This window comes from Miscanthus floridulus, chromosome 5, assembly GCF_019320115.1.
Source record: "Miscanthus floridulus cultivar M001 chromosome 5, ASM1932011v1, whole genome shotgun sequence".
NCBI classification, from domain to species: Eukaryota; Viridiplantae; Streptophyta; class Magnoliopsida; order Poales; family Poaceae; genus Miscanthus; species Miscanthus floridulus.
The window spans coordinates 147723218-147794180 of NC_089584.1; the positions used below are offsets into that span (position 1 = coordinate 147723218).

At 45.0% G+C, this 70963-nt stretch overlaps 6 protein-coding genes and 1 non-coding gene across 11 annotated transcripts; 1 reads left to right on the forward strand and 6 right to left on the reverse strand.

The window, feature by feature from the left end:
* Nucleotides 1-24679: 24679 nt before the first annotated feature.
* Nucleotides 24680-25615, reverse strand: LOC136455591 (uncharacterized). The gene has a single exon (XM_066455549.1). It carries the CDS (start codon nucleotides 25613-25615, stop codon nucleotides 24680-24682), a length of 936 nt encoding a protein of 311 aa, XP_066311646.1.
* Nucleotides 25616-27575: 1960 nt separating this feature from the next.
* On the reverse strand, nucleotides 27576-29138 carry LOC136455592 (protein ALP1-like). The gene has a single exon (XM_066455550.1). The coding sequence runs from the start codon at nucleotides 29136-29138 to the stop codon at nucleotides 27831-27833; it is 1308 nt and encodes a 435-aa protein (XP_066311647.1). The 3' UTR covers nucleotides 27576-27830.
* A 1725-nt stretch (nucleotides 29139-30863) lies between these two features.
* Nucleotides 30864-32352, reverse strand: LOC136454066 (probable sarcosine oxidase). Its single transcript, XM_066454620.1, has one exon. It carries the CDS (start codon nucleotides 32283-32285, stop codon nucleotides 31035-31037), a length of 1251 nt encoding a protein of 416 aa, XP_066310717.1. The 5' UTR covers nucleotides 32286-32352; the 3' UTR covers nucleotides 30864-31034.
* A 227-nt stretch (nucleotides 32353-32579) lies between these two features.
* Nucleotides 32580-39984, reverse strand: LOC136451122 (uncharacterized). 3 transcript variants are annotated; one of them, XM_066451870.1, is made up of 15 exons: nucleotides 39694-39984; nucleotides 39457-39608; nucleotides 38905-38996; nucleotides 38658-38771; nucleotides 37662-37992; nucleotides 36649-36828; nucleotides 36415-36495; nucleotides 36001-36219; nucleotides 35754-35896; nucleotides 34873-35039; nucleotides 34206-34423; nucleotides 33928-34020; nucleotides 32914-33524; nucleotides 32839-32864; nucleotides 32625-32717 (listed from the first exon to the last, which is right to left on the reverse strand). In XM_066451870.1, exons 1-13 carry the CDS (start codon nucleotides 39845-39847, stop codon nucleotides 33333-33335), a joined length of 2136 nt encoding a protein of 711 aa, XP_066307967.1. In that variant the 5' UTR covers nucleotides 39848-39984; the 3' UTR covers nucleotides 32625-32717; nucleotides 32839-32864; nucleotides 32914-33332. The 3 variants fall into 3 exon arrangements, with proteins under 3 accessions (XP_066307966.1, XP_066307967.1, XP_066307968.1); XM_066451869.1 differs by having other exon boundaries at nucleotides 32580-32717; nucleotides 32839-33524; XM_066451871.1 differs by lacking the exons at nucleotides 32625-32717; nucleotides 32839-32864; nucleotides 32914-33524 and having other exon boundaries at nucleotides 34135-34423.
* A 102-nt stretch (nucleotides 39985-40086) lies between these two features.
* LOC136451125 (pentatricopeptide repeat-containing protein At2g26790, mitochondrial-like) lies at nucleotides 40087-48498 on the forward strand. Its single transcript, XM_066451876.1, has 4 exons — nucleotides 40087-40445; nucleotides 41138-42788; nucleotides 46119-47057; nucleotides 47172-48498. The coding sequence occupies exons 2-3, from the start codon at nucleotides 41202-41204 to the stop codon at nucleotides 46995-46997; spliced, it is 2466 nt and encodes an 821-aa protein (XP_066307973.1). The 5' UTR covers nucleotides 40087-40445; nucleotides 41138-41201; the 3' UTR covers nucleotides 46998-47057; nucleotides 47172-48498.
* Nucleotides 48499-49007: 509 nt separating this feature from the next.
* Nucleotides 49008-54112, reverse strand: LOC136451124 (E3 ubiquitin-protein ligase RGLG3-like). Of its 3 annotated transcripts, none has more exons than XM_066451873.1 (12): nucleotides 53733-54112; nucleotides 51989-52131; nucleotides 51440-51524; nucleotides 51183-51323; nucleotides 50968-51081; nucleotides 50579-50676; nucleotides 50429-50505; nucleotides 50255-50360; nucleotides 49871-49998; nucleotides 49612-49756; nucleotides 49471-49527; nucleotides 49008-49252 (listed from the first exon to the last, which is right to left on the reverse strand). In XM_066451873.1, the coding sequence occupies exons 2-12, from the start codon at nucleotides 52115-52117 to the stop codon at nucleotides 49169-49171; spliced, it is 1164 nt and encodes a 387-aa protein (XP_066307970.1). In that variant the 5' UTR covers nucleotides 52118-52131; nucleotides 53733-54112; the 3' UTR covers nucleotides 49008-49168. The 3 variants fall into 3 exon arrangements, with proteins under 3 accessions (XP_066307970.1, XP_066307972.1, XP_066307969.1); XM_066451875.1 differs by lacking the exon at nucleotides 53733-54112 and adding an exon at nucleotides 53446-53652; XM_066451872.1 differs by lacking the exon at nucleotides 53733-54112 and having other exon boundaries at nucleotides 51989-52907.
* Nucleotides 54113-59826: 5714 nt separating this feature from the next.
* On the reverse strand, nucleotides 59827-59899 carry TRNAR-UCU (transfer RNA arginine (anticodon UCU)). Its single transcript has one exon. It is a non-coding gene; the product is annotated as a tRNA-Arg (tRNA).
* Nucleotides 59900-70963: the final 11064 nt, after the last annotated feature.

The following is a 70963-nucleotide window of genomic DNA, read 5'->3' on the forward strand; positions in this document are numbered from 1 at the left end:
AGCGCGAACCAGTTCGATATTATCTCCATGCCATTGAATCAAACACTGATGCATGGTTGTTGGTACACAACAGTTCGCATGAATCCAATCATGACCAAGGAGCAAACTGTACGACCCTTTTCCATCGATGACGAAGAATGTAGTGAGCAGAGTCTTACTTCTGATTGTTAGTTTGATGTTTATTGCCCTCAGGGTCTTAAATGCATTACCTCAAAAATCCTTAAGCATCATTTTAGTCTCCATCAGATCTCCTGGTCCTTTGCCAAGTTTATGAAAAGTGGTGTAAGGAATAAGATTGACAGAAGCACCTCCGTCCACTAATATCTTGTTCACCGGCTTCCCATCAATAAAACCTTTCATGTATAAAGCTTTTAAGTGCCGATGCTTGACTGGCTTATCAAATATTGCTTGTTGTACAACCATCAACTTGGCAACTATCTCCTCATACTCCGATTCATCAAAATCCGAATAAACTTCTTGATCTACTGGAGCTCTAAATTTTGATGGCAACAGAAAAACTATTTAGATATTAGCCGATAGTTGCTTTCTATTGGCTGTTTGCTTAGTACGCCATACTTGAGGTTTACCAGATGCTTGAGCCTGTTCCTACTCTTTATTCCTTAGGCGTTGCACCCTTCTCTTCTGGCTTCTTGTCAAATCTCTAGGACACCATTGGCCTTCCTACCAAACATATTTTCTCTCATTGGTTTCTTCTTTATAATCAGCGCAGTCTTGGTCAACAACTCATTTTCCAAGCTGATCATGAACACTTTTATTTTTTTAAACACCAATCCATGTTATTATGGTGATATGCATCTTGAGCATGGATAGACCGATGGTTGGTTTGAGATTGCCTAAACTCCCAATATTGATTGCTGCATTCTGGACAGTCATGTCTGGTAGGCAACTTCAAACCTTCATTCTAGCAATGTCTAAAGAAAGGACAATTCCAATGTGATTCAGCTTGTTTTCTTTGATACCACTCTTTTTCCAGTTGATGCTGGTATTCTTGATCCTTTAACCAATGCTGAAATCATTTTCCTTCTGCCGCTGCCACTTATTCAACAGGATCCGAGATGTAACTCGTGGCTTTATCACCCCATCTTTTGATGTTCCCCCTGCTCATATAGGCTCTTTTGCTTATTGTGACGTCTTCTAATTTCTCTATACTCATCAGCCGATATTTGCATCTCGGGATCAACTGTTCTAGCTTCTCTTGATTTGGTTGATGTTAGGACCTTAGTCTTTCCTTTGATCAGCCTAGCGTCAACCATATTTTGTTCTCCTAGGAAAGGATTGTCATTAACTTTCATTTTCTAAGGCGTGTCAAATTTGATCCTTCCTTGCTGAATAGCCCTCTGTATATGCTGTCGGAAGATTCTACATTCATTAGTGGAATGAGAAGTAGCGTTATGGAACTTGCAGAACTTCTTATTCTTCAACTGATCAGGGGGCAATATAACATGATTATTGGGCAACTTGATATGTCCCTTCTCAAGCAAGAAATCGAAGAGCTTGTCTGATCTTGTGACATCAAAATCATAGCTCTCCTCGACTCCTCTTCCCTAAGGATTTGGCACCATTACTGTCTTTTTGCCCCAATTCCATTCAACCGTAGCAACCTCTTCTTCTTCATCTTCATAGTCATCATTGACTGAGTATGGATTATAAGCTTTGGCCACTATGGTACTCTTCTAGAATCAAGTATCTCTACGTATACTCTGGAATTGGCTATTGAGCGCTGCCACTCGTTGAGCCAATTGACCCAAGTTATCAAATTGTTGTCCCAATAGTTTCTCTTTCCACATTGACGGCATTCCTTGAATGGCTAAAGTAGCTAGTTGATCATCAGCCAAGTTTAATGAGAAGCACAAATTCCTAGTCTCTCGAAACCTCTGAAGAAACTCAATGCTCGTTTCATTAGTCTTCTGCCTTATATTTGTCAGATCGGTAATCTTCTTTTCTCCAGTCCTAGTGTAAAAATATGCATGAATTTTTTTCTAGATCAGCCCAATTGGTAATGGAGTTGACCGGCAGTGATGAAAACCAAGTGAAGGCTGGCCCTGATAGGGACAAGGAGAAGAAACGAACTCGATGGGCCTCCTCAACTGATGCCTCGCCCAATTGTGTAAGATACCGACTAACATGTTCTATCGTGCTTGTACTATCTTGACTAGTGAACTTGGCAAACTCTAGGAGTCTATAATTTGTGGAAAGAGCGACCAAATCATACCATTCTGGATATGAGTGTTTGTACGAGAAGGTCAGCCCTTTTGGCTTTAGACTGAACTGATTCTTCATCATCTCGGTCACCTTTAGCAACAACTCGTCAGCTTGCAGATTTGGATTTCTCTACACCTGCTGACCCATCTGTGGATTGAAATCCCATGTGCCTTGATACCCTAGATTTGGAATCATGTGAAGGGTGTTATAATCTGTGCCATAGTGATACCCTTATGAAATCTCTATCTACTGGGTCCTTTACTAGCTTACTGCTTGAAGTCTCTGATTGTAGACATAAGGATCTATATCTCTATGGATCCTTTGAATTGATGGTGCTATCTTTTGAGCCAACGATGGTATGTGGCCTGACATGCCAAAATTAATCACCTGATCCTGACCTTGCCCCGCTGGCTGTTGCACATACTGCACTGATGATCTAGGATTATATTATGTCTGATTCGTAGTAGTACCTTGAGCTTGTTCAGATGAACCTTGAACTACCTAGACATCATCATTACTAGCTGGTGCTGCTTCTTGATGGCTGGTGCTGACTTGATTAGTCCCTTGGGTCGCTGGATGTGGAATATTGTAATAAACTAGCCAAACTTGACCAACTAGAAACCTATGAATCTCTTCTTTCATGGCATTGTGGAATGTGTCCAAGAAAACTTCATTATGGCTTGACATGGCATCACGAATAGATTTGTCTACAACTTCTATAAAGAAACGTCTGTCTTTAGCTTCAACTATATCTGTCTGCCCGTGTAATATAACTCTTGGTAGTAGAAATTTCTAAACAATTGTGTTGTCACGTGTTTTGGTGTAGGACAACAAGCATTTGTTCTAAAATTCTTCTATAGCTTTGCTGATGATACCTTTATCTCCATCAGGTAAGTCTTCATAATGTACCATAAGGATGTCATTGTTGTTGTGAACCACCATGATGATTGTGGAGTCCCACCGAGCATGCTAGAAACACGTGTCGATATGGAAATTTTGTCCTGTGCCGAGGGCACACGAGTAAGCTGAAAGGGTCCGCTTGATGAAGCTAGAGATTCGCCTATCTTCAGCGCAGGGATGGTCAATCCTGCGCACTCCTCCCGAGACGTGCCAATCAATTTGACCCTGCAATTGACAAGGAGAGAAAATTTATCAATAATTTAGGGTGAAATATGCTAGTGTTGCTAGACAGCCCCGAATATGTGGTTCTGAGAGCCAATATGAAAGGAGATCGATTAAATAGTCTATTCCAACATATTCATAAGCATAAATCAGTTAAAGCTCATGGGGTGGTGTAAGAAGAATCGATTATTATTCAGGATGAATATCATTATTTAGACAAATATCAGTCAATGGCAAAAGGATGTCAACAATGATTAATTTATGCTAAGCCAATGACTGCAAGTAACCGAACCCCTTTTATATAAAAGAAATAGCTCATCACCATTCAACCATTTAATAAAGATAAATCTAATGAACGTATTAGATCTCATCTATCGCTATGACCAGTGGGGCATGAGGCAGAATCATGTAGGCCATAGAAATAACAATAGACTCGATGACCCTAACTTATCACTAATATCAGTGGGGCATGAGGTAGAATCATGCAGGCCATAATACAATAATGGGGCTAACACATCTTTCAACCTATCCCTAGTTCGATGATCTCGTGATGTGAACTATTTGTGAAAGCGCCCAATATCGGCTAAAACAGCTGATTTAGACATAGCGCACAGTTAAGGTCATGTCCTATCAGGAATAAATCTATCGAATAATAATCCCCACTCCACGGTGCTAACAGTGGGGTGAGAGATAGAATCACATAGGCCATGATAACGAGCCATGGAACAGTTTTCGCTAGCCAATAAATCTACTCAAGACCAAACATGCCTTAACCGCATACTATGCGCGATCAAGATTGACATAAAACGACCGATAAAACATAACTCGTCGTTTAAGATGCAGATTAGATCAAATTTGGATTAACAAATGATGAGTTAAAAAGGATATAAGGCCGATCTAGATCAATTCCAATCGGACAAAGTGATATTGCTGTAATTAAATAAACAATGAAAGCAATAAGCAATATCGGTAACTTAATGAATCTATCCGAAGGAATGCCACCCTTAGATAGAGCCGATAACTTGACCTTAATCTAGTTCGAGCGGTGGAGGTCGACTGGATCAATGCAGCCACACTTAAACTAGATAAGAGTCGATAACTAGCTTATACCAGAGTTGTAGTGGAGGTCGACCGAATCGATGCAGCCGTACGAACAGAAGTATAAGCCATAACGGTACTTACAGACAAGCAGTGGAGGTCGACCGGATTGATGTAGCCATACTTGCTGAAGAACTCGTCGAGATCTACTCTACTCCTACTCCTAAGGGGTGGCCGAAGCCAAAAAAAAGTAAGTAACTTGTATTTGATTGATTGTTTGTGTTCTTTACAATAGCAGGGGTTCGATATTTATACCCAGAGCCTAAACATGAATCCTACTTGAGTATGACCTGTTACAATCTTTGGCATAAAAGAAAACATTCCAAATTTAAGATAACTTGCACCATAATCTTTCTCTTTTTGTAGAGTCCGATATGCAATCTCCTGGTGCCAACCGTAGCTCATCATCGCTATCTGCTGACATCATCCAAAGAGATCCGATCCTAGAGTCGTATCTGAATCAGCTGATATCGATCCTTACGCAACCGATTCCTTGATGGGCACAACTTTGGAAGCCTTCGAATTCCTGTGTTCTTCTCTCCAAATTTTGGTGTAAACACTTTCATCATTTTTCTCATGAGTAATTATAATAATCACCTATTATGAGTAACAATAGGTTACGCATGCTACCGAAAACCTAAGCATAGTTGTGGCAGAACGGCCTAATCTAATGCCTCATAGGAGTACTTATCTTTTATTAGACACTAAGTACTTAAGGGAGGACACTAAATTATGTAGTTTCATCGAGCACACCCAATGGGAGAACCCAAAAATCCATATTTTTCAACAGGATCATAAATAGGAGAATAAATCTTACAACATTTTAGCCATTTCTTACATCACTTTTCATGAAACATCAGAGTATAATATTATTATTTATAACAGCGGAATATAATCATGTTATCTGAGTTTCAGCAAAAGTAAAATCATTTAATAACAAATTAAACCTTAACATGATGATTTGTTATATGCATCATAAAAGGTTATAAATTTTCCATTGTAAAATATTTTGGGTGGAAGTTTCAAATAAACTTTATGTCTGCAACGTTACAGAAATCCTCGCTGAGCCCACCATGAGGTTTCCACACACAAGTGTTAGCTCCACATGTTCTTGTCACCTGCAATAGGGTAGAACAAAACCTACGTACTCAATTGTACTCCGCAAGACTTACCCATCAAGAGGAAAGAAAAGACTCCAATGATATGCAAGGCTATCTGGCTTGTGGGTTTATTGCATCTGCAGAAAGCATTACTAAGCGTGCATCCTTATATTCAATTTTAGTAGCAGTCATCATTAGTTCATTAACTAACCATTCTATGCAAGCACCTATGCTACTTTCAAGCAGGTGGTAAGTAATCAGAACCATTTTACCATCTTTCATATTCTAGTTCTTACTACGGTGCTAGATTGTAGACAAGTCGTACTGAATTACCCGATGATTTGTGAATCAATGTACCCAGCTGGGTACCCCGAAACACACGCCCCGCTTGTACCCTAGGCACAAACAGGACCAACCCACCACTCTTCTATCAAGGGGTCTAGGTCCCCATCCAAACTTGGACTCCAAGCCCCCACACCTAAGTCCCAGACTCAGTGTGGTGCTTAGACCTCCACCATCTTTGCCTCCAATTAGTTGGTCCAGAAAGAGCTAGAACCCACGACAAGAGAGCACCGAGCCTTCCCTACTCCCATAAATAAGTATATGCTTAGAATAATAAGTCTGTGACCTGACTAGAACCCAATGCAATGGTCGGCCCTTAACCGACACGGATAGGGAAAATAGTATAACCAAGCTATGCCCCATTGGCCACGGGACATAACCTCTTACATCCACCAATATATGTACCATATCCCTACCCGGTCTCCATTTTCTTTCACTATTTATATTCCATGTGATAGTAATATAACAACAACAATAATATCTTTCCTATCTCTCGCGAGTGACAGACAATCACTCAACTTCTATCAGAGTCTTGTAGCATAGCAATCTACACGATCCTGTCATACTAGTAAGACTCATAGGGTAAGGATATATATATATATATGCAAGTGGGTTTCATTCAACTCCTTAAACTTAATGCACAAGCATAAAATAAAGTGTAGAATAATAGGGGTTATGCACCGGGACTTGTCTAAGTAAGATATAACCAAAAGATTAGCATTCCATCATGGTGATAGACCATCCATGTATCCGCTGCTCCTATTTTCCCTAGATGACTTTATGGTCCGTTGTTGTGCCTATTTTGATATTCGTGGACACGATGTGGAAATATAAATAATCATGATAATCGCAATTCTAAAATGTAATTACACTACTAGCTAACGAGTCAGTCTTAATGACTAACGTACTACGCCACGTATCCACGTTGTCGAACAAGGCGCTAATTTCCCACAATGTTTTAGCTATAAAATCCCTAGGTGTTTCTTTATTTTCTTTTATTTACTATATGTGTAAACTAAGGCTCATTAGTTACCTTAGTAAACTAATTATTCAGAAGCTACAAAATTTTTCAGTGAGCACTTAATAATGTTAGGAATCTACTATAAAAAATTTTAGAGCCAATGCTACTACCAATTCATAACAATAATTTCTACAAGTTTATGTTTTAACATTACTAAGTGCTTCTAATCAACTAAATTACTCTTAAAAATTCTATGAAGCTATGTGAACAAAATACACTAACAGATAGATTATGATTTTAGAAGCTTAACAAAATTAGTTTCACAATTTTTAGACATCTACACAAATTTATCTTGAATTTACAATTTCACCTTAGAAACTAATTTGGAAAACCCCTTTAGAAAAAGAAAAGGATGGCGACAGCAATTTGGCCTAGCGGCCCATTCAGAGCGCGGCACGCATAGTAGCTGGCCCAGTAGTGGCCCAAGACTAGGGAGCCCACGCATGTGCCCATGTTTTAGCAAAATAGCCCCTGGCCTGACCGGATATTATGTGGCGCCACTGTGTACTATTGCACTAGAGAAACTCTATGCAATGAGCACCCCCAACAAACCTATCTTCACATTGAGCCGGTCCCCAATGCCTCCACGCATGGCGGCACGGCTCCGGCTGACACCACCCGGCCACACCGACCCACCACGAGCCACATAGATGCACCCACCAGGCCGATGAGCATCGCAGAGCCAGCGTGGGACCCTAAGCGATGACCAGAAGCTAAATGATGACTTCTACGCGCCATCCACGCTGATGGAGTAACCTCCACGGTGGTGCGCCCGTTTCGACAAAACTAAGAGCTAGCAAAACGATGGAGGCTATGGGAAGCAGAAGGGGATTACCATGAAACCAGCCACGCAATCTGCTGAGGAGGTGGGCGATTGAGGAACCCTAGCCACGTACGCCCACACCACGTGGCGTCGCTCCAAAGCCGACACCGGCACGTGAGCACATCGACGACGCATGCCCTGGCCAAACAGAAGCGAGCACTGGATCGAGGGGATTAGCACCAGCCTAGAAACACCATCAATTAGGTTCATTCCCTATGGAGTGTGACTTACCCCAAACCCCTTGGCTGTGGTGGCGCCCATGGTCGGCGACGACCAAAACGCCAAATTGGCCACCTCCCAAGTTCACTGGTGCCTAGGTGCGATTGGGTCAGCTAGCTGGATGCCCTATCAAGCTGTAGGAGTGCTGAATTAGGGGAGAAACCATGACCACACGTGAAGTTGCAAAGCGGTGTGGCTCCGATGGCGGCAAGACAGACAGAGTAGCGACTATAAGGCTCGGACAACCTCGACCAAGGCTACGTTAAATGAACAGGAGCATTCGCTCAATGAAGTTCAGAGGGACCTTACTATGGACACCAAGATGGGATGGCTCGACTCATGGCGGGATGCGGATGGTCAGTAGTAACACAGTGGTCGTGCGGGGCTGATGTAACGATGTCGTAGGAGTGCAGCGAGTCCGCGACAAGCAGCAGCGCGATGAGACAGCAGGGTAGGAGCGCTTAGGTGGGCAGGTGAATTGCGTGGTGCATCGGGCACCACGTTGGCCATGCAGCGGCGTCAGTGGCTTTGGCCTGGCTTGGCGCCTCCTGATTGGCAACATGCGCACGATGACCACGCCATCGCGGTACCGTGGCCTAGCATGGCATTGTGAAATGTGGTTGTAGCCTACCTAGCCCCATGCGTGCGATTGGCAGCAGCCGAGACCTGCCCATGGCATAGCCATAGCCATGACCATGACGTAGCATGCGCGTGCACCCATGGCCAAGGCATGGCTCGACACAAGATGGTTGCGACTGACTCAACCCAACGCACAGCACGACGGCGATGAGACCGTCACCGACAAGGTCACACGTGGTGCACATAGGCGACGACACGAGCACCCCCATGTGACACCACTCACCCGAGCACGGTGACCGTGCACACGGGACTAGCCAGTCCAAGGGGATGTCGTGCACAAATTTTAAAGTGTTCCCTAAAAACTAAACCATTAAGTTTGGAACCAAACTACCTACACCATGCTAAGGAGGGCGCCTCGAGCTACCAACAAGAGCTGAAATATGGCACCACTGTCTAGCTAAATTGCACAGAATTAATTGGCTAACATAGCATCATCGCACTATTTTCAAACTTGAAAATCTCTCAAGTCTTGACTAAACTTGATTTCCAAGTTGCATTTATATGCTAGTAGAAATGTTAGCTAGCAATGTCATTTTCCCACCACGAGTATTTCATTGCTATCTACAAGGTCCCTACTCTGAACTTTATTTCAGTGCCACGTATAAGTTTCATAGTATTTATGTCCAATAAAAATTAGCTTTAAACCCTACTTGATATTCATGAGTTGTGTAATAGCTTCTCATTCAACACACATTTTTCTATATCAACCATCTAAAGTTACAAAAGGTTATCTACCCCATTTGCTCATCATTTCTACCTAAGCGCTATACACCAGTCATATTTTTTTATTTGTAGAATTTATTTTTCCTATCATATGTGTTTTAACTTGTTAGCCTGAAAACTTGCTTTGCTAAAAACCCCCCAAGCCTTAACCTCAGAGCTAAACAAGCTCGTAACACCAGAGGTGTTACAATAGCAGCTACTCGAACCTGCGCTAGTAAGACTCATAGGACAAATATATCTATGCATGTGGTTTCCATAAAATTCCTATAACATAAATGCACATCACATATATACATATAGTGATTATAAAAAATAAAGGTTATGCACTAGGACTTGCCTTGGGCAGGCGTGGTGTCAGACGAGTCAGTCGGTGGTGGCTTCGAGACCTCCTCCCTCACAAGGACCTCCTCCTCGCATTCCTCGATGATCTCCCTAAACTTGAGATCGTCTGTGGTCACTATCTCCACCAACTCGTTTTTATATGCATGCGATGATGATGCAACCATTTAGCATTTAGGCAACAACAACTCTTAAAATAAGAATACACACACCAAGCTACTAAGCTAGCTCTAATGACTAAGATACTAACCTAACTATCATCTTCATTAAGCAAAGTGTTGGGTTCAACTAACAAACGCTTAGCTTGACAAATTAAGGATATATCTTTATTTCTACTAGTGATTTAATGTATATTGAAATAAAGAGCATTTAACTACCTAAATGCTTAGTCTATTCTAAGGCTAAAAAATTACAGTGAGCACATAATAATACAATGAAGCTACCATAAAAATTTCAGGACAAAAGCTATCACCAATTTACCACAAAAATTTCTACAATAATTAACTTAATATTATTAAGCATTCTCAAATGATTTAATAACTCCTAATATCAACACATATAAGTATGAACTAAATACACCAATAGATAGATCATAACTTTAGAAACCTAATAAAATTTATTTCATAATTTTTGGACACCTACATGATTTTATATTAATTACCAAATATGAGCTCAGAAATTAAATTAGAAAATCATTTCTAATTCCTTAGAAAAAAAAGGAAAAGTGAATCTCCTGCGTGGCCCACATGAGCGGCCCGCGTGACCCAGCGTGCTTGCTTGCGGGGCGGTCCGTAGATATGGCCCACGCGGAGATGGTCCGTGTTGGGGAAAGCCCGCGTGCGCTGGCGATTTTGCAAAAGAGACCTCGAACTCCTCCCAATTTACAACTAAGTACTAACACTATTTTCTTCTCTCTCAGACCTTCTCACTTACCCCCTCGGCTTCCTTGGAATTCCCCTGCACGCACCCCTGACTAACCCATGCTCGGCGGCACGGTGAGCGGTGGCATGGGGTGGTGAAAGGTCCTTGTGTGGTTTTGGTAATTGAGTGACAACCTAGGTGGACTAATTGTATTTATGTGAGATACACAGGTGATTAGTCCACAGGTACATGTGTGTGAGCAACATATGCCATGAAGGTAAAAATGGCTCGGAGATGTTGCAAAGCTCGCACATGTGATGATGAAGGAGCTCATTGCACATGAGACATAACATTGAGTCATGTGATCAAGGTGGAGAAGATCAAGACATGACTTGGCTTGATGGACCAGTTGCAAGCGTGAAGGGTAAGTCGAAGGCTTTGAAGCGATGGACCACGTGGCAGTGAAGCTTGAGTAAGACTTGGCGTCGATGGACGAAGGCAACGATGAGAAGCAAGTAAAGTCAAGATCAATGAACCAATACGGCCACATGATGATATGAAGTGGATCATATCATTTGGTGATTGGTTGGTGCATATGTTGCATCAACAATGGAGGAGATGAAATGGAATGCGCAAGGCAAAGGTATAACCTAGGGTATTTCATTTCACCGGTCATAGGTATGTAGAGAAGTTGATGACCGGGTTTAGGATAGATGGCAAGAGGGATAAACTTGTTTGCATATCGGTCATCTAGTGCCATTCGAGTGATCTAACTTTGCATCGTTGCTAGGATCGAGCGGCTTGGCAAGTTGAGTGGCTAACACCCTTGAAAATGTTTGTGAAAATATGCTAACACACATGCACAAAGGTGATACACATTGTGGTTAGCACTTGAGAGCAAGGGTTCGAAACTTCACCGGTGGAGTGTCCGACGGTGTCACCGGTGCCCCGTACAGAAAAGATAGGGTTTCACAGAGTGCACCAGACGCTATCCTCGTGTGACAAGACGCTGGGGTCCTACGTCCGGTCAGTGGCGCACAGTGAAGGCTACCCTCAGTCTCTTGACCGGACGCATGCGACTGGACTTAGGCTAGACACTGTTCAGCGTCTGGTCATGCAATATGGCGGTGCACAGAGAAGATGGTGAGTGATCGGAGGCTGGGCGAGTCCAGTCGAGCGTGACCGGACATGTCTGGTCATGAATTTCCAACTCTAGAAGCTTACTGAAAGTGACCGAACGCTGGAGTCCTATGTCTGGTCCTACACTATTGTGTGTCCGGTCACCACTTAAATGTACTGATGACTGTTGAGATCGGGAGATCAGTGTTTGAAGCAGGGGACACATGTGAAAGGTCCTAATGGCTAGAGGGGGGGTGAATAACCTATTAAAAAATTTCTACAACAACACTTAACAAACTGGTTAGACAATTATGAGGCAAAGCGAGTGTAACGCTAGCCTACTAAAAATGCAAGCCACCTACCATAATTCTAGTTTATGTAGTTTCAATCCACACAATAACTATGTCACTACACTAAGTTAGTGTGCTCTCAAAAGGCTAACTAAAGAGTCACATTAACCAAACTAACAAGCTCTCACAACTAGCTACACTAAAGAGCTTGACAACTAGTTTGCGGTAATGTAGATAGTGAGCGAGATAGTTATACCACCGTATCAAGGAGTGAACCAATCAATCACAAGGATGAATACCAATGAAAACCAATCACCTCGGAATCAAATGATGAATACAATGATTTTTACCGAGGTTCACTTGCTTGCCGGCAAGCAACTCCTCGTTGTGGTGATTCACTCACTTAGAGGTTCACGCGCTAATTGGCATCACACACCAAACCCTCAATAGGGTGCCGCACAACCAACATAAGATGAGAATCACACAAGCCATGAGCAATCCACTAGAGTACTTTTTGGCTCTCCACTGGAGAAAGGACAAGAACCCCTCACAATCACCACGATCGGAGCCAGAGACAATCACCAACCTCCACTCAACGATCCTCGCTACTCCAAGCCATCTAGGTGGTGGCAACCACCAAGAGTAACAAGCGAATCCCGTAGCGAAACACAAACACCAAGTGTCTCTAGATGCAAACACTCAAGCAATGCACTTGGATTCTCTCCTAATCTCACAAAGATGATGAATCAATGATGGAGATGAGTGGGAGGGCTTTGGCTAAGCTCACAAGGTTTCTATATCAATGCAAATGGCCAAGAGGATGAGCTTGAGCCAGCCATGGGGCTTAAATAGAAGCCCCCATAAAATAGAGCTGTTGTACCCCTTCACTGGGCACAACACGGGGTGACAGGACGCTCCGGTCATATTGACCGAACGTTGGACCTCAGCGTTCGATCACGCGATGCGTGCCACGTGTCCCCTCTCTTCAAATGTTGATCACTCGATCTCAATGGTCAAGTGATGACCAGACACAGCAGCTCAAAGTGACCGAACACTGAACCCCAGCGTTCGGTCGTTTCTAGTAAGCATCCAGAAATGACTTTTCATGATCGGACGTGTCCGGTCATGCTCGACCGGACACACCTAGCGTCCGGTCACTCGGCGACTCCTCTGTGCATGACCATGTTAGTGTGATCGGACGCAGCCAGCCAGCATCTAGTCATTTCAATGCCAACGTCCTATCGATGATTGACACTACGCTTTTTCTATTTCTACTGACCGAATGCGCCGGTCCTTCAGGGACCAGCGTCCGATCACTTACAGTGACCTCCATCTTTTCTATCTAGGGCACCGGTGGCACCATTGGACTGTCTGCACTCTACGAGCGGACACTCCACCGGTGAAGTTTCTAACCCTTGCTCAAATGTGCCAACCACCAAGTGTATCACCTTGTGCACATGTGTTAACATATTTTCGTAAACATTTTCAAGGGTGTTAGTACTCCACTAGATCCTAAATGCATATGTAATGAGTTAGAGCATCTAATGGCACTTTAATAACTGCATTCTGATACAAGTTTCACCCCTCTTAATAGTACAGCTATCGAACCTAAATGTGATCACACTCTCTAAGTGTCTTGATCACCAAAATAAAATAGCTCCTACTATTTATACCTTTGCTTTGAGCCTTTTATTTTTCTCCTTCTTCTTTTTAAGTCCAAGCACTTGATCATCACCATGGCATCACCATCAACATGTCATGATCTTCATTTGCTTCACCACTTGGAATATGCTACCTATCTCATGATCACTTGATAAACTAGGTTAGCACTTAGGGTTTCATCAATTCACCAAAACTAAATTAGAGCTTTCAATCTCCCTCTTTTTGGTAATTGGTGATAATCCTTTCATAAAGATATAAATTAAAATTCAATTGAATCCATGTTACTTGCCCAAGCATATTTATCATGTGTAAAAGTATATGGACAAGTTTCATGAACCCCAAATGGTAGCAATTGCTCCCCCTACATATGTGCTAAGAGTTTAGATTAAAGCTTACACATATGCTTACTTGCTTAGATAGGAAATCTAGGAGACATTGTCTACCAAATGATGCTAAGGTATAAAAGATGGACCTTTGAAGCGTGATACCAATCGGAGTGCACCATCATACCATCCTTAGCACCATGGTTAGCTCGATACCACTTAGAAACACTTGGAAATGAAATCACTAGATAAACTTATGCATGCTAGATTTTCATTTCATTATTCAAACCTATAACTAGCGTACACCACACAAGCATGAATATTGAAATTTAAAACTTATGCCATGCAAGCAAACATATGAAATGCACATTCAAATGCATCATACAAGTTCATGAGCTTGCTCCCCCTACTTGTGTGCTCAAAATTTTAATTGTTAATTGATCCCTTTCCTTTGTCATATCTCTCTCCTTATGTCAAATTCTTCCCCTATCACTTATATCTTTATTTCTCTCCTCTTTGTGCTGTCTTTTCACTATCTTTGTGCACTATTTCTCTCCCTTTGTCATCAATGACCACAAAGGCTTAAATTATAGATAGGTTGAGATTATCAATGTCAATCAATGGGGGTGAGAATCATTTTTCTAAATTTGGTCCAATCTAAATCATTTACCAAAGATATTTAACTCGGTTTGATCCAAGGACAAACTTCTTCACACCTCCAAATAAGGGTTATCTTGTACCATGTTGAGTTAAACACTTAGAGCTCATTTTCTATATCAAACACTAGGTTTACAAGCCCACAAACATGTCATATGCTACCACTAGATCAAAATAAGCATAGAAGCAGTAGTGGTACCAAATAATCATAAAATTCATTTGTTTTTTATGAATGAGCCTATTAAATATGAAAGATGCCTAGACACACTAAACATGTCCTTAGCAAGGATGTATGCCACGCCAATCAATTTTTAACTTGGATTGCTCGAAGGAGAGGCATGTCATATGAGTGGGGGGTGCATCAACACATATTTGAGAAATCCAATATGTTCAACTCATTCCTTAGCTTGCAAAACCTTTTCTCATCCAATGGCTTGGTGAATATATCGACAAGTTGATCTTCGGTGCCTACACTCTCAATGCAAATATCCCCTTTTTGTTGGTGATCTCTTATGAAATGGTGACGGACATCAATGTGCTTTGTTCTTGCAGGTTGAACTGGACTATTGGTTAGCTTGATTGCACTCTCATTGTCACATAGCAATGGCACTTTCTTGAACTTGATTTCAAAGTCATTCAAGGTGGCCTTCATCCAAAGTATTTATGCACAACAACTACCGGTGGATATGTATTCGACTTTGGTGGTTGATAATGCAACACTATTTTGCTTCTTTGATGACCATGAAACAAGTGATCTTCCCAACAATTGACATGTGCCTGAGGTGCTCTTTTTTTAACCTTGCATCCCGCATAATCCGAGTCAGAGTAACCAACTAGCTCAAACTTTGCACCTTTGGGATACCACAAACCAACATTTTATGTATGCTTCAAGTACCTCAATATTTTCTTTGTAGCCTTCAAATGACTTTCTCTTGGTGAGGCTTGAAATCTTGCACACATGCATACACTAAACATGACATCCAGCCTTGATGCGGTCACATAGAGTAGGCTTCCAATCATAGACCGATACAATTTTTGATCCACCATATTTACACTTATATCACTATCCAAGTTGCCATTAGTTCCCATTGGTGTACTAATGACTTTACTATCACCCATGCTAAACTTCTTGATCATGTCCTTGATATACTTGCCTTGACTCACAAAAGTACCATTCTTCAATTGCTTGATTTGAAGACCAAGAAAGTAACTTAACTCTCTAATCATGGACATCTCAAACTCATTAGCCATCATCTTTCCAAACTCATCCCAAATGTCTTGATTTGTTGATCCAAATATGATGTCATCAACATAGATTTGCAACATAAATAAATCTTTTCCAATCTTCTTGATGAAAAGAGTGTTGTCAACCTTGCCCATCATAAACCCTTTAGAGAGTAGGAAGTCCCTCAATCTCTCATACTATGCTCTAGGTGCTTGCTTCAAACTATACAATGCCTCCTTCAACTTGTACATATGGTCGGGCTTTTTGTCATCTTTAAAACTGGGAGGTTGCTCAACATATACATCTTCATTGATGTAGCCATTGAGAAATGCACTCTTAACATCCATTTGATAGAGCTTAATATTGTGGGCACAAGCATAGGATATCAAGATTCTAATTGCTTCCAATCTAGTAACTAGGGCATATGTTTTTCCAAAGTTAAGACCTTCAACTTGTGTATAGCCTTATGCTACCAATCTTGCTTTGTTCCTTATTACTATCCTATCTTGATCTTGCTTGTTTTTAAAGACCCATTTGGTTCCAATCACATTGTGTCCCTTTGGTCTCTCTACTAATTTTCATACTTGATTTTTTGTGAAGTTATTCAATTCTTCATGCATAGCATTCACCCAATCAATATCCTTCAACGCTTCATCTATCTTCTTTGGTTCAATGGATGACACAAATAAAAAATGCTCACAAAATGAAGTCAATCTTGATCTTATTTGTACACCTCTAGAAATATCACCAATGATAGTGTCTAATGGATAATCCCTTGCAATATTGGTTGGTTGGAGGATTGGAACTTGATTGCTTGCACTTGCTTGATCATTGGGTTGAGATGATGTACTAGCCACTTGATCTTGTTCATTATCATGAGAGCCACTTATACTAACTTGATTTGTATCATCTTGCACATTTGAGTTAGATAGCACTTGCACTTGATCATCTTCATCATCATTCACTTGCCTAGGCCTCAATTCACCAATATCCATATTCTTTATGGCATTTGAAAGTTGAATGCCTCTAACATCTTTCAAGTTCTCATTCTCTACTTGTGAACCCTTGGTTTCATCAAATTCAACATCATGAACTTCCTCAATAGTACCACTATCCAAATTCCAAACTCTATATGCTTTGTTTGTAGTGGAATAACCAAGTAAGAATCCTTTATCACATTTTTTGTTAAACTTACCCAATCTAGTGCCTTTCTACAAGATATAGCATTTGCAACCAAAGACCCAAAAATATGTAATATTGGGCTTTCTACCATTCAAGAGCTCATATGGTGTCTTCTCTTTCAATGGGTGACAATAGAGGCGATTGCTACAATAGCAAGCCGTATTGATAGCTTCGGCCCAAAAAGATTGACTTACTTTATACTCACTAAGCATAGATCTTGCCATATCAATGAGTATTCTATTTTTCCTCTCAACAAGGCCATTTGATTGTGGAGTGAACTTGGCCGAGAATTGATGTCTAATTCTAAATTCATCACACAACTCATTAATTCTAGTGTTCATGAACTCACTACCATTGTCACTTCTTACTCTCTTAATGGTTATTTCAAACTCATTGTGAATGCCCTTGACAAATGATTTGAATGTTGTAAACACATCACTCTTGTCCACTAGAAAGAATACCCATGTGTATCTAGTGTAATCATCTACTATCACAAAGCCATATTTGTTACCACCAATGCTAATATATTGTGTTGGCCCAAACAAATCCATATGCAATAACTCAAATGCTTTACTAGTGCTCATCATGCTTTTCTTAGGATGGGTGTTTCCAACTTGTTTTCTGGCTTGACAAGAGCTACAAACCTTATCTTTTTCAAACACAACATCTTTCAAGCCTCTAACCAAGTCATGCTTAACCAATCTATTCAATTGTTTCATTCCAACATGACCAAGCCTTCTATGCCATAACCAACCCATGCTAGACTTAGTGAACAAGCATGTAGAAAATCTAGCTTCACTAGCATTAAAATCAACCAAGTCTATTCTCATATCTAAATCCTTTGAAGATCAAATTAGAACCATCTATACTTATGATCTCTACATCATCTACCCCAAATATGCATTTGAATCCAAGATCACACAATTGAGCCATGGATAGTAAATTAAAGTTTAAGCTCTCTACTAGCAAAACATTGGATATGCTCATGTCATTGGATATTGCAATCTTACCAAGCCCTTTGACCTTGCCTTTGCCATTATCACCAAATATAATACTATCATAACCATCATTGTCATTGGTGTTGATTGAGTTGAATATTTTTGCATCATCGGTCATGTGTTGAGTGCACCCACTATCAAGAACCCAATGCTTTCCTCTGGCTTTGTAATTGACCAACAAAAGAAGATTAATTCTTTTTAGGTACCCAAACTTGCTTGGGTCCTTGAAGGTTAGTTACTAAGCTCTTTGGTACCCAAATGGCTTTCTTTCTTGAGTCCATCCATGGTTTACCAATGAACTTAGCCTTCACACCATTTGTACCCTTAGTAAGCACATAGAAGGAATTAATCTTAATTGAGGATACACTAGCATTTTTGCTCTTGTTTTTACATTCATGCTCTTTATGACCAACTTGCTTGTAACTAGTGCAAAACCGACCATGTTTTTTCATAAAACTAGTCTTGTGAAGAGCAAAGGCCGCCTTGCCTTTCTTGGGGGTATAGCCCAATCTCTCTTTGTAGAGAGAAGCTCTTTGGCTACCCAAGCATATAAGCAAGCGGTCCTCACCACCATAGGCCTTAGCCAAGGTGTGAGTGAGCTTATTGACCTCCTTCTTGAGGTTCTCATTCTCAACCATTAGTGAGGCATCACAAGTGAGACCATCACTACTAGATGAGGTGAAAGTAGAAGTATTATAAGAAGGGTTAGTGGGAGCAACAATGATAGGCATAGATAATAATTCATCAATTATATCACAAGTCTCAACATGTTTCTTTTTATCTTGCTCATTAAGCAAAGAGGAATGAACCTTTTCAAGCTTTTTGTGAGCCTTGCCAAGCTTCTCATGGGCTTTCTCTAGCCTCTCATGAGTTGCTTTGAGCTCATCAAGGGCTTGCTTAAGGGCTTTTACCTCCTTATTCAAGCTCTCGCATTCCCTTCTCTTAATGTCAAAGTGTTCTTTGACATCTTCTAGCATGTCAAATAATTCATCTTTAGTAGGTTCATCATCATCACTATCATTTTCATTATCATGTTCATCATCATAAGTTTATACCTTAGTGGCCTTAGCCATGAAGCATGATGAAGTGTCGAAGAGAGAAGGCTCCTCATTGATAGCGATGCTTGCAAGTGTCTTCTTCTTGGTGGTCTTGTCATCATCACTATCATCATCATCACTTGAGGAGGCATCACTATCCCAAGTGACCACATATGAACCACCCTTCTTCTTTTTGAAGGTCATCTTGTCCTTCTTCTCTTTCTTTTCTTTCTTGTCCTTCTTTTTGTTCTTCTTGTTGTCATTATCATTGTCGCTATTGTATGGACATTGAGCAACAAGATGATCTTAGGTTCCACACTTGAAGCACCTTCTTGACTCTTCTTTGTTCTTGGATGAAGACTTCTTTTTTCTAGCATGGTAGCCCTTCTTCATCATGAACTTGCCAAGTTTCTTTACAAAGAGAGCCATCTTCTCATCATCATCATCATCATCCTATGAGCCATCATCTTCACTTGATGTATCTTGCTTTGCCTTGCCCTTGGATGATGTGCCCTTGAATGCCACGCTCTTCTTCTTCTCATCCTTCTTCTCATCTTTCTTCTCCTTTTCTTCCTTCTCATCATCATCTCTATATGTATCATCGGTCATTATATCTCTCAACACTTGGTTTGGTGTCATGGTGTCCAAACCACTCCTCACTAGAATAGTGACCAATGTGCCAAATCTTGAAGGCAAACATCTCAAGAACTTATGGGAGAAGTCATTGTCCTTCACCTCTTCTCCAAGTGCTTTGAGATCATTGACAAGCACTTGAAGCCTATGGAACATCTCCAGCATGCTCTCATCCTCCTTCATCTTGAAGCTTGCAAACTTCTCTTTGAGAATGTATGCCTTTACACCCTTCATGGCTTGAGTGCCCTCAAATGATTCCTCCAACTTTTTCCAAGCCTCATGAGCCATCTCAATATTCTTGATTTGCTCAAATGTTCTCTCATCAAGTTGACCTTTGCAGAAAATGATGTATGTGTCAAACACTATGTTGAACTATGTGCTCTGTGCCCCTTTTGAATTTTTAGGATGATGAACTTATTTAAATTGTGTGCTATGATCAAGTTGACATCATTTTTTACTATAATGTTGGAGGTCTGGATGTTGCATTTCTATCAAAAAGTGCTTAAAAATTTGTGTAATGAAAATTGGATTCAAAGTGCTCAAAATTATGTTGTTATGCTGCTTGGATGACCTTTGGTTTCTCATAATGTCTCAGGGGTAGTTTGGTCATTTCATGTGCCACTTAACGGTGTTAGAGGCAGGAGATGACGGTAAGGTCGGATTAGAAAATGAAACTTCAAGTGAGGCGAAATGGTTAAGAAATTTTGTTTTAGGGCCAAGGAAGAAAGACAACTTTAAACTAGGGCCAAATAAGAAATTTTCTCAATATTCTAAGTCTTTGAGCTAAACTTGATTTCAAGTTGCATTTCTAGGCCAAATTCCAAACTTTATTTAAGTGTCACACACATGTTCTATAATGCTTTTGCTTAATAAAAATTGGTTTTCAACCCTACTTGATATACATGAGCTATTGAATCAACTTTCATTTAACATTTTTATTAGTCATTTTAGGTTATAAGAAATTGATCTACACACTTTATCACATGCTTTATCACATAAACATGATGCTCATGAAATGGTTTAATGGTTTGTTTAGGGTGTAACACCGAGGGTGTTACATGCATCCATCGCGAGAGATGTCTACAAAAATCCTTATGTTTTTTACTAGTGTGCACATCCGATCCGTGCGCCTACCACAAACATTTTGAGTACTTTTGTCCTTATATACAATATGTATGAAAAAATATAATTATTAGTTAATGGTTGTTATACTGATATTTTGATTTTACATGATTGGTATTTAGAGATATAAGTTGCTTGACTAGATATGTCATTAATCTTGCCTATTTGTTTGTTGTAATACCAACATTAGTAAGCTACACATTGATGATGCTTTGCTTAGATAGTTATCTAGATATTGTTGATTACCAATAGTTTTTGTTTTCATATGATGTGTTTGGAAATGCCCGAAGATGAGAGAGGAGGGAAATAGAGATGGGGTTTTGGTGTGAGTGAGGGAACCACCCTAGCTCTTTCCCCTTGGGCTCTATTTATAGGGGAGGTGGGAGGAGAAAATCTTACTCCCCACCCTCTTTAGGTTACAAACTACATTGAGGTCCATGTTCCTTATGGCTCAGGACTTGGGCCTTGAGCCTTTTTACAAGAAATGGTGTAGGTGTAGCCGCCCATACCCCAATAGTAGCCCTTAGCTACTGGGTCTTGGCAGGGAACAAGGCCTAGTTGCTAGGTAATAGAAAAAAGGCCTAAGAATATAATTCTCACCGTGAGGAGCTCCCTCACCGCCTTTGCATGTGCGCTTCACTACAAACTCCATCCCAAAAATTTAGTGGGATAGAAAGAACATGGAGAAAAGAGCACGTAGATGACTCAGACGTAACCATGCAAAAACCTAAGCCTAGGTTTGATGTCTATCTTGGGCTTCGGTATGTATTCTCGGAGTGGGAAATGATCCAGCAGCGAAGGTCAAAGGCCACAATCTAATGATGAAGGCTTTACGTTTGCAGGGGTTGATGGTCTCGATCCTATTTGGTGGGGTGAAGCCGTGAAGCTGTAGATGATGTTGATGATGACGCATAGTTGAAGTCGTTGCTAAAGAAGTCATTGAGCCACTTGAGCAGTAAGCCCCCTTTGGCATGGCTCTCGCACTGGCTTTTGCAGCAGCTTTTGCATAAGTTGTACCAAACGCATGAATTGAAAACGGCTTCATTGCATGAGCCGGCAAAAGTCGTATGTTGAAATGAACTAGGCGTCGTGAGCCAGAAATAATGGCTCCTCCCGGCTTCTCCCCGTCTATGTACAAAAAGTTGGGAGAAATTACCGGTTTGCCACTGCCTCAATAATTCCCCATACCAGTTCCTCACTCTCACCCATCTGCATCCTCTCTCTCACCCATTCGGCTCCTCTCTTTCACGGTCCTCGCGCGAGTCTGGCGGCGACGTTGCGACCATGAACCGGCTGGGGCGGACGACCGGAGGTGGGCGAAACGGCGGCGCAATGGATGGATCCGGCGGAGGGTATCCTGATCCACCTACTCGTTTTCCCGGAGGCGCGGCTTCCCCTCATCCGGCCGGCGCTGCTTCTCTTCATCCCGTCGGCGCCGCCTCCCCTCAACCGCCGGCGCCGCCTCCCTTCGGGCCGCCAGTGCCGCCTCCCCTGAGGCCGCGGGTCATGGCGCGACGGCCGTGGCTGGGGACGCCTTGGGCACGGGTGGATGGCGAGGGCATAATGGACAATTGACATCTTCTATACATTCTAAAAAACTAGGAAAAGCCGTTTTGCCAAACGTTTTCGTACAAAATAAGCTAGAGCCAGAAAAAACTGCTTTTCCACAAAAGCCAAAGCCAGAGCTGTTTTTTCACGTACTAGAGCCATGCCAAACGTGCCCTAAATTGCAGTGGCGTGCAGATCCTTTCTTCCGCTCGGGACCCCAGGAAGACCCGCGCTTCCGCCCCACCCAGTGGGTCATGCTCGACGAGGTCAAGCACTACGCCAGCCGCGACGACGACGACTTGCGCCTCTTCGTCAACGCCGCCACTGGCCGGACTACGACTTGGTCACGACCACCACCGGCGGTCTCCTCGTCCTGGAGACGACGGCCTGCAGGGACTCCGCCGCGCCAATGCCGACCGCACCGTGTCGGTTCACCGCCGACGTCGTCGGATCTTCGTCCACCCTCGACCCTCGTCTTGGTCTCCATCGTGTCCAACAGCCCTAACAAGGTGTACTGGGCAGACCCCCAGAGCGCCTCTTTCTCCGTGGAGAGCCACACCAAATGTCCTGCAAGCAGCCTGCCCCTGATAGCGGCCGCCAAATGCGCTGCCGTGAAGCGTTGCTCTGGTTCCTATAAGGTCAGCAGGATCTTCAACCAACTCGCCGCCGACGTGTGCTGCCGTCGTTACGCGGTGAGGGTCCCTGGAGGGGATATGCTGGCGGTTGTGAAGCGCCGCCGTGGAGGGGATGTCTTCAAGGTCGACTCTGCCGGGAATGTGATGCGGCGGGTCAGGAGCATCGGTAACCTAGCTCTATTCCTCGGAGTCAGGTGCGTCGCTGTTGACGTCGGCATGTTCAAAGGCAATCACGCCAACTGCGCCTACTTCCCAATGGCTGATTATTTCAGTGAGCTTGCGATCTACAAAGTTGACATTGAGGCCGGGGCAGAGGAACAGGAACCAGAGTTCGTGGACAGAGCTGTTACGTACGGCCGACCGTACTGGTCCTTCCATTTGACCCCTTTCACATTAAAACAGGTGCTCTGCAACTACACCATGGACATTGCACGTCATCCGCCAACCTGGGAACTAAACTCACACGCACTTTCTTTCTTTACATCCACCTTCTCCATGAGAATGACGACGACGACGAGTAAGAAACCGTCAAATCTGATGATGATTACTGCTATGGAAGCTTTGAATCTGTGGCACTAGCTGGTAGGCGTATTATCTAGTTAATCTTCAATTCTTGCAGCATATAACTGGTCGGAGTAGCTCTATATATATTCAGCTATTAGTCTGGAGCATATTATCTAATCTTCAATGCTTGCATATTAGTGTCCATCCCTGTTGAAGCCCATGCAATGATGCAACAATGTTATGGAATATTTTTTTTGTGGTCAATTCAGTTCGTACTACTACTCTGGTTAGATCAAAGTTAAAATGACTCTTTTTCCCCCTGCATAAGCATTTCATTGGCAGTGTGTACTGCATACCATTTGACCGGTTACGAAGCCAAGGACGCTCGCGAGCTGTGTTTGGAGATCCTACAGGAGGCCGCTATGTGGTTGCGGGCCGGGTATTCGACCCTATCGTCGCTCAGTTCATTCATGTAATTAGTCTCTTGTGTGATCGCTGCCGGCTTCCTTTGGTTTTTCATTTGCCACTCTTTTTTATGTTTGTGCAGCTCGATGGGGCAACCTTTGGTTACCTTCGGTCGACGCCGGCGTTGTTTGTTTGGATGTTCTCTTTTTCCTCTTAATGAAATACGTGCTACAGTGCACGTTCGAGAAAAAATACTGCCGTGCTTCTTGTCTTCTAATAAAACAGCTGTATGTTTGCTCTGATTTTACATGTGTATCTAATCTGCATGTCTTTTGATTTTTGAATGCGTTTCCAAGTCGGAATCAAATTGAACCGGAATTCCTTATGCACTAGGCATCTTCCTCATTAGATGATTAAATTTGAGTCTTTCTTCCCTTTTTCCCCCCTCCACATCCTATGCTTCTAATATCTAAACAAGTTTTGGTTATCTTTGATATGCAATCCTTTCTTGATTTTACATTATCTGAGATCCGTCTCTTAGCTAATCCACCCACCACATTTAATAAGATAGAAATCATGCTTAAGAAATTGCTTACGCCCTTATGTTTTCTCATGACTGCCACAATGACTAATTGAAGTTGGTGAGCAAAGCAATGCACATAATAAGCTGTCCTACTTTCTCTCATGATCAATGATTGCAAGCCATTGAACTCACCTCGCATATTGCTAGCACCATCATATCCTTGGCCTCGAACTTACTTTAAGCTTAGTTTAAACTTTGCAAGTAAAGAATCAATAAATGACTTCAGATGGGAAGAAGTCGTTTCAGTCACATGCACAACGCCAACAAACCTCTCTTCACGATCCCACATTTGTCAACATACCTCAAGACCACAGCCATTTGTTCTTTGCAAGAAACATCTCTTGACTCATCAACTAGCAAGCAAAACACATCATTGCCCAGTTCTTCAAGGATAGAGTGTACAATCTCATTTGCAAAACATTCAACAATGCCCCTTTGAATTTCAGGAGCTAGCAAACAACTATTAGTTGCAGCATTTGTTCTCACCGCTTTGCGTAACTCTAGATCATGTTGTGCTAAGCAATCATAAAACTCCTTGAAGTTCCCTTTATTGTTGGATTCTAGTGACTCATCATGACCACGAAAAGGCAATCCTTGCTTCAACAATAGCCTAGCAGTATCAATGGATCCATTCAACCGAGTAAAATAAGCCTTCTTTGCGGTCTCACTTATCTGATTGTAAGCAACATCTATGTGTTGCCTTCTTTGTAACAAATCATCACACTTCTTCATTGCATTATAATGTAAGCCACCAACATCACCAGCATGTGACTTTAGCCTTCCTTTCCTATGATAACCATTCCAACCATTAACTATAAATGATTCATATCCTGCATCCTTCTTTTCTCTGAATAAGAAACAACAAAAGCAATATGCTCTGTCCTTTGACTCACTATATTCAAGCCAACTTCCAAACTCATCAAACCATTCCGGGATAAATCTTCTCGGCTTGTCTCCAATATCTGAAACAGGAAAATTACATGTGCGAGGCTGGCAAGGTCCATTTTCCAAATATTTTCTTCTGACCTTTTCTCTATGGTTAGGATGGTAAGCATCAATTTGTTTTCTCAAGCCTGGATCATATTTAATCTCCTCTTCCCAATTGAGATCATCTAGACATGAATTTCTGTTATTGTTGGCGGTGTCTTTGTCTGGAGCTTTCCGTTTATAAAACCTCTCCATGATTATCTATAATGTGCAAGCATAATCAAATTGCAGATCCATACTATCATAAATGTATATGCATATACTAAAAAGAGAAAACCCCAATTAATCACTAACCCTAAACTGCAAGCTACTCAATTTCAACATATAACCAGGAAGAATCGAAATCGGATGTGAGGCTTAACTTGATTGAAATACAAGATAAATAAATTGAGGGTTTGATTCCTTGCCTTTTCTTTTGGAGCAGAAGTCCAGAACAGAGAGAGCTAGAGAGGCCGTGAGGGTGAGCGCCTTCACATCAGGCTGTTACCGCGGCCATCGGGCGCTCGGCTCGGCTCGATGAGATGACGACAGGGAAGGGGAAGGGGCGCCGGCGTCAACGACTAGCAGGGATCGTTGCCGGCATGGCGGCGTCGGTGCCTTGCCGCCCCTGCCCAGCTACCCTTGCGTAGTTGCGTCGCTGGCTCGCTGCGTCAGGCGAAACGCCACGGCCTCCTTGCCCCTCGCGGACTCGCGTGCGGCCACGGCAAAAATTCCCGTGGAGACAGTCGTGCGTGTGTGGAGACTCGATTGGCATCCTTCTCCTAGAAGCAACATGCGACGTGGGCTTGGGCCAGTGGGGGTTGCCTGCTTTTGGGCCGGGGTGCACAAACGGTGGAAATTTGCTCCTCATAACATAGTTTCGATTTTGGCCTGGGTGCTTGGGCATCCAGCGCTCTCAACGTGGCTTCGCCCGTGGTGCTTGGGCCGTAGGTCAGGCACGATGCCCACCTCGGCACACCCCGGAAGGCCCGACATGCTGTGCCGGCCCGACCCCCATCGGGCCGTGCTTGGCACAGGCCCGTGTCAGGTCGGCCGGGCCGGGCCATTGGACATCTATATGAAGATATATCCAGGGAGCAGAGGAGCAGGTTTTTCCATTTGGCGATAGCGTCCGCACGTCCGGACGGACGGGGCATCCGGACGCCCACCCGTGCAGCTATTTCGTGCGTAGTTTCACGCGCTAGGGCGGGCTCGTGCCTCCCCGAACATCATTAGCGTCGAGAGGAGGGTAAGGCTATCCGCACTCGTCCACCTCTATTTTTATCTCTATAAATGAATATTTTATCCTAGTCATCAAGATTCTCTACTCTATACTCATTTCTTCTGCACTCGTATTACCTCTATCACATACTCTATACCCACTATTCCATATTTTATTTCTCTCTCTCCCCAGCTCTCTTTCTTTCTCTCGCAGGAACCTCGGGAGGCGTATAACGGCCGGCAGCGCGGCCTCCACGGATAGTGGCCCGCCGTCGCGTGCCGCATGCAGGTGCGCTGTTGCGCCGTTTGCAGGCCTGCTTCCAGGCCGCGGTGCAGACAGCCTAAGAGCAAGGTCAATGTATATGGACCAACCGGTCCATATAGATAGGTCCCATGGTAGAGGTCTATAGTTAAGTTGGAGGTCACAATGTATCTAGACCGGCTATTCATAAGGCTAGGTCCCATAGCCAGTAAAATATCCCACACCCCCAACTTCCCCCATCTGTTCGCGCGACGGAGAAGTCCGGGGCGATGCAGCTCCGTATCCCCTATCTCCACCGCCATCTTCTCCGCCACCGATCTCCTTCCTCGCACTGAATCCGACCATGGCCTTCCCCTTCCACCTCAGATCTCCAACTTCCGTGCTCAGATCAGGCGTCAACCAACTCAGATCGGGCGTTTCTTGCAGGGGCACGGAGGGAGCCGCGTGGACGGCCGACAAGGCAACCTGGCGTCCTCGTAGGCCACCGACTGCCTGCACCCGCGTGAACGCTTGGCACGGCGACCTGGCGTGCACCGTCCGGCGGCACCCGCGTGCACACCTGGCTCGTAGATCTCGCTAGGCACTGGCCGGGACGTCGGCGCGTGCACAGACTCCCGAGCTGGGGCATGCGAACAGCAGGGGAGCAGGACTCACGGGGCACCGACCCGTTCCTCATCTCAGCAGCAGGTATAATCATTTCCTACCTCCGATCCGTGCATAGTAATAGCAGTTGCTTTAGCTTTTATATAGTTGTAAAAATGAGAGTTGGAGTTTGTAGCGTAACTAGCCTAACGAGGTTGAGTTCGTAACCTCCGATCCGTGCATAGTACTACTTCTTTTTGCAAAGTATGAATGAACAATGAAATAAAAGTACAATTGCCTTATTTCAGATACGAGTACAAATAAATTTAAGAAAACACACGATCCTAAAATTACATGGATGAGACTCTACTCTTGGCCGGGTGCATGCTGCTGTGTACTGAATTTTTGCCAAATGTGCTCTATCAAATCTTCCTTGAGACGAACGTGAGTTGATCGATTGCGAATTTCATTGTCTTTGTCTAGTATATCTATGAATCCATAGATTGGTCCATGTGCAAGCCCAGTTAAATTTGGAGAAGATTGCGCTTGCTCATATGTGTTATCATCTGGTATGTCATAGATGCCTCTCTCATCCTCTATTATCATGTTGCGCAATATAACACATGCATACATAATATTGGCGAGTTCTTCCCGTTCCCAAAGTCTTGCTGGGTGACGTATGATAGCCCAACGCTTTTGCAACACCCCGAAAGCTCGTTCCATAGCTTTTCTTTCTCCTTCTTGATAGCTTGCAAACAATTTATGCTTAGGACTTAGTGGTCGGTTGATTGTCTTGACAAATATGGCCCATTCTGGATAGATGCCGTCAGCTAGATAGTAACCCATGTTGTATTGTGACCCATTAACAGTGTACTGAACCTCAGGTGCTTTGCCTTGTAGCTGTTCTATGAATAACGGTGACTGGTCAAGCACATTAATGTCATTGTTCGAACCAGAAGCTCCAAAGAATGCATGCCAAATCCATAGGTCATAAGACGCGATAGCCTCTAGCATTATGGTAGGTACCTTATAATCACCTCGAGTGAATTGCCCTTTCCAAGCAACAGGGCAATTCTGCCACTCCCAATGCATACAATCAAGACTACCCAACATCCTAGGGAAACTACGCTGGTCTGCTACTTGCTGTAAGCGTTGGATGTCTTCACTAGTAGGTTTGCGTAGATATTGTGCACCGAATAAGCTTCTAACACCATGAACAAAATGAATCAAACACTCCATTGTTGTACTCTCGGCAACCCCAAATGTTTCATCCATAAGATCTGCTGGTGAACCATATGCCAACATTCTAATGGCAGCAGTACATTTCTGTAATGGTGATAGACCCACTTTGCTAAATGCATCTCGGCGTAGACGAAAATATGAAGACCAAACACCTAGAGCTTCAACTATGCGCATAAATAAATGCTTCCTCATGCGAAATCTTCTACGAAACTGATTATCTGTGTATAAGGGAGTATCTGAAAAATATTTACCAACTAGTCTGCTGTGATCACCTTCATGGTTTCTGTTGATGTACCTCCTTGTATAACCCCCACGTCGAATAGAGGACCTAGCTGATTCTGCTTCAATCTCAGCTTCAATCTCCTGCTCAAGCTTAGCCTCAATCTGTGCTTCAAGCTCAGACTTAATAGAATCATCTGAGTCAGTTGACATTTTTTCTAGTGAATGAGGAAGTGGTGTCTTGTGTGAATCAGGCAGTGGTTGTGGACTGGTGTCTAGTGAACGAGGGAGTGGTGTGGTGGTCATATTTGTAGCTGTTGTCCACTTGTATGCAACAGCTATATTTTTTTGTCTTTTTCTCAACAACCATCTGCTGCTTCTGGCATGACCTAAACAGCTATATTTTTGTTTGTCTTTTCTCAACAGCTATATTTTTGTTTGTCTTTTCTCAACAGCTATATTTTGCTTTTGTCCATACCTCAACAGCCATCTGTTGGTTTCATTAATAGTGGGGTACAGCCATATTAAGCTTACAAATACACTGCCAGCACTAAGAAAAATAACAATTACACTAAATATTGGTGGTACAACCATGCTACCTAATACATAAAAACTAATTAACTTGAAAACAACAATTACACTAAATATTAGGGATACATGCATCTCTTGCTGCCTTTCTATTCCTCAGCCAAGTCTTTTGCTATCTAGTCCATTATGTTGTCATGCCTTTTTTTCATTGAAGTTTGAGGTATCTATTGCCAACAGTTTTAAATATGTCTTATACTTTTTATCTCTTGCAGTTTTTGCTTTCCATTGCTGCCTCCCTTGAACATCTCATGGGCTGTTTTCAGGACCATGTCATCAGATTGCCCACTGTTGCGTGCACTCATAGCTCGAGCATAAGCCCCACTGAACTTTGTGATATCCCTCTTGACATCACCCCAGTGTGTCTTCAATTGTTTGACTAACCTCTTGTGGCTATTTTTTGGCGCGTTGTCGTTGAACTCAGTAGCTATAGCTTTCCAATAATACTCACATTTCCTGTCGATGCCGATTACGGGATTAGTGGAGTGATGTGTCCACGAATTGAAAAGCCGCTCATTTTCTTCTTCACTCCAATTGATGCGTTGACGCCTCTTTGGTTCTTCTTCTTCACTGCTATCACTTAAATCTTCAATGTTGACTGATTGCTTCTCTTGTTGTGCAGAGCATCGAGAACTAGACTCGGATCCATGGGAAGAAGTGTTGGCTGCAGCTCCACCTAAATGGCCAAATTGAAGAACTGGTGGAGGCCTATTGGCTGTAGGTGCACCCAAACTTTCATGGAGATGAAATCTTTGAAAGCTAGGTGGAGGAGCTTGTAGCCAACTCCCTTATTTTTGAACACCTTGAAATCTGGGAGGAGAATGGCCATATGGTGGGTGGATTCCTAGAGGACCAAAAGGATTGAAGTTCTGTAGAAAATTGGATATTTCAAAGGGAAACTGGGATTGGGGTGTAGGTGGTGAGATTTGGCCACTGCTCTCTGAGTATTGGGTTGGAGAGCCTTGATTCAGGAGGCTAGAAAAGTTTCTGGGTGAGGGTTCCATTGTTGTGTTCTAGAGTTGAAAATCTCAGGCTCAGGTGTGAAAAAATGCAGCACGAAGCTTCAATTTTGTAGACAGAGAGGGCTTCAGCAAAGAAGACATGTACAGGAAGGAGGAGGCCAACGCCCAACGGCTACCTTCGGAAGGCCAACGACTCTTTCTTGTTTATTGTTGTGTGTCAGATCTATAGTGTACAAATCATTTTTTATTGTCTTCTGGGCTGTCCATAGTGTTATGGGTGGCTTTTACCTATGGACTACTTATAGACTAGTTCTACAATGTACCAGCTATCTAACAGTAAATATTTAATTTTCCATGGACTGGTTTTGCCAACATTGTGGTTGCTCTAAGGGCCTTGACGTTACTACGAAAGTTCCATTCAATGCTAGTTCAACATTACATGGGAAAAAAAAACTTGTTCCGTGCCATTCCCATCCATTTTATTTTAATTCCAATGCATCTACGATCGAGAAGAATTCGGTAGATACGCACTCCTACAGTACATGGCAGCAGGAGCTCAGTACTAATCCTTCTTGGCATTTCCCATGGGGTTGCCATCGAAGCGGCCGATCCGGAAGAACCCGAGGTCGACGCCAGCCTCTGCCGCCGTCTGGGAGTCACCATCAATGGCCATCTCCGCCAGGATCCTCCCCACAGCAGGGCCCATCTTGAATCCATGCCCCGAGAACCCAACCCCGACCACGACGTCCCGCCCGAGCTCCCCGCCGAGGAAGTCCATGACGAAGTCGGCGTCGGGCGTCATGGCGCACATGCACGACTGCCGGACGACCGGCCCGCCGGCGGCGTCGACGTGGCCCGGCATGGCCTCCTGGATCCACCTGGCCACGCGGTCCGTGACCTCCGCGTCGCCCGCGAGCCAGTCGCGGGCGTCCGGGTCGCACGGCGGGCCACCGTCGCAGCTGATCTTGATCAGCCCCGGGACCTCCAGCGACGGCGTGCCGTACACGGGCGGGTCGCCGTAGCTGGAGAACGTCGGGAACCCGGCGCTCGCCGAGAGGCTCTGCTCCGTGCCGGGCCTCACGCGCCAGTAGAGGTGGAGCGTGTGCAGCGGCGTGATGGGGAGGTCCACGCCGGAGACGGAGCCGAGTAGCTTGGCCGCCCACGCGCCCACCGTGACGACGCACTTGGCGCCGTGGTGCGCCTCGCCGCCGCTGGCCTTCACCACGACGCCGCCCTCGGGCGCCTTTTCGATGCCGACGACCTCGGTGTTGTCCCGGACCACGGCGCCCTTCGCGACCGCGAGCGACTGGAACATGGCCACGGCCTTGGTGGCGCTGAGCACGCCGCCGTGGTCGCTGAGCGCGGTGACCCACCCATCGGACGGGTCCGGGACGGTGAAGGCGAAGGCGCCGCCCCACCTGCTGCCGAGGTCGTCCGCCACTACCTCCTCGGCGCCGATGTTGGCGAGGGCGGCGGCGAGCGCGGCGCTGGCGCGCGGGCCCATGGAGAGGTGCGGCGTCGGGGTGAGGACGCGGTAGCCGGCCTCGGCCTCGGCGGCGGCCCAGAGGCGGCGGGCGAGGCGCACCATGCGGAGGTAGCGCGGCTGCGCGTAGGCGTCGCGGATGATGCGGGAGTCGCCGTGCGAGGAACCCAGCGGGTGGAGCAGGTCGAAGCGCTCCAGCAGCAGGACGCGGGAGCCGCGGGACGCCGCCGCGTGCGCCGTGCAGCTGCCCATGATGCCCGCGCCGACCACGATGACGTCGAAGCCGGGGCGGGCGGGACGGGGAGCTGCGGGTGCACCGGCGCCGGCCATGGCAGCTCGCGAGCGCTTTGGAAGCTGGAAAGAACGTACGGCGGGAGGGGAAAAAGATAGGCTTCGCCGCTGCTGCTGTGAGTCCAGTGGGAGGTGGGTGGTGACTGGTGAGTGGTGACCGTGACCTGACCGGAAAACAACAAGATTGCTGATTGCTGATTGCTGATTGCTGCTCTGTTCACCTGTTGGCTGTTGTGTCCAACATGTACTCCGTAGTAGAATAGTCAAAATAGCAGCCAAGCCAAAATAATAGGTACTGTAGGCCTGCAGATAACATGTTCGCTGTGGATCACTGAGCTGAGACAACGCACACACAGGTCGTCGTCTATCATTGCAGCCTGCTGCACCAGAACAACATACGGAGAGACGTCTCTGATCTGAATGAACAGACTGCGCTAGGCTAGGAACTCTCCAATCCATTGAACTTGAACCCTGTTCAGAACAACAAACAAAGACATAAGAACATCCATCCATCAGTGGATCAGCAAGTAGCGTCTCAGAAAAGTAATAACAAACTAACACGTAAACCAAATTTGCCTCATTTAACATGCACCTTAACCTCTCGTCAGCGTTTAGTTCCTCCCAGTATTAGTTAGGGTGACGGAGGAGCAGAGGCCCCAGATGGCACCTCCTTGCGTTCTCTTCTTTACCACGTACATTCAGATGACATACAGCTAGATAAATGCAGACATCATCTCCCAGTTCCATGTACGAGTAATTTTTTGAAGCCATGTTACACAGATGAACAAAGAGAGCTCTCCATTACGGTTGTTGCCATTCTTTACAATCTGCTCTCTCATTGTATAGTATTGAAAACTCTACAATTGCAATTACCAAACTCTATTCTACTAGTTCTCCTAAGGCACATGCACACATATTGCTAGACAATAACGCACAACATGAAGGGCGCCACAGGACAACTATTTCTTCAGGTCGTCAAAAAGAAAGGCATACATGCATTTGCGCCTCCTGCATCGTTCTACCAAAAACGCGCAGACTCCCTGGAATTTGTCGTTCCTGGTTCAGTTGCCCCCCCAACCCTCCCGTTTATGCAGTGCTGGCATGGATCACCTCCTCTGAAGAACCATCTGCCTCGACTGCAGCTGATCTCAGCTGCTCTTGCTGTCTCCTGTGGTTCGCCATGCGTCGGTTGCTCTCCATCCAAATGAGGAGAACTGTCATGTCTGCTGGGCTCACACCACCAATTCTGCTTGCTTGACCTATTGTTTGCGGACGCACCTACAAAAGAATCACAGGGTACAATTTAGATAAGATTATACCACAAAATTGGCTCCCAATCTACATTGTTACAATGGAATAACATGTGACTGCAGTAATATCACATTATCATGTTTTCTTCTACATGGTCTACTTTGACCTTGTGCTTGCACATGACACCAAGTTTCAGAAAAGATGTCGCCTAGTAGTTGAAATTCATAGTGACCGATATCTTAATAATTCAACATAAAAAAATGTTCACAATAAATGGACAGCTGCAGAATGCTGGGTTCATGTACATATCCCAAAAGCAGGTGGAAACCCCCCAAAAAACATGTTGTCAATAAATGGAGAACAGCTGAACGCTTGTTATTTAGTTGCAGATTATCTTTCATAAGGTTCCTTGTACATATCCCGAACTTACCTTGGAAAGTTTCTCTCGAGCTTCAAGTGATAGATTTGTCATTGAGTGGTAATCCAAATCTTCAGGAAGTTTCCTGTGTTCTTGGTTTACAATCTTGACAGAGAGAAACAAAAAAACAAAGAGTTAGCTGCCATTTCAATTAAATAAACAAAACAAACGAAATCATGCATAATGTGTTACTGTTGGATGTCTTGAATGATTATGTACCATTGTTCTAGCAGTTCAGCTTCCCTCATAAATCTACTCCAGAACAAAATCGCATAACCATAAGCAATTACCTGATGTAATTGACTCTGTTGTCGTGCGATGAAACCTTCATACTTGATATCAATCTCTACACATTCCTTCTCAATTCGAGATAAATTTTCGTTTCCACATCCATGCTTATCAAGGAGTCTATACTGTACATGTGGCTTCTTTAGTATGGCTTCAAGTGTAGATGACTCCTTTACAGGTTGGTTGGATACTGCAGTAACTTCAGCAGAAAATCCACCTCCTGATAACAGAACATTGGAGGTAGAGCTTGTGAACTGTAATGACATGGTAACAGCATTTTATATACTACCTACAGTCAAAATACACGATTCTCTAGTACATGTGCAGTGAACCTTTTAAAAAACTGGGCACTAAATGTAATAAAGAATTATATTCTCTCCCCCCCCCCCCCCCCCCCCCCCCCTCTCTTTCTTACTTGTCAATTAAGACATCGCCTTTCTTCAATAAATTTATATGAGCATTTATCTTTCTAATTATATGCTCCAAAATTCTTAAATGCAATTACATATCGACTTATGTAATTTCATGATAAAGTCTACATACTTTTATGTAACAGTCAAAACTAAAAGTTTGAATGCATGCATTCTAGGACATCTAAAACAATATATGAATGGTGCAGTATGTCAAAGGTACGTCATTATTCATTAGAAGAAAATATATGATGCTCACCTGGAACTTTTGTCGATTTCAACCGTTCTTTTTCTTGCTTAATGCGGGCTTGCTTTGACTGATAAAGCTCCCAGCGTCTATCATCTATCAAACCAATCTCTCGTCCCAAAGGGGTTAAACGACTATCAGCATTATCTGCTCGAAGCAATAGCCGGTGTTCTGAACGGCTGGATGTCCATAAATGCCCCAGCAAAAACAAAGAAAAAAAGGGGAAAAGTTAAGAAATTTCTGAACACAGAAGTCATATTGAATTAGACAGCGTAAAATTCAAAGAACTCAGCATGTAACTTGGTGTTACCAAAATAAAACCATGTGTATTTGTAGCCTACAGGAATTCACAATCACTAACGTTAAACTAACTGATACACGCTGCAATATGAGGATCATGATAATTATAGTGTGGTCAACTTCTGTACTCATAATTTTTAGCATACCAAGATGATCAAATATCAGGGGCACAATTGTATATTGGTGAACATAAGTGCAAATCAAATTTAAATCCAACTCCTTGGATCCAAGTGGCCGAAAGTTGAGGTGGGAGTTCTCTCATCCCCTCTTGGGCTGATTTAGGCCTAACTGGATCTAGTCCAGTTAAAAGGTGGACAAGAGGATGAGGGAATTGGAATTCCCACCTCTCACTTGGACAGTTCATATTGGATCTGAGGGATGAGATTGAGTTTATGTATATGTGCACCAATATACTCTTGTCCAGTTGTGCACCTAATACTTCCTATTAAAAGGTAAACTCAATTGTTAACTAAAGAACAAAAATATTGCATAACACTGCTCAAGCTTACTATATAATGTAGGAGTAAAACTAATTTTCAGCGTCAATTATTTAAGCATCAATAATAAAAATGTTTTGTACTGAAATTCCATACCTTGTTAGCATGCGATAGGGCTCTCTAAGATCTTTTGTAACAAGATCATCAATAAGAGTTCCAATATAACTGCTTTCCCTCTCAAGAATAATTAATGATTTCCCATCAGAATGCCTAGCTGCATTGATTCCAGAAACTATACCCTACATACAGCAATCAGCAAGCTTAGGATCCAGCAAATCTAGTCCAACCAACCATACGAACTGCGATTAACTCATGAAGAACAGAGCAAGAACAATGAATAAACCTGAGCTGCAGCTTCTTCATATCCCGTTGTTCCATTTATCTGGCCAGAGAAGAATAAACCCACAAACTTCTTTGTCATAAGTGATCTTGAGCATTGATATGCAGGTAAGTAATCATATTCAACTGCATATGCAGGCCTTAGCATTAGACAGTTCTCCAGCCCTGGTATAGTTCGCACAAGGGACAATTGCAATCTCTCAGGAAGCCCAGTAGAAAAGCCCTAATAAAGATGTATAAATGATCATTAGTAGTAGGTTTCTCATCTAAAAAAAGAAGGGTTTGGTTGAGCAATAGTACACAGACATTACTTTCACATACAGATGGAGACAAACAGAAAAGAAGCACAATTATATGCCAATGTTCATCAAAGAAAAAGGGAAGAATCGTGAATGGAGATAGGAAAGGAGGAACATACCTGTAGATATAGTTCAGGAACATTTCTACCCTCAGGTTCAAGAAAGATCTGATGAGACTCTTTATCTTTGAACCTTACAATCTGCAACAAGACCTTGGTTAGTGGGTACATCAGTCGTTGTAGGTATAGTAATTAAATTTTTGCAAGAAAATTACAAGTTTTGTTGACAATCCAAATAATCAAAATAAAAGAAGATTGCCATGTAACAAACCAACAAGGTCCATCATACAGTACCTTATCTTCAATTGCCGGGCAGTATCTTGGTCCCTTTGCTTCAACCCAGCCACCATAAGTTGGTGTTTCATCTAAGTTGTCTATAACAATTTGGTGCGTCTCTTTTGTAGTTCGTGTTAGATAGCAGCACATCTGTTCTCTCTCAACGTGAAATTCAGGATCAAAACTAAACCAACCTACCTGTTTCAAGAGGAACCATCCTTTTATCCCCCCAAAAAAGTGTAACACAAAAGCAACTTGAATTTCAAGCTTAACCATCCTGACAAGCCCTACATTCTAAAAATGCAACTGATTTCCTTTACCACATGGGTGCAAACCTGAAAGGTTTACAGCATATACTAGATGCAGGAAATCTCGTAAAATTCCTGTGGGAAAATTCATGTAGTCGAAAGGGTGGCATCAGCTAGTAAACGCATATAAATTATTCTCTATAAGTCTACCAGTGTACTTAATTCAAGGCTTCTTTTGATCTTACACATGCAAGGAACACTCAGTTCATGGCATACTTTCTTATAAGATTTATAAACTACAAAACTCATGCCTACTAATGACTAATTAGAGAGAAACCAGTATAACTGTATCATTTCAAAAGAACGGTGTTGCTATATCTAGCTGCTCCCTCCGGCTCCATAATTCTTGTCGGTTTGGACAATGTTGATGTCAAAACTTTAGAACTTTAACTATCAATAACTTTTCAAATATTTAGTTTGAAGATACTAAGACAACATATATAGATTAGTCTTGCAAAGTACTTTAAGAAACTGACATATTTGCTATTTTGTTGTATATGTTGTAATATAATAAAAAATCATAGACAAAGTTATATTTGGAGAGGGTGTCAATGTCCAAAGCGACAAGAACTATTGAACCGGAGTGAATACCTGATGATACAGAATTGCAGCATTTAATTTGAAAGTACCAGATGAATAAAAAAGACAGCAATGAAAAGCTATTGCATTATTGAATCTGCATTTCTCGATATAAGTGGGAAAATTATGTTGTGTACTATATACCTCTTCATCACCATGCTGGGGTTCCAATCCAGAAAAATCAACTGTCCTGCGATCAATTCGTGGTGGTGTACCAGTTTTTAAGCGGTCAGTTTCAAAACCCAGAAGCTGCAAGTTTTCAGTAAGTCCATGAGAAGCTGACTCTCCAGCTCGCCCAGCAGGCATTGATGTTCTACCAACCCAAATCTTACCACTCATGAATGTTCCGGTGGTAAGTACAACAGATGGTGCGTAAAAGTCCATGCCGAAGAAAGTGCGAACACCCTCAACGCTGTCATTTTTTCCAATCAAAACCTCTGTAGCCATTGCTTCTCTAATGAACAGATTTTCTGTGCTGAAGCATAGTACATGGAATAGTCAATAAGCAATGTGAAATTTATCACAATACATGCGATCAACAACAGTAAACATCAGCATGGCATGACAAAAGTTGGCAGGCAGAAAAAAAAATTAAACTCTGATGTCAGAAGATTAAATGAAGGGCGGGCTTGGTGCAAGCGGTAGAGTCTTACCGCCTGTGACCGGAAGGTCCCGGGTTCGAGTCGCGGTCTCCTCGTATTGCACAGGCGAGGGTAAGGCTTGCCACTAACACCCTTCCCCAGACCCCGCACAGAGTGGGAGCTCTCTGCACTGGGTACGCCCTTTTATGTCAGAAGATTAAAATATTTACCTCTATGTTGAGAGTTTTTTTACTACATTGAGAACTTAAGACTAGTCATGCAGAACCATGGTCTTAATCCAGTAACAACAATATCACATGCCAAATTTGTGAAGGTGTCATGTTTGATATAGTTTAAACTAAAGAAGATCACAATTTTGTGAGTACGACCTAAGAAGTTCTGAAATGGTGATCCAAGTTAACATAACTTAAATGAGGTAAGCAAAATGAAGCATATCCAGAATTTATGTAGCATTAACTACTTTTGGAGGTGCCAGACAAGATTACAAATCCAAGTAAAGTTAGCAACTTATGACTAAAGCAGCTTAGTATACACTGACCTTTCCACAACGTTCTTCATCTCTATTGCATACTCTCTCTTATCAGTCTGAGCACGCAGTGCACGTACAGCAGGGCCTTTTGAGCTGTTCAGTACACGCTTTTGCAGGTAGCACCTATCAGAAGAAGATGCAATGAGGATGCTAAGATATCTTTTGTTGATTCACTAGTAATCAAAGTCTGATCTCTCAGCCGTTTGAACTTGCAGAAAAATTCATTCTCCAGACAACAAGACATTTGAACTCGTACCTATCAGCAATTTTTCCAATTTCACCACCAAGGGCATCTACCTCGTGGACAAGTTGAGACTTCGCAGGCCCACCAACAGCAGGGTTGCAAGGCTGGATAGGGCAGAAAATTAGTGAGGAAGCAGAATTACACTTCTAATACTAAAATTTACATGGAATTCGTAGACAAAGGATATTTCCTTATAGTTATTGGCTTTAGCATGGTAAGATATGCAACATACTAATCAAAATTCATCACTTCAGTTTCTATCATACATTCATACCTTGGAAGAGAATTTGTGCCCTATAAACATGCTATGACAGGAGAGATTTCACATTGCTCCATTCCTACACTACAGGGTTTGATGGATCAATTCTTCATATAAGGGACATGATTTTTATTATATGGCATCGGGAGTCAATGTTCAAATAATCTTAACCATGAACTTGACTAGAATATTTACCATCAAGGATCAAGAAGCGTGGCTTGTTGATGCAAAGGCCTAAGTTGATACGTCATTGCCAACGAAAACTAGAAATGTACTGTAGAACTGAAAACTAGCTCAGCACAGACCTGCCACGCAATCCGGTCAATGTTGAGCGTAAGAAGGAGGGTGCGCGCGCCGAGGCGAGCCGAAGCAAGGGCGGCCTCGCAGCCGGCATGGCCACCTCCGACCACAATTACGTCGTACCGCTCCTGGCGCGGATCCAACCGGCCGCTCGAATCTAGCGCAACAGCAGAAATTTGGCAGTAAGCACCTCTTCTCCGTTTCTCGACAGCATCAGTCACAGCTGTGAAGAAGAGCTTTACCCTTGGCAGCGGCGGCGGCGGAGAGGCGTCGGCGCGGAGGGGGCCGCCAGCGCGGCAAGGGGATGAGGCGGCGGAAGGAAGTGGAGGGGAGGAAGGACGAGAGGGTTGCGGCCGCGGTGGACGGATACGGCGGCGGGCGGAGGCGGAGCAGCATGGCCGCCGACGCCGGGGAGGAAGGCGGAGGCTGAGGCTATCCGCACTCGTTCACCTCTATTTTCATCTCTAAAAAGGAATATTCTATCCTAGTCATCGAGATTCTCTACTCTATATCTATTTCTCCTACACCCATATTATCTCTATCCATACTCTATATCTACTATTCTATATTTTATTCCACACTCTCCCTTTTTCTCCCTCACAAAATTTTTCTCTCTCTGCGCTACAGTACTGCTACGGTGTTTAGCGTTTTCTCTCGCGCGTACGGGCTCTGTGCCGTTTTTCTGTGCAGCCGCTATGTTCCAGGGCCATTTACAGGCTCGCGGTGCGGACGCCTGGTACGCTGCCAATGGCGTACCGTCGCCTTTACCGTTGCGCGGTGCGGACAGCCTGAGAAAGGAGGAGCTATCTCTTCTCCAAAAACTCCAGAAACCCATCCAGCTGAGCCAACCCATTGTCCACCCATCACGGAAACTGACACCTATGGCCCACGAGACAGACACACAGAGGGGGAGCAAATGGAGGATTAGGGCCGGCGCACGGGAAAGCAAGGAGACGAGCGACGGCTGCCGCGCCGCCCTTCGCCTCCACACTAGGTCCGCGGCACCGCCAGCCTCCTCCTCCTCCTCCTCCTCCTCCTCCTCCCCACCTCCCCTGTCGTGTGACGTATTGCTTGCTTGATTGCTTGCACTTGCACTCCCGGCCCGTGTCTACAACTGTACATATCCACTCTTAAAGAATTGAATCTAGTATGATTTCTAGGATTATTACTGTCTGATCAAATAGCACTGCTAGCAGAACACGGTATTGTATTGGCCTTGCGCAGATTAAGATTATACTGAGGTCAGTTCCTACTTCCTAGTGTTACTTTTGAATTATACCGAATTTGTTTCAGTGCGGCATATTAACTACCACAGCCACCTTGTTTGAAGATTCACAAGAAGATATGATAGATATACATAAAGGACACGGAATTACTTTAATGCTAATAAGATTTCTAGCCTCAGTGTGCAGATTATAGTTGTGCTATGATCATAAAAACATGTCCTCAAGTTTCTAGTACATTGTCACCATACTAGAAGATCAATAACCTGTTTCAATGTTGGATACATCGCTTTGCATCTGGATCACCAACTTTATTATGAATTTCCTCATGGGGAAACAGTGCTCTATCTGTCGCCAATGTTGTGTGCAATCAGCATTGAAATCAAATAATACAATTCCCTGTTCAGTAATGGGAACTCTCTGAAAATATTAATATGTTTTGTCTTTTTTTTTTCTGATTCAGGCATATTTCTTTTATCAGTGATGGTTAATGGGCCGTAGGAGGAGCAGAAAGATTTATATCTCCAATGATCCTGTGGCGGTGGCCCAAATGTACTGCTGAATGGTTCAGACACAGGAAGCTTTTACCCTGGGAAGTTCCTTCTTGCCCCTACTCTACAATCGCCGCTCCAGTTCAGTGTGATGACTCAAGCGGTGATGAAAAGCTGAATTTTGCTCCTGATAATGAGCCTATCCAGAAATTGCACCGGTCTTTGAGCTCTGACAGTGTTGTGCAGACACTCCGCTGTCTAAGGAGGAAACCTGCAGTTGCATTTGCCTACTTTAAAGATACACATAGCCTTGGTTTTCACCATGACTTCTCAACCTACTCAGAGATCATACGAATTTTATCCCATTCATTCCAGGGGAAGATGCTGGTATCCTTGTTTGGTGAGATTCTCTCGGGAACTGGTAGTGGTGGCCCTGAAATCTTAGCGCTCATTGATCACTTGAGAGAAACATGTGCCACTTCTCACGTACTCTCATATGCAGTCAATTGCTTAATCAAGGCATACACCACCTGCCACAACGCACAAGAAACAGTAGAGATGTTTTGTCACCTTTGCAGGCTTGGATTTGTTCCAAAGCTTTGGGCTTGCAACTTTCTGCTCAAATTTGTATCTCAGAGCAATGATTCACATATGGTTGTTGCAGCTTATGATCGAATGAAGTGCTTTCAGTTGACACTGGATGCTCAATCATTGAACATAGTCACTAGATCTCTTTTTCAAGCAAACAAGGCAGACGAAGCATTCCAAGTGTGGGTTGGGATGATTGAAATGGGAGTGAAATTAGATGTACATGTGTACTCATCATTTATAATTGGCCTTTGTGATTGTGGAAAGTATGATCTAGCTTATAACATGGTAAGAAGATATGCTGTTCTACAAGAGATATCCCAAGAGAGGGTTCCAATTGAAGCCATGGCTTATAATATGGTAATTGATGGACTATGCAAAGAAATGAAACTGGAGGAGGCTGAAAAGGTCTTGGAGATCAAGACCAGACATGGATCTACCCCTGATCTATATGGCTATAGCTATCTCATTCATAGTCATTGCAAAATGGGTAACCTAGAGACGGCATGGTATCATATTGAAGACATGGTATCCCATGGCATTGAGATAAATTGTTACATTGTTGGTTCCCTTCTACAGTGCCTCAGGAAGTTAGGCATGATATCTGAAGTTATTGTGCACTTCCAGAAATTTAGAGATTTAGGGCTCCATCTTGATGGCGTGCTTTATAACATTGTTATGGATGCTTATTGCAAGCTTGGGAACATGAATGAGGCAGTTATGCTACTGAATGAAATGATGGCTGAAGGTTTGGTACCAGACAAAATCCACTATACATGCCTGATCAACGGTTACTGTCTGAAAGGAGAAACAGAAAATGCCTGGCAAGTATTTGAGCAGATGCTGAAGGCAAATATAAAACCAGATGTAGTTACATATAACATATTGTCCAGTGGATATAGCAGGAATGGCCTTGTTATGAAGGTATTTGACCTTCTAGAGCACATGATGGATCAAGGGCTGGAGCCTAATTCACTCACCTATGGTATAGCTATTGCTGGTTTTTGTAGAGGAGGCAACTTGAGCGAAGCAGAGGTGTTATTTAATATACAACAACAACAACAACAAAGCCTTTAAGTCCCAAACAAGTTGGGGTAGGCTAGAGTTGAAACCCAACAGAAGCAATCAAGGTTCAGGCACGTGAATAGCTGTCTTCCAAGCACTCCTATCTAAGGCTAAGTCTTTGGGTATATTCCATCCTTTCAAGTCTCCTTTTATTGCCTCTACCCAAGTCAACTTCGGTCTTCCTCTGCCTCTCTTCACGTTACTATCCTGACTTAGGATTCCACTACGCACCGGTGCATCTGGAGGTCTCCGTTGCACATGTCCAAACCATCTCAACCGGTGTTGGACAAGCTTTTCTTCAATTGGTGCTACCCCTAATCTCTCACGTATATCATCGTTCCGAACTCGATCCCTTCTTGTATGACCGCAAATCCAACGCAACATACGCATTTCCGCGACACTTAGCTGTTGAATATGTCGTCTTTTCGTAGGCCAACATTCTGCACCATACAACATAGCAGGTCTAATCGCCGTCCTATAAAACTTGCCTTTTAGCTTCTGTGGTACCCTTTTGTCACATAGGACACCAGACGCTTGCCGCCACTTCATCCACCCTGCTTTGATTCTATGGCTAACATCTTCATCAATATCTCCGTCCCTCTGTAGCATTGATCCTAAATATCGAAAGGTATCCTTCCTAGGCACTTACTTGACCTTCCAAACTAACATCTTCCTCCTCCCGAGTAGTAGTGCCGAAGTCACATCTCATATACTCAGTTTTAGTTCTACTAAGTCTAAAACCTTTGGACTCCAAGGTCTCCCGCCATAACTCCAGTTTCTGATTCACTCCTGTCCGGCTTTCATCAACTAGCACTACATCGTCCGCGAAAAGCATACACCAAGGGATGTCCCCTTGTATGTCCCTTGTGACCTCATCCATCACTAAAGCAAACAAATAAGGGCTCAAAGCTGACCCTTGATGTAGTCCTATCTTAATCGGGAATTCATCCGTGTCTCCATCGCTTGTTCGAACTCTAGTCACAACATTGCTGTACATGTCCTTAATGAGCCCGACGTACTTCGTTGGGACTTTATGTTTGTCCAAAGCCCACCACATAACATTCCTTGGTATTTTATCATAAGCCTTCTCCAAGTCAATAAAAACCATATGTAGGTCCTTCTTCTTCTCCCTATACCGCTCCATAACTTGTCTTATTAAGAAAATGGCTTCCATGGTTGACCTTCCGGGCATGAAACCAAATTGGTTCATAGAGACCCGCGTTATTGCTCTTAAGCGATGCTCGATAACTCTCTCCCATAGCTTCATAGTATGGCTCATCAACTTAATTCCCCGGTAATTTGTACAACTTTGAATATCTCCTTTATTCTTGTAGATCGGTACCAATATACTTCTCCTCCACTCATCAGGCATCTTGTTCGATCGAAAAATATGGTTGAACAGCTTGGTTAACCATACTACAGCTATGTCCCCGAGGCATCTCCACACCTCGATTGGGATACCATCCGGTCCCATCGCCTTACCTCCTTTCATCCTTTTCAACGCCTCTCTGACCTCAGATTCTTGGATTCTCCGCACAAAGCGCCTATTGGTGTCATCAAAAGAGTCATCCAACTGAAAGGTTGTGTCCATATTCTCACCATTGAACAATTTGTCAAAATACTCTTGCCATCGATGTCGGATCTCATCCTCCTTTACCAAGAGATGCTCCCTTTCATCCTTAATGCACTTAACTTGGTTGAAGTCCCGTGTCTTTCTCTCACGAACCCTAGCCATCCTATAAATGTCCTTCTCTCCTTCCTTCGTACTCAAATGTTGGTAAAGATCCTCGTACGCTCTACCCTTTGCCACACTTACAGCTCGCTTTGCAGTCTTCTTTGCCACCTTGTACTTCTCTATGTTGTCCACACTCCTGTCATGGTACAAGCGTCTATAGCATTCTTTCTTCTCCTTAATAGCCCTTTGGACTTCCTCGTTCCACCACCAAGTATCTTTAGCCTCGCGTCCCCTTCCTTTGGTTACTCCACACACCTCTGAGGCTACCTTCCGAATGTTGGTTGCCATCTTGTCCCACATATTGTTTATGTCGTCTTCTTCCTTCCAAGAGCCCTCTTTGATAACCCTTTCCCTAAATACCTCTGACGTCTCCCCTTTCAGTTCCCACCACTTTGTTCTTTCAATCTTAGCTTGTTTATCCCTACGGGCACGCACCTGAAAACGAAAATCTGCCACCAAAAGCTTATGTTGAGAAACAACACACTCCCCTGGTATCACCTTGCAATCCAAGCATGCTCGTTTGTCCTTTCTTCTTGCGAGGACAAAGTCAATCTGGCTACAGTGTTGTCCGCTACTGAAGGTCACTAGATGAGATTCTCTCTTTCTAAAGAAAGTGTTGGCTATCATCAAGTCAAAAGCTACCGCGAAGTCCAGAACTTCCTCCCCCTCCTGATTCCTACTACCATACCCAAAACCTCCATGAACTGCCTCGAAACCTGCGCTTGTAGTACCTACATGCCCATTAAGATCTCCTCCTATAAAAAGCTTCTCACTACTAGGTATAGCTCTAACCAGACCATCTAAGTCTTCCCAGAACTGTCTCTTAGCACTCTCGTCGAGGCCTACTTGGGGGGCATACGCACTAATTACGTTCAAAACCATATCACCAACGACAAGCTTGACTAAGATAATCCTATCTCCTTGCCTTCTCACTTCCACCACACCATTCTTGAGGCTCTTATCAATCAAAACTCCTACTCCATTTCTATTTGCAACTGTCCCTGTGTACCAAAGCTTGAAACCTGTATTGTCCACCTCCTTCGCCTTCTGACCCTTCCATTTAGTCTCTTGAACGCATAATATATTTACACGCCTCCTAGTCGCGGTATCAACTAATTCTCTTAACTTACCTGTAAGTGACCCTACATTCCAACTACCTAAACGGATCCTAGTTGGTTCGACTAGCTTCCTTACCCTTCGCACCCGTCGACTCTGATGCAAAGACCCTTGCTCATTTTTCACTACACCCGGGCGCCGATGTAGCGCGCCACTAAGGAAGCGACGACCCGATCCTTGGTTACTTGACACCATGCCCAGATCACGACACGGCGCGTCACGGGGGTGACGACCCGGCCCTTGCCCATTTAACACCATACCCGGGTTCCGATATGGCGCGTCGCTAAGAGGGTTACGCCCCAACGATTTTCTTTCGGGTTTCATCTCCATTTAAGTGGCTAGGTTTTTACATTGGCTCGCCACGCCTAACACAACCCTCCTCCTTTACCAGGGCTTGGGACCTGCTATGCTGGGACACCAAAGGCGCCCCACCATAGGCGGAGTTAGAGGTGTTATTTAATATAGTAGAAGAAAAGGGAATAGATAATATCGATGTGTTGTACAGTTCTATGGTTTGTGGTTATTTGCACTCAGGCTGGACCGACCATGCTTACACGCTTTTTCTTAGAGTTGCTAAACAAGGAAATGTGGTGGATCATTTGTCATGTTCAAAATTGATAAACGGCCTCTCTAGAGATGAAAAGGTTGAAGAGGCATCAACTGTATGTAGTATGATGCTTGAAAAGAATGTTGTTCCTGATGTAATTTCATATAGCAAACTTATATCAGCTTATTGTCAGTCAAGAGATATGCACAATGCTCGCTTATGGTTCCACGATATGGTTGAGCGAGGACTTTCTGATGTCATTGTATACACTGTACTGATGAATGGTTACTGCAAGGTTGGTCGGTTGCAAGAAGCATGTGAATTATTTGTTCAAATGATAAATTTAGGAATCAAGCCTGATGTAGTTGCATACACAGTGCTATTGGATGGCCACCTAAAGGAAACCCTACAACAAGGGTGGCAGGGCATCGCTAAGGAAAGGAGGACCTTTTTTCTTAGAGCAAAGCATAAGGCGTTGCTGAGCTCTATGAAAGATATGGAAATTGAACCTGATGTAACCTGTTACACAGTATTGATTGATGGACAGTGCAAAGCAGAATATTTAGAGGAAGCACGGGGATTGTTTGATGAGATGTTAGTGAAAGGACTTACCCCTGATGTTTACACATACACAGCTCTTATAAATGGATACTGTAGCCAGGGAGAAATAGCAAAGGCTGAAGATCTTTTCCAAGAAATGATAGATAAGGGAATGAAGCCAGATGTACTGAGCTTTTCAGTATTACATCAGAGAACCTTGAGACATCGAAAGGCTCATTAATATCTATGATGTCCTAAATGAATGCCATTTTGACTGAAGGGGCATCCTGCCAATGAAAAGGTACTACTTTCTTGTAATTATATATTTACACTAGTCAATCATGAATGAATTTACTAAAAAATTAGCATCTGCTAGATTGTGTTATCCAATATAATTATATTTATCCACCTGCAGGCTGTTTTGTCTAAAGAGTCCTACCAGATTCGGCTACCAGTGCTAGTGATCGGTGTGCCTATGTCAGGAAGGCGGAACAAAATGGAGCTGTGCAGGTACCTTCAGCGCATGGAAAGACTGCTCTCTCAGCGCATGGGTCCTCAAGGAGAACAAAATGCAGGTACCTTCAGCGTCCGGATCGACGACTCTCAATGGAGCTGTGCAGACACCATCGTGGCAAAGCTGGCTGTGGCATTGGCACCCATGCCATTTGAGGGTTTACAGGACCGTTTTGTGGCTGCAACTAGTGGTGTGTTCCCAGACAACCAAGAGCGAGAAGACAGAGGTAAGCTCTCGGGGTCCCGTGCCATGGGGAACTCTTGATGCTCCTGAGTCCATGCTGCACCACCTCCATTGGGCTGTAATGAGGTGATTCCAATTGTTAGTCAAGCATAATGTTGTGTGATAAATCTATTTACAAGTGTTCGACACTGAGGCTGGTGAAGTTGGCAAGGACAGTACTCCCTCCGGTTCTCTAAAGCAAGTCGTTTTGGACATCGACACGGTCTTTAAGAAATGACTTTGACCGCTACTTTTTGCTATAAAATATAGTCAATATATATTTTTATGAAACTACATTTCGAGATGAATCTACTTACATCACTTTCATATTTTCAAACTCAACCCAAAAGAAGTTATTTGTAGTTAAAGTTTAAAATGTTTGATTTAAGACAACCTCAAAACGACTTGCTTTAGAGAACCGGAGGGAGTACTTCCTCTTTCTGGAAAATGGACAGGAATCGCCGAGTTCGGTTAAACAGGTAGGCATCCTGAGACATACTATTAAGGTAGTTACAATGTTTTGGATAAACTATTACTACATTGAACTGCAGGTGGCCTGTGCCCATGCCATGTTGGTGTCATTCCTAACAGTCCATGTCGGCATTATACTGATGACTGGCATGATGATGTATCCAAGGATGAGCTGGACTCTGAAATCCCACCCGGCGAGGAGACGAGATACGGATACATAATGGGAATGATAGATACATGTAGTCTGTAGAATCCATCACGATTTCCCCGATAGGTCTCAGGTCTCAGGTCTCACTCTATATGACTATATCAATCTCCTTGTCAAGTAATCTTTTTATGTACCACTGGTGTGCACTGTCCCTCAAGAAGTTAATACACCAATCTCTTGTTTAGTGCTCATAACATTACTCCAGCCTCCAGGTGTTGTGCTTCGTGTAGAGACAAAACAAATAATCACAAGACCAGTGACACACTGCCCATGTAACCTGTTTGGTGTCAACAAATAAAGATATTGGTGCAATTGAAATTATTATTTTAAATTCCGAACCAACAGCTTTGTGGAAGACAGAAAGAACCCTAATTTTGCCGAACTATTGATTCACATCAGAATCCAAAGATTGAATAATCTATTCTGTATTTCACAAGTGCCTTCCAAATGCACATGGAGTTTACTATCGTTGCTGGACAATTGGTGGTACTCCGTATTCCATTCAACAAGGACACAAAATTCCCTGCTACTAATACAGGATAACATTAGAATTTTACATGTGATTGATACAAATTACTCGTCAACAACATTACTGAATAGGCACGGAGAAGTTTTTGTACATGCATCGTTATCATGACATTCACATCTGAAGATTGTAGTGAAAGTCCTTGCTCCTTACTGTTCGGTCTCATCCCTCCAGACACCAAGCCGTCTTAAGTAGGGATGAAAACGGATCGGATACGGACGGATATCATCCATATTATATTTGTTTTCACATTTCTGCTCGGATTCGGCTTCGAATACGAATAGTATCAGCTATGTCGAATCGGATACGATTTGGTACCGACATCATAAATATGCGATTTAAGTATTCGGATACGGATACAGTATCGAATGTTGAATATCCGGACTTGGATACGGACATATCTGAACTCCTCTAAACAGATTCGGTCTTGAATACGGTCGGAAAATATCCATACAATTTTCACCCCTAGTCTTAAGAGTAGAGCTTCACACGCATGGTAATTGGCGCACGGCACAATGGGCACGTTGATAGTGTTGGGCCACATTCCTTGCATGTCTTGCAAAAAAGAAAAAAAAAAGGTCTGTCAATAACTCATCCAAACAAAGGATTTAATTGAATTCTTATCTTTAAAGGTTAGCCATAGTTCTCAAATCTCAGGTTAGTTCATTTGGGAGAGTTCACTAGCAATAGATATTGTCATATTGGATTACCATTTCACACTATCAAACTTCAATACTTCACATATGGAGATGGAATGTGTATAGAAAACTTACCAGGTGACCACACTGAAAAGCCATGTCCTTTGGATTGGTTAAACATATGGGACATACCTGTAGGCGGCAAAGATATAGTTTAACACTTTAATGTGCCATCACTCTTGAGAAATATAATGAATAGTTACTGGTCCAAAGTACCTGCTCGTCGGCAGTGCTTTTGCCAATACCAGTTGACTTCGAGCTTGCAGTTTGAGAAGGATGTGAAGCTGCAGCATTATCATTTTCAAGAACTTTATTTGGAGGAGGAAGAATCCTAGGAGAGTCAATCCTTTGTGCGTGCTTTCTGGGAGATTAGTTCAGATAAGACAATACATACAAGATCAGCAAATGGAAAAGAAATGACAGCAATGCCAAGAAACTAATTCAGGACCACAAAGAACTGAGTAAGAACAGGTACTCTGGAGGTCGGAGGCCTTGAGTTGCTTTATACTGAGAAGGTATTTCCATAAGAACTGCAAGGGCAAATGCAGCCTCCTTCTTTGACATATCCTTACTTGTTGACATAATATCAGTGAAGTTCACAAACTGCAATAGTTCATTAGTAAGATTCTCAGAAGACCGACAGGTCAGAAACTGAAGTCTATTCTACTCAGAAGGCAATGGCAGAAAATAAATTTAATTAGGTTAGTATATTTTTTCTTACTTGGAATAATCAATATGCTCACAACTTTATGTAAAAAAGTGACAGGTACAGGTACAATAGCAAGCACGGGGTACTGCTATAAGTGGAGGAACATCAATGTTTTGGAATTTAAACATCATAGAGTAGTATTATAATCACCTGGAAATTGTCAAAAGCTCTTTCAGGGATACAGTCATCAAAATGCTGCATCGCATCCCATGGTCCATCACCCACCCCAACCATTACTATTGAAAGAGGATAGTGGCTGACAACCAAATAGGCTTCAGTAATACCACAAGACCAAGTTCTAAGAAATGATGAACTGAATTTTACCTAGCATCAACAATTGCTTGTATAGTTGCTTGTTCCTGTGGACTTAATCTTCCATCATTTGTATTAGTGGCAGTCACCTACAACTTTTGCTCAGGTCAAATATGTTGATAATTCTAGTTAAGTATTTTGATGCTATTATGAACATGTTACCTGTCCATCAGCTATGATCACGAGGACATGGTATTGCCAATTACTATTTTCAACAACAGAAATCGCTGCATAAATAAGAGGTGCAAAAGAAGTTGGTCCTGCACACAGTTGAACCAAGGAATAAGCAACACGTAACCACAGACCAGTACTGCCAGTAATGCTACTGGCCACTAATATTTCGCTACGAGTTTGAGTACTGCACAAATAGACTATTGCACAGTAGTTTATCAGGAGCTTAGGACTTGTTTCTCTTCAGAAACTTGAAACACCATCCTAGAGTGTGGGCTCTCTCTGGAAACTGAAATATTTTGGTCTTCTTAGTTATTACAGCATCTACGGTACGCGAGGGGGAGGGGGGGGGGGGCGGGGGGGGAGGGGGTGTTCTTTACCTGAAAGGTTCAAATGTGGTACGATTTGCCGATACCTTACAAGAACCTCCTCAAAGCCACGACAGAGTCGGTTCTCTGGGTAGAAGCTGAAGACAGAGTGATCATGTGTAGAAGCTACAAAATGAATTAACTCTTGTCATGTCATGTACGAACCGTGCCAATTGCCTAAATTCAGGTCATAATGGGAAAACAACAAAAGAACGGTGAATAGTTACCATCGCCAAATCCAAAACATGGTATTAAGTTATCATCATCAAAAGGTGATAGTGTTCGCCCAATTATAGAGATAGCTTGCTCATATGGATTTGGGGTACCATTAATGGCATGCAAAGATTTTCTTCTAAAGGAATGCCTGCCTGCAGAATTCAGACAAACAGTTCTTTATAATCAGGAGGATCTTAATTCTTAAGTAAAGCTGCTGGAAAGCCATGAAGTAGAAGGAAACAGACGTGATGGGATTGCAGAACACTACCTGACCACTCATTGCTTTTGGTGAAATCAATACCAAGAATTAGATTTGATGATTCGAGACCAGCTTCTCTCAGTGCAGTAGTAACCTTCACAAATATGAAATGAATTTAAAAATGTATACAGAGGCATATAACACAAAAAAACATATTGTGTTGAAATTGGGCAGTTGAAGCATGTGAGCAGCGTTGGCTACACGAAACCAAATTGGTAGATGTTGTGGCCAAAGAATTATGACCGTTTGACAGGTATACACTGTATGATACTAGATTGTCGCTTTAAAAACTGTCAGTGCCAAGATTTAGGTAGTAAGGCCACCTAAAGCCCTCAATTTGACCTTTTATGAATTACTTTTTTTAAAAGATAATGGAATGTGTTTACTCCTGATCTCCTGCCTCTGCTTAAGAATGTATTTGTTTCTGCATTAACTTATGTTCAACAGATTTGACCAACAAAATCAAGGATGATAGGAAAGATTATAGGTTCAGATGAGAAACTTGTTTAGACTTCAAATATGAGCAAGATCGCATCAGGAAATGTTACTGCTGGTTACCTCATCGACAGAGCTATAATTGTCTGGTATAAATTTTGGCTGCCTTTTATCATGGTTTTTGTCCTTGGAATTCCCAGAGGAACCATGACCTTGATGCCAGTGCTTGTGATGAGTTCTCTCACCCCACATTATAATAAAATGATCTGCGGTAACATATAAGTTCCAAAGCATTAGGAAGTCACATTTAGTCGTTGAAGCAAAGAAGTCACAACAGCTGAGAAATATATCACATGTAGTTTTTAGAAATTATGTACAAGGAAACAGGAAGAAACCAGAGAGAGAGAGAGCATATGAAGGGTAAGTAATTTTTAAGTATTAGCACAATACGTAGAACCAGGGAATTCCTGATCCCTTGCTGGGTGGCATTCCATGCCTGAACCTTGTGATCTAAACAGAACTGATCAATCTAATAAATCAGATTAGATACTAGATTCTAATATACACCATGCACTATAGTTTTTTTTGCAGGAAACGATGGAGGGACTACACCAAAAGTAGTACACTAATAGAATCTGCACACTAGATTGTTCCATCTGATGGATTTGCGATTCGTCAGACATAAGCTAGCAGCTACTGATGTGAATTTTGATGCAAAATGGAGGTTGAGTAAGCAGTTACAGTAGGCCTAGAAAGGCTCATTTGAAAGGGAAGAGGCACTACATAGACATAGGAAGCTTTGGTGCTGAATTTAACAAGCATCCGTATGTATCAGTCAAATAAAAATGCTCTATCACACAAATAACAAGTACTCCCTCCGCCCCCAAAAGAATGCAATTCTGGAACAGTGTCATGGTTTTATATATCAAGTTTGACCAATTATAGATAAAAAATATATAAATATTTATAATATCAAATAAACATCATTAAATTAATTACGAAATGTATTTTCATAATAAATTAATTTGGAGCCATAAATATGAATACTATTTACTAGAAATCTGATCAAATGTGAAGCACTTTAATTGGCATGCATACCATAGTTGCATTCTTTTCAGGACAGAGGTAGTACTGGCTAAATAAATGAACGACACAAAAAACACTGGATGGATGAAATATCCTTTAAAAAATGAAACGAGCCAGATGGATCAAATATCTTAACAGCAATACGGTTAACTAAGCACAAAACGGAATTAAAGTAACATAAAATTTGTAAAATTCCCTCAGCCTAGTAACAACTGTGCATTAACCATATGAGTTCGACGAAGCAAGATATATGAACTTGGTAAGCACAAAATCGAGTCATTAAGCTGAAGGAAGACTCGTAAAGTTCCTTGAGGCTAGTACTAGATCCAAGCTAACGACACGTGAAGGTTAATTGCGTGCTTTGCCTTTGTTGTCAAGGAAACCTAACATCAAGCAAGCAATAAACAGAGGGTCGCATCTAATGTTTGCTCCTCAAGAACCATTCCCCATTTTGAGCTGGAAAATAAGCACCACAGCACAGTAATTGCCCTAACCAGGTGCTACTAAGCTGAAGAACCGGCTGGCCCCTAATCTAGTGCTTGGGAGTTGGGACTGCCTTTTTTTCCCCCAGACACCCACCAATCAAATCCTCAATCCACTAGAGCCAAAAATTCCCACAGTAGAACGACATGCCCTAGTTATTTATTGTAACAATAAAAAGAATATAAAACAACAAGGTCGATTCAGGTTCTTGTAGGCACCACCGCAACAGCGTCAAGTCGTCGGCGCACGGACGAATCACAAGGCAGACAGAGATTGCAACGCAAGAGATCATTGTTACCAGATAAAGGCAGGTGAGGGTCTGGTGAGCGGACGTGGCGGCGGCCGGTGTGGTGAGCGGCGGCGGCGCGTGTGCAGGTACAGACCACGGGCGCGAGAAGACCAGAACGGAGTCAGGGAAAGGAGGGAAAGTCAAGGGAGACGAATGACGGAAGGAGGTAGACTGGGCCCTGTGGCAGCTTCGAGGATGCTGCTCGACGGTGGTGGTAGACTGGTAGCGTGCGTGCAGCGGTGGTGGTAGCGTGCAGCTGCAGCACGACGGCTGCGGCGGCCAGGCAAGGCAAGTGTCAGCAATCGGAGGAAGAAGGAGAGGAATCAGAGCAAGGCGAGGCAGCAGAGCAAGGGGAAACGGAGACAGACGAAGCTTGCTTGTGGGTTAAGATATTTGGTTACAATATTCATACCCCTTTCCTGGACGAAGCCAGCACATATACGCTAACAGACTCACGCACGCACCGATACAGGCTGGACTCACTTGTTTTCCCACTGAGGCCCAAACACCCGGACACTCCTCTTCCTGGGCCGAGCAGGCCTTCCTCCTGCCGAGCCTGGCACGGCACACTCCACCTGCTCCTTCGGCATAGCGTGCTGGTCCGCTGTCCTGACATCCCCTCTCCCTTGCGCGCCTGGATGACCCCAGACAGCAGCGCGCGGAAACTGTTGACGAAGGTAGTCCAGATCTTCCCATGTGGACAGAGATGAAGGCAACTGAGACCATTTGATCAGACCTTGACGCACAGGAACCGCACCTTTGAAGATTGATCGACGTTGAAGAATCCTTTCAGGAACGCTCCAACGAATGGAAGAAGGAGGCAGATTCTTCTCCACAACATGGTGACCACCAACTGCTTTCTGGAGCTGTGACACATGAAAGACAGGGTGAATAGAGGAAGACGCAGGAAGCTCCAGGCGGTAGGCAACGGACCCAATACGCTCAATGATCCGAAAGGGCCCGAAGAACTTGAATGCCAGCTTCTGGTTAGCACGGTCAGCCAAAGATGACTGCACATAGGGCTGTAGCTTAAGAAAAACCCACTCAGCAATCTGAAACTCGCGTTCGGAACGGCGTTCATCCGCTTGCTTCTTCATGCGCTGCTTGGCTCGATGAAGATGCTGCCTGACCAACTGAGTCATCAGATCACGGTCCCGAAACCATTCAGACAGATCAACGATGGGATGATCATCGGCAGCTGGCAACCCAAACTGGCGAGGAGCAAACCCATACAGCACCTCGAATGGCGAACGGCCAAGAGCTGAATGAAATGAGGTATTGTACCAGAATTCCGCAACATCCAACCAGGAACTCCAGCGGCGCGGACAAGCATGGACATAACACCTGAGGAAAGCCTCCAAGCACTGATTGACCCTCTCTGTTTGTCCATCGGACTGCGGATGATATGCCGAACTCATGCACAGATCAACTCCAGCCAACTTGAACAGCTCCCTCCACAAGTGACTGGTAAAAATACGATCCCTATCGGAGACAATAGCATTGGGCAACCCGTGCAACTTGTAGACTTGTGATAGAAACAGTTTAGCTACCCCAGCAGCAGTGAAAGGATGCTTCAGGCCCAAAAAGTGTGCATACTTGGAGAAAGTGTCCACAACCACCAAAATACAGTCAAAGCCACCAGACATTGGAAGACCTTCAATGAAATCCATGGAGATTACCTGCCAAGCACGATCCGGAACCGGCAAGGGTTGCAAGAGACCAGGTAAACGCGAACGGTCCGGCTTGGCTTGCTGACAAGTAAGACATGAACGGACAAAGTCGTGGACTGCTGTCTTCAAACCGGCCCAGGCAAACAACTGCTTGATACGGCGATAAGTGACCGGAATCCCGGAGTGACCTCCTACAGCACTGTCATGGAGGGCAGCGATGATACGAGTTTGGAGCTCCTCATTATGACCGATCCATATGCGCTGATCGTAGCGCAGCAAGCCATCCCGAAAAGTGAAATGGGGGACAGCTGCCGGATCAAGAACCAGTTTCGCTAATCAACTGTTGTGCATGAACATCTGATTCATAAGAGGCAGCCACCTCCTGCAACCATTGCGGTTGAACCACCGAGACCGCAGAACATTGCAGTGCCGGCACACGAGACAGAGCATCAGCAGCACGGTTATCCACACCCTTGCGATACACAATTTGATATTGCAACCCAAGGAGCTTGGTAAAAACCTTTTGTTGCCAAGGCGTATGCAATCGTTGCTCCGACAGCTGAACTAGACTCTTCTGATCTGTCACAATATGGAATTCAGCATACTGTAAATAGCTGCGCCACTGTTCCAGGGCCAAAAGGATAGCCAAGTATTCTTTTTCATATGTAGAGAGACCTTGGGATCGTGGACACAGAGATTTGCTGAGGAAAGCCAGAGGGTGACCATCTTGTGTAAGTACTGCCCCAATGCCTATTCCACTGGCATCTGTCTCCACACAAAAGGGCTTAGAAAAATCCGGTAAAGCCAACACAGGAGCTGATGTTAGGGCCTGCTTCAGAGCATGGAAGGCAGCATCATGAACTGTGGACCACAGGAACAAGGCCCCTTTCTTTAGCAAGTCCGTAAGAGGCCGAGAAATCACCCCAAAATGCTTCACAAAACGTTTGTAGTAGCCTGCCAACCCCAAGAAGCTGCGAAGCTCCTTAGCCGAAGATGGTACTGGCCAACTCAAAACTGCCTGAATCTTGTCCGGGTCAGTCGCCACACCCTGCTCCGAAATGACATGCCCCAAATACTTCAACTGACGTTGAGCGAAGACACATTTGGAGCGCTTGACCTGCCACTGATCACGGCGGAGAAGCTCCAACACTTGCCGAAGGTGGACCAAATGTTCCTCAAGCGACCGGCTGTAAATGAGAATGTCATCAAAGAAAACCAAGACTCCTTTGCGAAGCAATGAGGCCAGGGTGGTATTCATTGCCTTCTGGAATGTGGCCGGTGCCCCTGTGAGACCGAATGCCATGACTCGGAACTCATACTGACCAGAGTGGGTTTGAAAAGCTGTTTTTGGTTCTTCACCCGGCTGCAATCTGATCTGGTGATAGCCGGCTGTGAGATCCAAACAAGTAAACCACGAAGCATGGGTCAGCTCATCCAACAACTCCTCGATCACTGGTACCGGATACTTGGCCTTAGCAGTAAGCGCATTCAAGTGGCGGAAATCGACACAAAATCTGAACGACCCATCCTTCTTCTTGACAAGTAAGACTGGAGAAGAAAATGGACTGTTGCTCGGTTGAATGATGCCAGCCTTGAGCATATCCATTACTTGCCGCTCAATTTCATCCTTGACAGCAGGCGGGTAGCGATAAGGACGAACTTGCACCGGCGAGGCCCCTGGAATCAGGGGTATAGCATGATCAGAAGGCCGTGCAGGAGGATAACCAGTAGGAGGAGCAAAAACTGATTCAAACTCGTGCAATAAATCTAATACTGCTGGATGAACAGGAATGGTTTGAGGAATGTCTGCCGCTGATAAGGCCGTCACCTAGATAACTGATCCCTCTGGTAACGCCATCAGCTTCCCTTGCAAGCGAACCATAGTCTGGCCGTGAGGAATCAAGAGCCATTTGTGCTGCCAATCAATCTACATCGGGCTATGACTTGCTAACCAGTCCATGCCAAGAATCATATCATAAGATGGCATAGGTAAAGCCAAGAAAGCTGAATTGAACTGACATTGTTGCACTTCCCACGATAGATCACTGAAAAACTGGGGGCATACAATGATATTACCATTGGCAATGCGGACCCAGGGTGGAGCTGCCAAGGATTGACCACCAGACAACCTGCTAGCGAGATCAGTGCTGACAAAAGAACAAGTACTGCCAGAATCCACCAAAATCTGCACCGGAATGCCCTGAACGGAACCTTCAAGATGTATAGAGCGAACTGGAGCAGAAGCAGCAACTGACGCTAGCACCTGGACAGCAAAAACCTGAGCTGAATCCTCCTCATTGATGACTGGATCAACACATTCATAGTTATCCGAATTGCACATATCCTAGAACTCCTGGAGGGCGTGTAGCTGAAGGGCTTCAGGACATTTGTGGTCGCGAGACCATTTCTCACCACATCGAACACAGAGGCCGCGGGCACGCCTGTAAGACCGCAACGTGTTCAATTTGTCCTCCACGCCATGGGGCCGACGGTCATCAGCCCGAGCCCCACCCAGAGCTGCCCGAACGCCACGATCAGGAACGGTGGCCGCCGGCAGCATGGGCAGATTCTTGAACGCGGACTTCCTCCGCCCAGGATCCACCAGTTCTTCCTGCAACAAGGCGAGAACACAGGCAGCATCCACAGAAGATGGGCGTTGCATATGCACAGCAGAACGAAGGTCATCCCTCAACCCATCCACAAAACGCATGGCATAAAACAGAGGATCAGTAGTTTTGCCATAAGCTATGAGCTGATCTACCAAACCAGTGAACCTATCTGCATACTCCTGAACCGTACCAGTTTGACGGATGTGGAACAACTGGCGAATCAACAACTCATACTGATCCCGACCAAAATGATCTAAGACCAGTTGACAAAACTCCTCCCAGCTAACCTTTTTCACCTTGGGATCTAAGGACTGCAGCCAGCGAGATGCAGCACCTTTCATCCGCATCGTGGCTACACGAATCCATTGACTGGGCTCAACAGAATACATGTCAAAATAGTCGTCACAATGACTGAGCCACAGCTTGGGATCCTCCCCATCAAAAACTGGAAAATCCATCTTCGGTAGCTTGCTACTAGAATACTGAGGTCCCCAATGTGCGCGGTACTCATGCGGCGCCCCCTCAACACCAGAAAGCTCCCGATCCCCCATGTCCAAAGCAGAACTAGAGAGAGATCGATGCAGTACAAACTGATGGGCAGGCTGGGGAAGGTGATGGATGGTTGGCTTACCCTTGACCGAGGGCTGAGCCATGGACTCAAACCCCCGGTGATGATGTGCAACGCCGTGCCCAACTGACGGGCCGATGGCCGGGTGCCCGGCAGATGATGTCGCCGCGGCCACCACGGGATGGGACTTCAGGACACCAGCGGAAGTCGCCAGCTCCGAGTCGAGCACCACACGACTCACAGATTTGCGAAGGGCAGTCATCTCCTCGCGCAACTGCTCCACCACCGCGTCGGACTTGCGAACCGCCCCCAACTCCGAGCGCAGCTCCGCCACCGACGCATCCACCTTGGGCTTCCATTCATCGAGCACCTTAGCTGCCTCCTCCAACCGGCTGAATCGATCCGTGATGGAGTACTCCACCGCCCCGATCCGCTTGCCCAGCGACACCTCCACCTCCCCGATACGTTCCCCAAGGGACGTTTCGATGTGGGTCTTCACGGACTTGAGTTCATCCAACAGGAGCTTGGTGTTGGAATCCATGGCACCGAAATGCTTACGGAATCTGGTAAAATGGTCGTGGATGTCGTGGGGTTCCAGGATGGGGATAGGATAGATCGACCAAGGAACGATAGGCTCTGGATACCAATTTGTCAGCAATCGGAGGAAGAAGGAGAGGAATCAGAGCAAGGCGAGGCAGCAGAGCAAGGGGAAATGGAGACAGACGAAGCTTGCTTGTGGGTTAAGATATTTGGTTACAATGTTCATACCCCTTTCCTGGACGAAGCCAGCACATATACGCTAACAGACTCACGCACGCACCGATACAGGCTGGACTCACTCGTTTTCCCACTGAGGCCCAAACACCCGGACACTCCTCTTCCTGGGCCGAGCAGGCCTTCCTTCTGCCGAGCCTGGCACGGCACACTCCACCTGCTCCTTCGGCATAGCGTGCTGGTCCGCTGTCCTGACAGCAAGCAACCCAAAAGGAGGGTCATCTGCAGTCTCACATGGCATTATGGCCAGCCAATGTGAGAGAGCAACCGATTTCGCTTTCGGTATGTGTAAAGCTAAAAGGCAGTCATCGTGCGTTGATGACATGATCCATGAATATCCCCTCGCGGAATAGATCATTTTTTTGGCTAAAAAAATAATGTAAATAAAATTCATGTTACAGAATAGACAGCGTTTTTTTTCCTAAAAATAAAGGTAAACAAAAAATGCGATAATAATATTTAAAAAATATAAAATTTTATTACACGCCCGGTGGGACTCGAACCCACAATCGCCTGATTAGAAGTCAGACGCCTTATCCATTAGGCCACGGGCGCTCGCTTGTGATGGTTACAGCGACAAAGCTTTAATCATAATAGAAGCCTTGACGTCCCGCTTATATCTCGGATCGCCGGTGGAACTTGGCAGAGAAAAAAAAAAACCGAGAATCTCACCGATCCGCTCCACTATTCCTGCCTCTGCTAACCGCATTTCAGCAAATGAACATTTCTCTAAGCTTATACGTGGTTTGAAAGCTGCTCCAAGGATCCAACGAATAGCTAAGGTTTGTTGGTGATCCCTAGCTACAATCCCAAGAACATCAGACTTTATATTATCTACAGCGTCAACCATAAGTTTGATTACATCGCATTCAGTTCGAGCTAGGCGGTGAAAAGATTTTAAACGACAGCACGGACCTCAGTTCTTTTACCATCGATCATGTAAAAGCTTACCAATTTTTTGATCAATTCCTTTTGCTCACCATTAGGATCCCTCTTATAGCGGAGAATTTCCGAGCAATTGGAAGCCACTATTGATGAGGAGGCCACGCCCCTGGGCGACGTAAAACCTTTTTTTTTGACCCAGGGGGTCAGCGTCATGACCCGTGGCGCCGAGGTCACACGTCTCGGCGCCGAGGAGACAACCTGGCAGGTGAAGTGGTGCCGATGTGGCAGCTAGCTCGGCGCCATATATCTTGGCGCCGAGGTAACCCTATACCCTGCAAGGATCACCGCAATAGCATATTGGCACTGGAACACCATTAGGCAGTGGCAAACGGGTGAAGGCGGTTCCCACCATCGGCCTATTAAAAAAACTATTTTTGTTCTAAGAAACCAAATTCAATGAACTATATAAATCAATCCTAGGGTTTCCATTACTTGCACATTGATATATATTAACGACAAAATAAAACACGATGGACAGAGGTTACCTTGGTTTACTAGATTTACCATGCTTTGGCATCCTAGGGGAGGGAGAGGGGCCCGGTGTACCTAAGGTTGCATAATACACAAAATACTAATCGCTTCAAACCCTAAGTAATGACGTACCTACGGTTGCAGAATACACATAATGGCCCCGTTCGCTTCACTGAAAAAACAAATCAAAACATTGTTCCTGCTGATTTGTTGTGAAAGAAAAATACTGTTTCGGCTGAAAAAACAAGCTGAAAAAGACGGATTATAAGAGAAGCGAACATGGCCAATATAGACCAAATCAATGCGTACAAAGTAAGGACAGGAGAAAGGTTACCTTGCTCTCGAAGATTTATGGATCAAATCTAAGTTTTCAAGATTGAATATGAGGATTGGAGAAGGATGGGCAGGAGAGGGAGAGGGAGAAACTGAGAGAGAGGAGCAAGAAACGGAAAAATGCTCGGGCAAGGAAAGGTGGGCGTAGTCTTTTGAATGCAAGGTCGGCGCCATGATCTGTGGCGCCTGTGGCGCCGAGCTAGCTGCTAAGTCGGCACCACTTCACTTGACAGGCTGTCTCCTCGATGCCATGTCATGGCGCCGACCCCTGGGTCAAAAAAAAAAAGGTTTTACGTCATCCAGGAATGTAAACGTGAATATTTTACGAAAAAGAGCCAAATTGTAAAAAAAAAAAAGAGCCCTGTCGCTTGGTTGACAAACTGTTCCGTATAATAATACTTTGATTGATCCCACAGAGGTCCCTCTGATAGCAAGCGTTATCGTGGTGCAGTAATTCGCACCAAAAAAAAGAAGCAAAAAGCAAACTGTAGCGCACAGCAACCAGGAGCCTTGATCCTGCATAGCCTTTGCTCGAGCATGAAAAATGTTGAGCTCAAATAAGCAAATATGCTACCAACACAATGATGATTCCATCGCAGTAAAGGGCAAAGCCACATTTCAACACAAGGCAGGAATGGGACCTGTTATCATCTAAAACAAAAATTATCTCATCACAGCCAACTAACAATCTAACATACTATGAATTACAACCACAGTGAATGAGGCCCTGCCTATGAGAATCAGCCAAAATTTCGTATCTTTGCTAAACATTATTCTAGGTCCAGCAAAGCTGCGTCATGTTACAACCAATCAACCTGATGCGCCCAACACACGACTCAAAACTGAGCGATGATCTCTAGGCGCACCGGGAAATCGATCAACTAGGCATACTGCTTTGAACGGAAGCTAGGGCGTCTACGCAATCTCAGTTCGGTACATCAGGCTTTTGATTTGATATAAAGGTTCCAGGCACTCTTTCGCTCTATGAACCTTCGACTGCAGATAGAAGCTCCCGTTCTTGGCATTCCTCTCAAACATCGTGTCATACTTCTGCAAAGTATTCAAAAACAGGGGAAACTTGAAGTTAGGTCTGGCTGAGGCAATGGTTTTGTACAGATGGTTCAGTTTTTATGACTGTTTGGACAGTTTTAGTTGGGAAGTAAATTGCATGGGTAAAACGATGTTTGCTGTGAATATTATTAACAACAAAGTTGTAGATAACATACTTATCTTGCTTGTGTCAAATTTTCATGGTACGTTTGAGAGTTATAGTTGTTAGAAGTTGATCTCCAGAAATGCTTATTCTCTGAAAATTTCTGGATAGACCTGGGAAGTTTACCTATTTTGACTAGGATAATTGTTGAATCACCTTTTTCTGATTAAATTAAAGTTGTAGAAAGTTTTATAAGATTTCCGGAAAGTCCAAGATCATAGTATTTGGTTGAGTAGAACTCCAGATATAACCAAATTACGTAGCTGCTATTTACAGCAGGAAATGGCTAAGTCAATTATAGTTGTTTGTCTTATGTGATGTTTGTGTAGATGCTTAGGCTAATTGAGATTAGTTATTAGCTGCAGGTTTTAGGTCTCTTACTAATGATGAATAACTTTACCTTAGGTTGCTAGAACTTGGTGAGTGTATGCTTCTTGTATTATAGGAGAGATATGCACCTACTCCGTAAAAATCAACTAGAAGAAAGTTATACATCTACTTGGTCAATGAGTGTTAAACTTATCATACACCTTGCGAATAACTATGCTCATGCATACATAATTTATCATATCATCTCATCTCTTATGCATTCATGGTACTCATTTGTGCATATGCATGCAATAGATTCCTCGGAAGGAGTGACGCTTCTCAAGTTCGAACCCGAGCATCAGGAGGAGCAGCAGGCAGCCCAGGAGTAGGAAGTTCAGGCGAAAGGAGGAGTCAACGCAGAAGATCTCCCTAAGTGTCCTGACCACCAACCTTCCTCGTTCTGGAAAGACAAGCCCCAGAGCATTATAAGCCTCCTATGTTTTTACAAATATCACTTGCGTCCCTTATGTTTAATGGATTATGTTATAGGAGTTGATTGGAACCACTTGATGCATAGAACTACCTTGTCCAGATAAATATATCTTGAATCCTTTGTAAGTCCAGGATCGAATATATGTGTCGGGGACCTAATACCGGGGTACCCCAGAAGGTGGAACCAATAACCGCCGAACGTGAAAAACTTCTGGACCCATAAGGGCGTCGTTTCATCCCTCGTTCGGGTAAACAGGAGTTTGGTTCCGCCTCGCCCGACGCCTTTGGGAGATAACTCTGTCTCGCCCGAGGGCTCAAGGTTAATCTCCGTCTCGCCCGACGCCATTGGGACAGGCTCGGTCTCACTCGAGGGCCAAGGGATAAACCCCGTCTCGCCCGACGCCTTGAAGGCGGGCTCGGTCTTGCCCGAGGGCTGAGGGATAGGTTCCGCCTCGCCCGACCCCGGAGGGGCGAGGTCGGTCTCACCCGAGAGATAGGAATTGGTCTCTGTTTCGCCCGATGGCAAGGAACGAGTCTCACCCTGCTCCGTATCTAAAGATTGGATTCATCCTCCCTGACAACTTCTCCCCATTCCCTCGAGATGATAAGTACAGGGTAAGACAAGACGTTCGGGTCAACCGTGGCTCCAAGGACCATACCCTGCGCCCTGGCAGGAAAAGTATTGCCAGGGGATGACAGGACAGGTGCTTTAGACCCTTCCAGGCGCCGTAGAGCCCGAAAGGTTGTACAGATGCGTGCTCCTCGCCCTATAGAGTTGTAGGCGCCGGCTTCAGCTCTGGGACACGCAACCCGATGAAGATATATGACAACCGCTACGCTCCAGAAAAGGACTTAATATCTCCATGCACGACGGACATTCCATCATCATACTATGGACCTAAGGGAGCGGCACCCACTTCTCGACCCCTCAGGTCCGCCAAATCAGAAGGCCTTGACCTCGGCGTTACTCCGGACCCTGACCCCTCGACACTCCGACGAAGACTCACAAGAACCAGAAGACGTGCGGAGCAAGGCTGGGAAAGGCTAATAAGTCAAAACCACTGTACTACAGCCCATACCCTGAGCAGGACAACATTATGTAATCAACCTGACACTCTATAGGGACATCAACAGTGTTATAGGCACTTACCTTCCTTAGCACTCATTAGAATGAAGGACCAGGCCAGGTAGACGTGAACCACAAGATTAGATAAAGCCCTCATCCTTGTAAAGCCACCCCCTTAGATCTATAAAAGGGGATGCACCTATCCCATAAGGGAGAGGCTGGACACCGAACAACACAACGCACTCATATACACAGTCAAGCGGCTACGAAGCTCTTGACCATCTTTCAACCCTTCCATCAGAGACTTGGGACCAGTCCCTCTCTCGATCGTTTGTACCCCTTACTATAGACCGTTTACGGTGCTAATAACACAAGCGACAGCAAACTGGACGTAGGGACATTCGACCCGAACCAGTATAAATCTTGTGTCCTTTAGCGCACCATCCGAGCCTAACGCGCATTACTATAAATTTACTTGCCGGTGCTTGTACGGAACACCAATAGTTGGCGCGCCAGGTAGGGGTCTTGCGCGTTCCAAATCAAGCTTCGAATGGCCACCCACGCAATCACCTGGGTCCCGGGCGCACACATGTGTTTCGGCGACCTAGATTTCATCATCACACTAGGAGGAGAGCTGGCGCTAACTCACTCAGCCGCCCCATCTCCCCCTTCCATCAACCTCAGCCGTCTCAGGCTTGAGGGCCCACCGGGCAACTCCTGGGGAGTCCCGTCACCTAAGGAGGCCTCTCACAACGCCGCCCTGTGTCCGGAAGGGTCCATACAGAGCGCCCCGACAGCGTTTCCGTTCAGTCTCCACAACGCCACGGCGACCGCTGGCTGCCTTCTAGCGCTACGTATGGTTCAATCACCCACAGACATCAAGTTTGTGGGTGCGATTGAGCGGGATACGGAGACCCTCTATGAGCTCCTCAATGAGGAGCCGGGATCGTTCTCTAGCTCGGATTCCAGTAGGGGGAGCCACCACCCTTCTCGAGAGTGCTTCATGACATAGACCCCCAAAGGTCACATCGAAAGCACCTCCAGGGAAGAGGTCACCCCTACAAACAACCCTGACAGTAGATCCAGGGAAGAGATGACAGCCCCATCCCGCCTAAGGATGGAGCAGCTGAGGGCCCATCAATAAGAGATCAATGAGGCCGGGTAAGGGCTCGTCCAGGAATACGCGGACATCAATCGCGAGATTGAACGCCGCAAAGACGTGGGGCGCGCGCGCGCCACGGCCCGCACCGTACATCAAAGGATCCTCACCGACGATGGGGCCCTTCCTCACTTTACCCGAGCCAGCCAAAACATCGCCACAGCAACTGCCTTGCTGCATGGCCTTCCGAAGGCCGCAACGTCCGAGGATCACCGCGCTCGTCGGGAGATTCGCATGTTGCTCGAGCGTGCAGCGGCGCAGCAGGCGGAAAGTTTGTTGTCTCGATGACGTGAACCCGACACCAGCCAGCACGCGCCCTCAGTGCGTCCCACCAAGAACGCATCCGTGCACCAAACACCGCCAGCCGGCGGGCAGCCCTCCGTCGTCCTAGTACATCAACGCCTCGGCCATGGCCATGATGTACGCAGCATCATCGATGCTCGGAGACGTGCCCACGGCGATGATGGAGAAGCAGCACGCCGCGGCTATCATCCTTGACATGGCGGGCGCTATGACAGCAACGAGGACCGAAGCCTGAGCCCTGGCCTGCCAGGCCCTCTGGCCTTCGGCCGACACATCCTCAACATTGCGTTCCCCCTAAGGTATCGACCGCCTACCAACATCCCTAAATATTCTGGCGAAACAAATCCCGGGCTTTGGCTCGAAGACTATCGGCTTGCATGTCAGGCCGGTGGTGCGAGTGATGACAATTTCATTATTCGCAAGCTCCCGCTGTTCTTGGCCGACTCGGCACGAGCATGGCTGGAGCACCTACCATCCAATGCTATTCAGAGTTAGGTGGATCTGACGGAGATCTTCATGGGTAACTTCCAGGGCACGTACAAACGCCCTGGAAACCCATGGGAACTCAAAAATTGCCACCAGAAGGCCGATGAAACCCTTCGTGGGTACATTCGGCGCTTCTCTCAATAGTGCAACGAGCTCCCTAACGTCGCCAACACCGACGTGCTAGGAGCCTTTCTGTCCGGAACAACCTGTGAATCCTTGGTCCACAAGTTAGGACGCAATGGCCCGCAAACTACCAAGGAACTCCTGGACATCGCCACCAGTCACGCCTCTGGAGAGGAGGCGATCGGAGCCATCTTTGATCGCTCCGACGGAAAGATGAGGCGGAACGAGGACACTAGCGAAGGCACCTCCAACCGTCCCGCCAAAAAGAAAAATAAGAAGCAATGGTGCGACAACCCACTCGTGTCCGTTGTCGACCACAAAGGTGGCCGAAAGCCTGCGGAAGGCACTCCGAACCACTTTGAGAAAATGCTCGAGGGGCCATGCCCAAACCACGCCTTCCCGGCCAAACATCTATACAAGGATTGTGGCCTCATGCGCAAATACTTAGCCGGAGGCCTTAACAAAGGGGAGCAGGAGAAGGTGTCTGTTCCCACCACTGACGACACGGAGGAGAAGGACGACACCTTCCCAATGCCGACCGGTGCCCTTATGATCTTCGGAGGATCAACGGCCTATGACTCTAGGCGCCGCTAGAAGGTCGCACGCTGTGAGGTCTATACCACCGGACTGGCCACGCCAGCCTTTCTCCGATGGTCAGAATCCTCCATAACCTTCGACTGGACCGACCATCCGGATGCCATCCCACACCCGAGAAGGTATCCGCTTGTCGTCGACCCAATCGTCGGTCCAAAGCGTCTCACCAAGGTACTGATGGATGGGGGCAGCGGCCTCAACATCATGTACGCTAAGACGCTCGACGAGATGGGCGTCGACCGAATGCACCTCCGTCCCATCCGAGCACCTTTCCATGGCGTTGTACCTGGAAGGCAAGCCGTGCCACTGGGGCAGATTGACCTGCCCGTCACTTTTGGGGATCGGTCCAATTACCGGACTGAGACTCTCACCTTTGATGTAGTGGGATTCCTGGGGACTTTCCACGCCATCCTAGGGCGACCATGCTACGTGAAGTTCATGGCCGTACCCAATTACACGTACTTGAAGCTAAAGATGTCGGGTCCCCGTGGGGTCATCACCATCGGCACCTCCTTCCAGCGCGCTTACGAGTGCGAGGTCGAATGCTATGGACACGCATCCAAAGAGCTCACCACCCTTAGGGAGGAGGTCATTGAAGGGACACCCGACACAAAGAAGTCGTCTGGATTGTTCGAATCGGCAGAAGGCTCCAGGGACGTCCTCTTGGATCCCAGTAGCTCCGAGGGGAAAAAAGTCCATATCGGGACCGCGCTCTCCTCCGAATAGGAAAGCGCGCTCGTCGACTTCCTCCATGCCAACAAGGACATCTTTGCGTGGAAACCCTCGGATATGCCGAGCATCCCGAGGGAGGTCGCCGAGCATACTCTTCAAATCCTCCTGGGCTCCAAACCGGTGAAACAACGCCTACGCCGCTTCAACGAGGAGAAACACAGGGCCATCGGCGAGGAGATAGCCAAACTACTGGCCGCAGGATTCATTAAGGAAGTATACCACCCAGAGTGGTTAGCAAATCCTGTTCTTGTCCAAAAAAAGAGCGGGAAATGGAGAATGTGTGTCGATTATACCAGCCTCAACAAAGCATGTCCAAAGGATCTGTTTCCTTTACCATGAATAGACCAAATAGTCGATTCCACCTTGGGGTGCGAAACCCTCTGCTTCCTTGACGCATACTCCGGCTACCATCAAATTACGATGAAAGAATCCGACCAGCTCGCGACATCTTTTATCACGCCCTTCGGATCGTTTTGCTACATTTCAATGCCATTCGGTCTGAAGAATGCTGGGGCAACGTACCAGTGTTGTATGCTTAATTGCTTCGGGGACCTCATCGGGTGAACTATTGAGGCCTATGTCGACGACATCGTAGTCAAATCCAAGCGAGCTGACCACCTTGTCACTGACCTTGAATGAACCTTTGCAAAACTCTGGGCAAACGGCATCAAACTCAATCCCGAAAAATGTGTTTTCGGGGTCCTGAGGGGCATGCTGCTCGGCTTCATCGTCTCCGAGCGTGGCATCGAAGCCAACCTGGAGAAAATATCAGCCATCATAGGGATGGGCCCAATCCAAAACATAAAGGGGGTTCAGCGGATCATAGGGTGCCTTACCGCCCTCAGCCGATTCATTTCACGCCTTGGCGAACGAGGACTCCCCCTTTATCAACTCCTAAAGAAAACTAACCGCTTTGAGTGGACAGCCGAGGCTCAGGAGGCGCTTGACATGGTTAAACGATTTTTAACTAAGCCGCCGGTCCTAGTTCCTCCATGCGATGGAGAATCCCTCCTACTATATATATCAGCCACCACCCAAGTGGTTAGCTCTGCCTTAATAGTAGAGCGAGAGGAAGAGGGGCACACCTTCAGGGTGTAGCCCCCTATATATTTCATCAGCGAGGTTTTATCCGACTCCAAAACCCGCTACTCCCAAATCTAGAAACTTCTCTACACCGTCCTCATCACTAAAAGGAAGTTACGCCACTACTTCGAGTCACACCCCATGACAGTAGTGATGTCGTTCCCCCTCGGCGAGGTCATTCGTAGCCATGACGCTATGAGAAGAACCGTAAAGTGGGCACTCAAGCTGATGGATCAGGGCATTTCTTATGCCCCCCGAACGGCGATCAAATCTCAGGCACTAGCTGACTTCATCGTGGAGTGGACCGAGGTCCAGATGCCACCAGCAGCCATCGATCAAGAGTACTGGACAATGTATTTCGACGGATCGCTGATGAAGAAGGGCGCTGGGGCAGGACTAGTCTTTGTATCCCCCCTTGGAGTCCACATGAGGTACATGGTTCGGCTTCATTTCCCCTCATCCAACAATACTACATAATACGAAGCGCTCATCAACGGCCTACGAATCGCCATCGAGCTAGGCATCTGACGCCTCGACGTCAGGGGCGACTCTCAGCTGGTCGTCAACCAGGTCATGAAAGAGTCATGCTGCCACAACACCAAGATGGAGGCATACTGTCAAGAGGTCCAACATCTGGAGGACAAATTCGATGGCCTCAAACTCAATCACATCCCCAGGCGCCTCAACGAAGCGGCCGACACGCTCACAAAAGCAGCATTCAGCCAAGAGCCAGTCCCAACAGGCGTCTTTGCCAGTGATCAACACAAACCCTCGGTACGCTATGCGGGATCAGAACAAGCCGACGATGGCCCTTCTAGTCCGACCCCCAGGGCCGATCCGCCAACTGCTCCGCCCGACCCCGAGGTCATGGAGCTTGAAGAGGACCCAACAGTGGAGTCCAATCCTCCCGATGACTGGAGAATGCTTTACCTCGACTATCTCCTCCACGACGTACTACCGACCGACAAGATGGAAGCCCGATGGCTCGCACAACGCGCCAAGTCCTTCGTTCTTGTAGAGGGCGAACTCTACAAATAAAGTCACATCGGAATTCTACAACTCTGTATCCCTGGCGAATAGGGAAAACTTCTGCTGAGCGACATCCACGATGGAGCATGCGGTCATCATGCCGCACCAAGAACCTTGGTTGGGAATGCATTCCAACAAGGTTTCTACTGGCGCACCGCAGTAGCCGATGCCAAGCAAATTGTACGCACCTGCGAAGGGTGCCAATGCTACGCTCGGTAAACACACCTCCTAGCCCAGGCTCTCCAGATGATCCCCATCACATGGCCCTTCATGGTCTGGGGGCTCAACCTAGTTGGGCCACTCAAAAAGGCGCCCGGGGGCTTTACCCACCTGCTTGTCACCGTAGACAAGTTTACAAAATGGATTGAAGCTCGACCAATATCCACAATCAAATCCGAGCAAGCTGTGCTGTTCTTTCTTGATATCATCCATCGCTTTGGAGTACTAAACTCCATCACCACAGACAACGGCACGCAGTTCACTGGTAGGAAATTCGTTCGCTTCTGTGATGAACAACACATCCGAATTGATTAGGCAGCCGTCGTGCACCCCCGGACGAACGGGCAGGTCGAGCGCGCAAACGGCATGCTTCTTCAAGGCATCAAACCCAGAATTTTCAACTGGTTGAACAAGTTCGGCGCGTGTTGACTCACTGAGCTCCTGGCTGTGCTCTGGAGCCTAAGGACAACTCCTAGACGGGCCACCGGCTACACACCTTTTTTCATGGTCTAGGGTTCTGAGGCCATTCTCCCAACAGACCTCGACTATGGAGCACCAAGAATCAGAGCATATGACGAACAGGGAGCCGAGGCATCTCACCAAGATGCCATGGACCAGCTGGATGAAGCCCACAACATCGCCCTCCTCCGTTCAGCTAAGTACCAGCAAGCGTTGCGGCGGTACCACAGCCGACGGGTGCGGGGTCGAGCCTTCAACATCGAAGACCTCGTCCTCCGTCTGTGCAGAGCAACAAGGATCACCACAAACTCTCCCCGCCCTGGGAAGGGCCCCACGTCATCGCGGAAATACTTCGCCTAGGCGCCTACTGGTTGAAAACCATCAAAGGCGAGGTCTTCACCAACGCCTGGAACATTGAGCAGCTACGTCGCTTTTATCCTTAAAATAAGCATACGCTCTTCCTTATCAGTTTTTGTCATAATAATACCCCGATCCTTAGTGACTTCCGACCTCTGCAAATAGCGAGGGGTCAGACCTCATTCGGGGGTTGGCATGAGATCGTAACATATGACATATGTAATACAAATATTACGCTTGCAAAAA

Excerpts from the sequence above, each read along its gene's own strand:
- LOC136455591 (XM_066455549.1), bottom strand. The coding sequence starts at position 25,615 with ATGGAGAGGTTTTATAAACGGAAAGCTCCAGACAAAGACACCGCCAAC.
- LOC136455592 (XM_066455550.1), bottom strand. The coding sequence starts at position 29,138 with ATGTCAACTGACTCAGATGATTCTATTAAGTCTGAGCTTGAAGCACAG.
- LOC136454066 (XM_066454620.1), bottom strand. The coding sequence starts at position 32,285 with ATGGCCGGCGCCGGTGCACCCGCAGCTCCCCGTCCCGCCCGCCCCGGC.
- LOC136451122 (XM_066451869.1), bottom strand. The coding sequence starts at position 39,847 with ATGCTGCTCCGCCTCCGCCCGCCGCCGTATCCGTCCACCGCGGCCGCA. Across the intron at positions 38,997-39,456 it reads TTGACCGGATTGCGTGGCAG|CCTTGCAACCCTGCTGTTGG; the intron begins GTCTGTGCTGAG and ends TGCCCTATCCAG. Across the intron at positions 35,040-35,753 it reads CCCTATCGCATGCTAACAAG|CCGTTCAGAACACCGGCTAT; the intron begins GTATGGAATTTC and ends ATGGACATCCAG.
- LOC136451125 (XM_066451876.1), top strand. The coding sequence starts at position 41,202 with ATGATCCTGTGGCGGTGGCCCAAATGTACTGCTGAATGGTTCAGACAC. Across the intron at positions 42,789-46,118 it reads GCAACTTGAGCGAAGCAGAG|GTGTTATTTAATATAGTAGA; the intron begins GTGTTATTTAAT and ends GCGGAGTTAGAG.
- LOC136451124 (XM_066451872.1), bottom strand. The coding sequence starts at position 52,159 with ATGCTTTGGAACTTATATGTTACCGCAGATCATTTTATTATAATGTGG. Across the intron at positions 50,361-50,428 it reads CAAGCAATTGTTGATGCTAG|CCACTATCCTCTTTCAATAG; the intron begins GTAAAATTCAGT and ends TTTGGTTGTCAG. Across the intron at positions 49,253-49,470 it reads CTTTTCAGTGTGGTCACCTG|ACATGCAAGGAATGTGGCCC; the intron begins GTAAGTTTTCTA and ends CTTTTTTGCAAG.